Source organism: Chenopodium album, chromosome 23 (assembly GCF_948465745.1).
Source record: "Chenopodium album chromosome 23, dcCheAlbu1.1, whole genome shotgun sequence".
NCBI lineage: Eukaryota > Viridiplantae > Streptophyta > Magnoliopsida > Caryophyllales > Amaranthaceae > Chenopodium > Chenopodium album.
This window is the reverse complement of record NC_137856.1, coordinates 38,448,961-38,509,908: the sequence shown is the minus strand read 5'-3', so window position 1 is coordinate 38,509,908 and position 60,948 is coordinate 38,448,961. Positions and strand designations below refer to the sequence as shown.

Here is a 60,948-nt window from a genome sequence, read left to right as displayed (position 1 = left end):
TCCTTAACCAACTAAGCCAGTCATAAACTATGTTATAAACATTAAAATAAATGTATATAATTGATAATCACAAGTTCTAAATTAACAACCGGTGCAACGCCCGCGCTACACACTAGTTACTCCATAATAAGAGGAAATTTCTGTGATTGCAATACTATATAATAACTTATCATGATCCTCTATAATATAATTAACTTCATTTGATTGTATTGTTTTGTTTTCCAAATTCACCTATTCTTCTGCGAGCATATATCACTATCTTCGCCCCTTGTGGTAGTAAATTAGAACTCAATTATTGTATACCATTCACCTCTATTTGATAATCACTTTTTTAAGAATAAAAGTCAAAGGGGAAAGAACACATTTTAGAAAAATACTTTAAAAAAAAAAAAAATTAATCAATCAATTATTTAGACCTTAAAATCTGTAGCCAAAAGTTATGTTTCTTCTTAGATTACACACTCATGGCAGTGAGGATGCGAAGGTGGGTATGAAATGCACAAGGCCAGTAGATGCATTGTCCCTGATGATCAACTTTCAAATGGTTTTATTTGATTGATTTAATCAGGAAAAAAAATATGGGTTGTCATCATTATTATTGGGAATCAAATCATATATATATCAAAGCAGGTTCACAGCAAAGAAATAGCCGCGCCTGATCCTATATACATTACAGTCAGTCATCAGTTGCCTATAATGATGCAAAAGAAGAACATATATAAGGATCTACATGAAACAAACCAAAGCAGGTTCATTTTTTGTTCATAAAAGAGAAAACAATCAACCATCTTTCAAAAGATTCAACTGTTACAATTCTTAAGAGCCAAAATACAGAGAAAAATGTTAAAATGTGACTAAGAACAGCAATGAATGGAATGTGACTAAGAACAGCAACCCCTCAGAAAAATTCACCTGCTATTTTAGTAATAAAAGTTCTGATGTAGCGTTCTTCATGGCAAGTCATCCTCTTTCAAGGGTCGGAGGAAGACAGGCAGTCTGAGTCATTTTTAACCTCCAACAGTCCAACTACATTTGTTTGATAGTATGGGAATTTCTTTACTTCCCCCCTCTACTCTTAAGCGTGACAACTGAGGTAGAAAATTTACAGCAGACTTGCCATCAATTGATCAGGTTTGTATACATAAGCAAGCGTTGTCCAGATTCCTTTAATGAACAAATAAACAAGATTACTTCAGAGACAATTTAGAATACTAAATTATAATAATAAAGAGATGGATCAGCTGAAAACAGTGCCTAATAGTTGAAGGTAGACAGAAAGACCAATGAGCTGGATTCTTACCTGAATATTGTTTGTGTTCAGGATCAAGCTGTATGCAGAATGCATTAGTCATCTGGTCATTCAGGCTGTTATCAGCAAGACTCTGAAGCCTATTATTATTCTAGTAGTTCCTGAGATACAGAAATCTTATGTTAAGTGAATGAAATTACTGGATGTATCTAGTCAAATAAACAGAAATCTCGTATTTTCCAAAAGATCAACACTTGGTTTTTTCAGCTGTAACTTTGTGAAGGGACAGGAAACCAATGCAAAGAACGCTGAGTACTTTATGTAACAAATTAATAAAAATGAATATAAATACTGTAAATAGTTGGTGCAATGACTTACAATTTGAGGGATGTGTTGAATTTTAGGACGGTCCTCTCCAACAGGTTCTTTGCATCTTATAAATAGGTCCGGGCATTTATATATGGAAAGTCTCTGGAGGGAGGTGAGTGTCCGCATTGCTTCTGGTATTGATTTGAGGGCACCACAGTACGTTATGTCCAGGCTTTGAAGAGAAGACAAACTGCTTATCCATTCTGGGAGGGCTGTCAAGTAGAAACAGTAGTCAATGTTGAGGGCTTTGAGGGAGGTCAAGTACTGCATCCCCTTTGGCAAACTAGTCCTTTGGATGTTTTCTAAATACAAGGAGCGGAGGCTTTGAGGAAAAGATTTCCAAAGCATCATGTTGTCATCATCTTCTTCTTCTTCATACACGTCGGAGCCGTAGAGAAGGCTCTCTAATCTAATTTCCTTCAAAGCACTGAAATGCTGCAAACCTGTTCCTCCAGCCAGCCTGTTCAGTCTATTTATATCGTCAATAAATAGCCTTTGCAAAGAAGATGCGCAACTCTGAAATGTCTCTCCAATTTCTGATTCATTCTCTCTCTTCTGATCTCCTCCTCCTGTTATCCGGAGAGTTTTAAGACTATTTGTGGGCACTAATTTCAAAATACTAGCATTGTCGGTGTGCAGGTACCGTAATTTGACACTGACAGAAGTATCATCATCTGCTGTTTTTAAAATTTGGAAATTTTTAATATTTATCAAGGTCAGCTTATCAAGGTTTGGACAATGAAGAATTAACGTCAGGTTTGGGCAATTGGAGATATGTAATTCGGATACAGAGGGAAATCTCCACCTGGAATTCAAGCCGTGATTATCATCAGCTGATGGCTCCTCCTTCCACCAACCCTTCAATTTATCCATTTTGTGAAAACTAAGTATTTGAAGGGAAGGGAAGAATGTTGCTAATTCTGCAGTTGTTGCTTCATCGTCATTGCTTACGCTTCCTCTTGTATTCTCCATGTACTCCAAGCTATGCAAAGAATGAAGTTCCAGTGATTTCAGATGAGGCAGTTTACTTAGCACTGGCATCTCCATCAAGTTAAAACATCCATCAAACGTGATATTGACAAGACGCGATAAGGAAACTGCCCAGTTACTCTCTGTTCTCCCCCACATTGGAATTGTTGCACCCCTGTAATTGTACAAGCGAAACCCCTTGAGATTTGAAGGTGGCTCCAGGACTTCCAACACAGCTTCATGTCTCCTCACTACACGCTGAAAATCAGTAAAACAGATATCGACGCTGGTGAGATATTTCATGCTCTTCAGATACCCTCCCTCTACCCCGTTATTCATGCCTTCCACTTTTCTATTAATATAATATTCACCGATTTCAATCTGGATGGATCCCTTTAAGTTGATGAGAGGTTTTAGGGCTTTCAGCTCGTCAACATCACTTGAATTTCTTTTACCCACCACAAAGTATGTAAGCACTCTAAGACTACTTAGCTTATCCAAGCCTGAAGGCATACCACTTAGGTTAATATCAGAAAGTAAATCCAAATGCCAAAGGTTAACCAGTTTGCTAAAATCTTTTGGCAACTCCCTTAACATATGATAGCAATCGCGTAAATTCAATGTCTGCAGATTATGCAGCCTTGTAATTGCATCAGGAAGTATCTCCAAACAAAAATTTTGAGACAGGTCAAGAAACCTTAAATGCAACAGCTTGCCTATTGAATCAGGCAAGAATTGAATGCCCGATTTTGACAAATCAAGCGCCCTTAGGCACAACCACTTGTCAATCAGAGTATCCACTGGAAACTCTTTACTCACTGTGCAAATGTATGAACGAATCTTATTGCTACATGAAGAGATCATTTTTGAACATAATATATCACCATCATATCGTATATGACGTATTTTATCACCCATTTTATCCGTCATAGAAGTGACTACACGGACCTCCTCCCTCCCCACTTCTTTAGCGACATCATGCATCAAATCATGGATCTTGATTGATTCTATATCACCGTAATCGTTCTTTTTGACATCTTGAAAGAAACATCTCCGTAACAAAATTACAAAATGTTCCTCCGCAGCATCATCTATACTTTGACCTCCTTCTAATGGCACTATGTATCCTTGTGCCATCCAAAGTTCAATCAATTCATTCTTCTCTATTACGTGATCCTTGGGAAACACTGCACAATAACTGAAACAACTCTTCAACGAGGATTCTAGATTGTGGTAGCTGAGCATTAATATAGACATAATCCTATTATTGCCTTCACCATTTGTTGCTAGTCCGCTCTGTTCAAACGACTCCCACTTTCGTATGTCTTGCCCAAACAAAAGACTTCCTACCACCTTTATAGCTAAAGGAACGCTATGACACTTTGCAACAATCTTCTTCCCAATCTCAACGAACTCACCATGACTTTCTTGGTTACATCCACTGCTAAATGCCGACATCTTAAACAACTTCCACGAATCCTCTTGAGATAACCCTTGTAATTTATAGGCATTCTCATCCCCTATTATAGCTGCTGTAGTCTCTGAACGTGTAGTTATCACAATCCTACTCCCCCCTTGACCCAACATCAAGAACTTCTTCAAAGCAAGCCAATTCTCACGGTCCTCGTTCCATACATCATCAAGAACAAGGAAGAACTTTTTTCCTCGTAATTGATCTTGAAATCGGTTTTGCACCAATTCCATTGTAGAGCTACCATCAATCTTACAATGAGTAACCAACTCAATAATCTTACAAAGGATTGTTTTCACATCAAATATCTCCCCATCTTGATCAGAGACACAAACCCATAACCTCAAATCCGGAAACTCATTCTTTATCTTATCATCATTAAACACAAGTTGAGCAAGAGCGGTTTTTCCCAACCCTCCCATTCCCACTATAGTCAGGAAACAAAAATCTTCCTTCACACTAGGATTTACTAACATATCTATGATCGTCTCCTTATCCTTATCCCTCCCAATAATATCATCCGCGTGTAAATACGAACAAGTTTCCTCCCTTCTCCTACAAATAGGTTTATAGTCAACTTTAAACCCAAACTTAGTGTGCCTATCAACTATATCATCTAACTGCTTCTTAATCTCCTTAACCTTACAAGACATCTTGTAAGCTTGACTCATCTTCTTTTTCTTAGAAGAAAAGAAACGACGCACCTTTTCAGAGAACTTACCACCTTTGTTGGCATTGCCATCGATCTGTTTCAGCTCAGCCAGAGTAAGGAACTCATCGAACAAGTCGTCGGCATCATAAACAACATCCTTGAGGTCCTCGATGTAGCCTCGTTCTGCCTTGGTGAGCTCTCGCTTGGACTCGGCATCAAGGAGCACATTCTTGATGGTGGTTACAGTTTTGTGAAGGTCTTCAAGATCAGATTTGTAACCCCACATATCACATATCTCTTGAATGATCTCACTGCTAATCACTTCTATGAGTTTCGCAGCAAGTGAAACTCCGAGTTCAGCCATTGGGTTTTGGTAGAGTTTTCAGAGGGAATAAAGAACAGATGATGGAGTGGACAGTGGAGAAAGATAGTAAGAGTAATGGTGACTAAGGCTTACTCCCTCTATTTTAGCTAGGGTTGTTCAACGGTTCAAGACCGAAAATTAAAATTTTAAGACTCGAAGATCGGACCGGTTTTGCTTGGACCGGACGTCCAGATCTGGACTTAAATTGAACAGTTAGGAAATTTTTTAATAGAAAGGAGCATAGGGAGGAGCAGTATAGAAAGGAGCATAGTGAGTTACATTAAACAAAAAAAAATTCAGTCTGTTTTTCAATATGTGTTTGCCCCATACTTCCATAAAGATGAAATCACATCAGTTTTTTTAATTTGTATTTACAAAAATTGAATCATACAACTACATATTTAACCAATATAATAGAAAGGAGCATAGGAAGTTACATTTGTTTTATACCCAAGAATTGATGATTATGCCCCCCATTTGTTTTACATGGCCTAGGTTATGGTTTCTAAAAGACATGTCATGTGCACATGTAACCTGCCTAATAAAATTCAAATACTCAGATGGGGTCTTTTGCTCAAAAACCCTCCCTAATGTGAAACTAAAAACGAAAGTATATTTCTTTTATATTATTTGCAACATTTAGACATTTTCTACTCATATTTATAAAACGGAGCTAGTATATGGAGTTTATCATACTCGTAGTTGAGATAATTTACTACACTGACATCCTAATTGCTGTTTAGAAATAAGTACATAGTACGTTGTAGAAACTAAGAGTACTGATTAAGACTTCTCCAAAATTACTCTGTATTAATTAGTGAGGAGTCTGAAGACCTTGTCAAAACTCAGAAGTCACTGCAAAAACCAGGGTATTTATGAAGTTCTTGGCACAAGAAGTTTCTCAAGTACAAGATAAAATAAAAAGAACATAAGATTCTAACATTAATATGAAGTGATTTTAGTAAGGAATTACTGTGATGCACATCAACAAACCACACATATATCATAGAAAGAAACGAGGTTGAATAAGCAGCCATACCTCAAGAAAACAAGTCCTTATTGAATGGGAAGAGAAAACTGCTTCACATAATCGGCATCACTGTCATTGTTCCTTATTAGAAATATGTTGTCCATACTTTGACATTGAATGCCAGATTTAAATACAAATCAACAAACATTCTTACTGTAAGAAGCCTTAGAAATTCATCTAGACAAATGGAACGATCAAATCCACTTTCTTTACAGTAACTATATTTTTTTTTTCGATTTTACTGTAATACAGTACTCACTAGATTGACCAGGGAGCCTTGTCTACTTGATCAGTTAACAAAAATGGAAAACAGGAGGCAAAAAGAATCTGCAGCACCGTGGCCTAACAAACTGATTTTGCCGCTTCAATAACTGCCTCGGCTGTGATTCCATACTCCTTGTATATCCTTCCTGCTGGTGCACTAGCTCCAAACTTGTCAATACCGATGGCCTTCCCCTTTGATCCCACAATCTTGTGCCATCCGAAGGTTGATCCTGCCTCAATGCTTACTCTTGCTGTAACATCTGCAGGAAGGACACTCTCCTTGTATTCATCAGATTGCTGTTCAAACAATTCCCAAGACACAAACGATACAACTCTGACAGATTTTCCTTCTTTTCTTAGCTCGTCACCAGCTTTGGCAGCAATTTCCAGCTCTGAACCAGTTCCAATCAGAATAACATCAGGCTTGTTGCCAGAAGAGTTGTCTGAGATGGTGTACCCTCCCTTTGCAACTCCTTCAATCGATGTTCCTGGCAAGTTAGGAAGCTTTTGCCTAGAAAGAGCAAGAATGGATGGTGTCTTTCTGTTTTCAACAGCAACCTTGTATGAACCAGCAGTCTCGTTACCATCAGCTGGGCGGAGCATTAGGATGTTGGGCATGGCACGGAAACTTGCCAAGTGCTCGATGGGTTGATGGGTGGGTCCATCTTCTCCAAGCCCAATAGAGTCGTGGGTCATAACATAGATGACTCCAGATTCTGACAAGGCAGAGATCCTCATTGCTCCTCTCATGTAGTCAGTGAACACAAAGAAGGTAGCACAGTAAGGGATTAGCCCTGGGCTGTGAAGGGCAATTCCATTGCAAATGGCTCCCATTCCATGCTCTCTAACACCAAAACGAACATTTCTTTCTTCCGGTGTGTCCTTTTGGAAGTCTCCGAACATTTTTAGTAAGGTCATGTTTGAAGATGCAAGATCTGCACTACCACCAAGAAGTCCTGGAAGAACCTTTGCAAGGGCGTTTAAGCATTGCTGCGACAGGTTTCTGGTTGCATCACCTGGGGTCTCAGGTGTGTAAGTCTGCAAAAAGAAAGTAAACAATTCTATGAGTACTCTAGCAATTTGGCTTAAGAATAAAAGATGATTAAGTAGCTACTCACAGGAAGAGCTTTCTCCCAACCAGCAGGCAATTCACCGGTAATGATTGACTTGAACTCAGCTGCTTCTGTAGGATACTTCTTCTCATACTCTGCAAACTTGGAAGTCCACTCAGCTTCCAAGGAGGCTCCCTCAGGGGTATGGCGGCTCCAGTGCCTGCAGAATCAGGAAATTATAAGTTGGATAGCAATAATAAAACAACAGGTGTGACATGCCATCGTGTTGCTTACTTCTTCACTTCCTCTGGAACGTGGAATGGCTCGTAAGGCCATCCAAGATTCTGCCTTGTAGCCTCAACTTCCTTAGAACCCAATGCACTTCCGTGCACACTGTATGAGTTTGACTTGTTGGGAGACCCAAAACCAATGGTGGTGGTAACCTGCAAATACAAAAAGGTTGAATCATCTGTCTCAAATATTCCTACAAAACACAAAACAAATGCTACTACACCCTCAATTGTATATGAGAAAATAGTATTTAACTCATAGGATTGAAAAAAAGCCGGTTATTAGTCCAGTGGCTAAAACAGTGAAATTTTTCACATATGAACGAATGCAGTAGTATCATGCAAGATGCAACACACTACACACCAGGCATAGCAAGCAAAGCCTTAAAAAGTTGAAATTAACAGAAAGGAGAAGACCTTGATCAAAGTGGGTTTGTCCTTGACAGACTGAGCTTCCTTGATAGCAGCACGAATTTCATCGTAACCAGTGTTACCATTCTTCACCCAAATAACATGCCAGCCAAGGGCCTCAAACCTCAAATCAACATTCTCAGTGAAAGCAATGGCGGTGTCACCATCAATAGAAATGTGATTATCATCATAGAGGGCAATCAATTTTCCAAGCCCCCAGTGACCAGCAAGCGAGCAAGCTTCCTGGGCAATTCCTTCCATCTGGCAACCATCACCAAGAATGCAGTATCTGAAAGTTGAAAGATTATAAGTAAAATTATACATGCAGAAGTAATCTGAACAGAATCAAAAGCACAAATTAGCAGAGCATAAAAAGAAAGGCTTTACGTGTAATGATCAACGATTTCAGCATCAGGTTTGTTGAATCGAGCAGCCAGATGCTTCTCTGCAAGAGCCAAACCAACAGCATTGGCTATACCCTGACCAAGTGGCCCTGCATAATGTAAAATGCAATGAGTTTACCAACAGCATTAGCATTAACTAATTCATCAATAGTGATGAACCTTTTAGGGGTTAAAAAGGGGGTTGTATTGAGATTATTTGTAAAAGTTAATAACAGCAATCAACAAGATCTGTTCATCGGTGTTATAAACATGAGTTTCACTCATTGATAGTATATTTCATTAAACAAATTAAGAAGAGGCCAACCAGTTGTAACTTCAACTCCAGGTGTCTCGAAATTCTCTGGATGTCCGGGAATTCTGCTACCCCATTGGCGGAAAGTCTTCAAATCCTCTTCCTGTTACAGAGTTCATATTATGTACTAACAGTCAGAACACACTTGTACATGACTATATGAATCATAGGTTTATGGGGCTGATTAAAAACATACTTTCTCTGTTCCATATAAACTATCATGCAATATATTGTCAGGCAAGTAATAATGCATGTACAACCATAAAATCTAAACTAATAAATAATAGTGAATTTATATTATCAAGGGAGCATCAAGTAGCCAAAATGACCCTTCTGACTTTCTAATAATAGACAAATTACTGGTAATTAAACTGATTAGTCAAAATGAGTAAATTCTCACATCCCACCAAGCTTATGGTTCAGCCTTTCCCTAATTTATCAATTAAATAAGCTACTTCATCAGTGCAAAATTACTAAATACTACATATATGATTTAAATTCCAAGATTAAAAAATAAAAAGCATAATTTAAGATAAACCAAAATACAAGTACATGATCATAACCCCAAACCTCCCAAGGAGGTCATGATGTAGAGTTTTATCACTTAGACATGCTTAGCAAGATTTTAGTCACATCATCCCAACTCTATGATTAAGGATATGACATAATATTACAAAACGACCCTTCATAGTATTTGTTACATTTCTATCATCAGATCACATAATTAGTAGCATGATGGAAAATTAATTATGAAACAATCATTTTAAAAGTACATACAGCTTCTTATACAAAAAATTAGCAAAATTAACAATATAGGAGAAAATCAAATTAAATTATAGGCAGAGGACTAACCAAGACACTGTCATAGCCTGCAAGGTGAAGAAGAGCATACTGAAGCATACAACCATGACCAGCAGATAGAACAAAGCGGTCACGGTTAAACCAATACGGGTTCTTCGGGTTATACCTCATGATCTCATCATACAATATATGTCCCATTGGAGCACATCCCATAGGCAAACCCGGGTGACCAGAGTTTGCCTTTTCAACAGCATCAATAGCCAAGAACCTAATGGTATTGACAGACTTTTCGACAAGTTGATCAGTGTCTGTCGACTCCAACGCTTCCACAGCTGCAGCCCTCACAACGATTGCACGAGGCGCAGCACGCCTCCTCCTAGAGGAGGATGACTTAAGGAGCACTCCATTGACCTTAGAGGTTGTAGGGACAATTAGGGAGGATGTAGGAGTGGTTGTAAGGTGTGTTTTCGGGTGCGAAAGGAGTGTTTGATGAGATAGTGTGCTAAGAGAAGAAGAAGCTGCCATTGATATTGGTTTTGGATAAAGAAAATGGCAATCTTACTTCTTTCTCTCTTGTTAGAAGATGGGATAAAAGAGTGGAAGATGAGAGTGTTAGTTTGTTGGAGAGGAGAGTATTATGAGAGGATGAGGAGAAAGAAGTGGGGTCCATTAAATCTTGTTTTGAATTATGAATGGCCGTTGATAGGAGGAGGAATAATGGCCGTTGGATTAGGGAATGGGTAAATCTTAGACGTTGGTTGTGGGTAGGAAATGATAGGCTTGGTTTTTATTTTGGAAAAGTTTTAAGAAAAAATCTTTATTTTTACAAGGGAAAGAAAAAAAATCAAGGCAAGAGAAATAGCCAACCACGAATAGTTGATCATAACAAGGAATCATAAAGGTGAATATGCCTCATCCCATACCGTTTTACAAGTGGAATATCTAGGAAATAATTCATGGTATATTGGTATGTGAATGTCGTATGTGCGTCAAAACATAGGGAATTTAAGCATAGGATAATACGAAATTTTACCTGACCCTGAAACAGGGGTGACAACCAGACGTCTTTGCAATTGAAACATGATAAAACGTATTAGTTCATTTCAATCTTTGTATGTTGGATTTATGAGAGGCAAGCCACAGCCATTAGAGACAAATCTTTATACTAGTTTATATTCAACGATGAATATGCAAGTCTTTTCATGGTTTTCAGTTAGTATTCGTTACAATTGTGTGCGAGTGTTGGTGTGTGTGTGTGTGTGGGAGGGGGGGGGGGGGGTGGTTAAGAAGCATAACGACTTCAGCCTATAATATGCGCAATAGCAAACTCTCTTCAGTACAATTCCTATACAAATGGATGGATTTGAACTGTTGCTAAAGCATCCATCTTTAGGATTTTAGAATCTGTGCTTGTTAATAAAACATTACAGTTCTTTACTGTCAAACTAATACTTCGTACTACCAATTTCAAGTCAATTCAGTTCAATCTTTCGATCAAAATATTAACATTTGTATCAAGTATCATTTGTTGATTCTTATCTCCGCTGTACTGCCAAAAGCCTAAACAAAGTTCAAGGTTTTTAAACTTACTTCATAATCGCTCAAGTGTAGCACGAGTTAAACAGTAACATTAAAACAAAATTTATGTAACAATGAAGTTATCCCATCCAAAACAGAAGCCGCTCCTACAGCATCATATAATCATCTTAGTCTTACAAGAAGTAAATGAAAATCCAACTCATTTGATGTCTCAGCTCCTCAGAAGAACACAAACAACTGAACAAGTGCTTAGTTTAGATATCATACAACACAAGCCACTTCAGAGTAACCAACAAAATTTTGATATTGATAATGTAGCCATACTTAAATGGGAGAGTTCTATAGATAAAGCATTACCAAGATAAAGCATTACCAAATAACGCATGTTCAATGCCTTCAAAAACATGATAAGATTGATAACATTAATAACTAAATGAAAATATCTCTTCAAACAAACAATTCAGTTATCTCCAAAATCCCGAGTAAGATGGCACCACTATATATGAAGACAACTAACAAAAGCCCTAAAGCATAAGCAGAACATCTAAGAGTCTGCAATTGTAACCTCAACCTCGACACCAGGTTCAATGGTGATAGATGTAATCTGCTTGACCACATCTGGTGAGCTGAAGAGGTCGATGACTCTCTTGTGGACACGTAACTCAAATCTGTCCCAGGTGTTGGTTCCTGCAAGATAAACCAAGGCAAATTTGAAATCATAGACAGAAAATGTGCTAAAAACAACATCCAATAAGGATTCAACAGGTATATAGACAGCATCACACTAAAATTCCTTCAAAACATCTACCTCCCAATTGACAAGTCATACGTAGTATTTATAAGAAGAATCTATGTGTTACAATCACAAAAGTTAAATCGTTTCACAGACTGAATTAAAATCACAGATTACAAGAAGATTTCATCTAAACAAGAAACTAGAATGATGTTATCAAGGGAGAGTAAGCAGAGAAAGACCTCTCATATTCAATAATGTAAGCAAGAATTTTCCAAAACATTCCAACAACATCAAAAATATCAAATCATCCATTACAATTATTATCTATGAAGTCCTGAAAGTAAAAATTATAGGATTTAGTTATAAGATTTGATACATACCTTCACCACAAGGGGTTTTCCTTGTTGTAATCTTCAGAACCTTGGTGGGCATCCTTACTGGTCCCTTGACTCTAAGACGCTTGTCCTTGGCACCACGTACAAGATCAGCACACACTGTTCAACATGTCAAGTCATGCAAAATCAAATTTAGATACAATTAACTCAATGTAAGCAATTTCTAATACTGAAAGTGAACTCAACAATCATAGAACGGCAATGACTCAAACACGCAGCTGCTACTAATTCACAGCTTTAAGAGCACTGGCAAATTACAATTCAAATGAAGATACATCACTATAGCAAAGTCTAGGGTCATCCGTCTCAAGTAGACATCAAATGCCTCACTTCTAAATTTTTTCAGTTCCCTCTCAAAAAGTTTGTTCAATTACAATTTCCAAATATAGTGCTAAATTAAGCGTGACGATAAACATATTATACCCAAATCTGAAGTAAACTTACAAAACTAGTCGATCAAGTTAATCGATAGATGCAATGCAGGTAATTCTTTGTACTCATTTCAAACGTTATGGCTTCAGATCATCTTCATCATGATATTATCGTTTCGGTAAAATAATTCCAATCAACACAACACAAAATCACATGTTTACCCAAAGATAATACCAAATTTCCTTCGATAACTACTTACTACCCATAAATATTCAAAATTTCATCATTACATTATAACCCAAATGAACAATCTCATCAAATTTATCTATATAACATACTACTATAAAACCCATAAAATTCAACTACTACCTAATTAATAAATGACATCAAATTCATTCAATTATACAAGCAATGAAAACCATAAGCTAAACCCTAAATCACCGCAGCTTAAACACTGATAATAATCAACAAAGCAATAAACTTGATAACAATAACTGGAACAAATTCATAAAACCCAAATCAAAAACCAAAAAAAAGAATACCTTTCTCGAGATTCTTAACATTCTTGGAAGAAAGAGTGATTCTGATCTTGTGGGTGGGCTCAGGGGCTTCCTCCAAACCAGGCTTCGTGGGTTTCATTGGGTACGCCATTTTTGCTGCAACCTTTGCTGTTAACCTACATATAATTAGCATTAATTAGGATGAATTTTCCATAGAAATACGATGATTAGCTTACAGAAGAGAGAGAAAAGAGTACCTGAGTGAGGCTGAGAGAGGAGAGAGAAAGAGGAAGACCTAGGTTGTGCGACGGCAAAGGCAAATGGAGAGCAAAGTAAAGAAGAAAGGGTTTGTATAAATGTCACTACCAATAAAACCCTAGGTTTTCTATTTTGGGCCGACTTTTTTTTATTTTGGTTTATGGTGGGATGTCTATTGGGCTTTCCTATTGAAAGGCTTCTACTATCTTTTGGTTAATGTGAGAATCTATACTTACTCCCTCCGTTTTTAAATACTTGCTCAATTTCTCCCTACTCCCTAATATACGCATGACACTTGTTGATTTATTACTAATTTAAGCTTTAAAATAAAATATGAAAATCTCATTGTCCCGAATGAATAAATTATCCACGCTTTTTGGGAAATTTTTAATGTTACGGGCCCGGTGGCGAAAATTCTTGAAATCCTAAGGGATACATCTTACAATTAATGACATTTGGAACCATATATGACCATTATAGGTTGTCAAAAATGTCTGTGGTAGTTTCAGTTCATGAAATCGGTGCAATTTTCGAACGGGTAAATTGATCGTTTTAAGGCAAATTGGATGATTCCACTCACCCAATTGGACTGCCAGAGGGTATTAGGGACCATAGTAAACATCACCGTAATTTTTATTTCCCGGCGAAAAAAGGTCCAAAATTTCCAAAATTAAAAGCTATTATCCACGCTTTTTGAGGAATTTTTTATGTTACGTGGCTCGGTGGCGAAAAGTCTTGAGACCCTAGAGAATACATCTTAGGGTCATATAATGGCATTTGGAACCATATATGACCATTATAGATTTATAGGTTGTCAAAAATGTCTGTGGTAGGCTTCAGTTCACGAAATTGGTGCAAGTTTCGAACGGGTTAATTGATCGTTTTAAGGAAAACTGGATGATTCCACCCACCCAATTGGACTCCCGAAGGGTATTAGGGACTATGGTAAACATCTCGACAATTTTTGTTTCCGGGCGAAAAATGGTCAAAAAATTCTAAAATTGAAGGCTATTAACCACGCTTTTTGAGGAATTTTTGATGTTATGTGGCCCGGTGGCGAAAAGTCTTGAAACCGTAAGGGATACATCTTAAGGTCAAATAACAACGTTTGAAACCATATATAACCATTATAGGTTGTCAAAAATGTCTGTGATAGGCTTCAGGTCACGAAATCGGTCCAAGTTTCAAACGGGTTAATTAATCGTTTTAAGGAACTTAGGATGGTTCCACCCCACCCAATTGGACTCCTGGAGAGTATTAGGGAACATAATAAACATTTTGGCAATTTTTATTTCCGAGGAAAAAAGGTTAAAAAATTCCAAAATTGAAGGCAATACCCATGCTTTTTGAGGAATTTTTTATGTTAATGGCCCCGATGGCAAAAAGTCTTGAGACCCTAGGGGATACATCTTTGGGTCGTATAACAACGTTTAAACCGTATATGACCATTATAGGCTGTCATAAATGCCCGTGGTAGGCTTCAGTTCACGAAATCGGTGCAAGTTTCGAACAGGTAAATTGACCGATTTAAGGCAAATTGGATGGTTCCACCCACCCAATTGGACTCACGGAGGGTATTAGGGACAATGGTAAAAAAAAAACTCGGTAATTTTTATTTCCGGGCAAATAAAAGTCAAAAAATTCCAAAAATGAAGGCTATTATCTATGCTTTTTGAGGAATTTTTGATGTTACGGGGCCCGGTGGTGAAAAGTCTTGAGACCCTAGGGGTTACATCTTAGGGTCATATAATAACGTTTGGAACCATATATGACCATTATATGTTGTAAAAAATCTCCGTGGTAGGCTTTAATTCACGAAATCGGTGCAAGTTTCGAACGAGTAAATTGATCGTTTAATGTTAAATTGGATGGTTCCACCCACCCAATTGGACACCCAAAGGGTATTAGGGACCATGGTAAACTTCTCGGCAACTTTTATTTCCGGGCGAAAAAAAAGTCAAAAAATTCCAAAATTGAAGGCTATTATCAACGCTTTTTGAGAAATTTTTTTATGTTACGGAGCCCGGTGGCGAAAAGTCATGAGACCCTAAGCGTTACATCGTAGGATCATATAACAACGTTTGGAACCATATATGACCATTATAGGATGTCAAAAATGTTCGTAGTAGGATTAAGTTTACGAAATCGGTGCAAGTTTCAAACAGGTAAATTGACCGTTTTAAGGCAAATTGGATAGTTCCACCCACCCAATTGGACTCCCGGAGGATATTAGGGAGCATAGTAAAAATCTTGATAATTTTTATTTCAGGGCGAAAAAGGTCAAAAAATTCCAAAATTGAAGGCAATACCCACGCTTTTTGAGGAATTTTTTATGTTAAGGGGCCCGGTGGCGAACATTCTTGAGACCCTAGGGGATACATCTTAGGGCCACATGACGACATTTGAAACCATATACGACCATTCTAGGTTGTCATAAATGTCCGTGATAGGCTTTAGTTCACGAAATCGATGCAAGTTTCGAACGGGTAAATTGATCGTTTTAAGGCAAATTGGATGGTTCCACCCGCCCAATTGGAGTCACGGAGGGTATTAGGGACCATGGTAAATAACTCGGAAATTTATATTTCCGAGCGAAAAAAGGTCAAAAAAATTCAAAAAATGAAGGCTATTATCCACGCATTTTGAGGAAATTTTGATGTTACGGGGCCCGGTGGTGAAAAGTCTAGAGACCCTAGGGGATACATCTTAGGGTCATATGATGACGTTTAGAATCATATATGACCATTATAGGTTATCTAAAATCTCAATGGTAGGCTTCCGTTCACAAAATCGGTGCAAGTTTCGAACGGGTAAATTGACCCTTTTAACGAAAATTGGATGGTTCAACCCACCCAATTGGGCTCTTGAAGGGTTTTAGGGATCATGGTAAACATCTCGACAATTTTTATTTCCGGGCGAAAAAAGGTCAAAAAATTCCAAAATTAAATGCTATTAGTAATTGAAATTCGTAAAATTTATCTCGTCTTTTTTTTTTTTTTCTCGTCTTTCATGTAAGTAAAATTAAAGAAAATATATACTGAATTTTTTTTAAATAGAGTTAGACATGGATTAGGTAACAATATAACATGAGGGATGGTCAAGTACAACACAAAACACAATCAGACTCGACACAAGCCTAACATAGCACGAAAGGCACATTGGTAGGTTATGGGTTGTGTATGGATTTCATTTACCAAAATTGGTTGGAGCTAGGCACAAACACAATAATCCAACCCTCTTATTTTGACTAATTTTTGAAACTATAAAAATTAATAATTGGGATGGCTATGCAAGGGCTCTTTGATGAAAGATTGGCATAACACAACTTTTACATAAACCAAATACTTGGTAAAAGAGGTGGTAATTGACAGCATTGTCCATTTGATTAGCAGAGTGCGTGTACGTAAAAAAGTTTGTCCCTTCCCCCTCTTTATAGATGAAATGTATTTCAGGATTCAACTTGGACATCTAGTTTCATAATCACATTATGGTCATTTGTTCATGGATTTAGATTGCTTGATTTCTCGTGAATTGTTAAGACTTCATCCGCCTATCTACTTGTTTTTGATCATCTTACTATAATGAGTGATTACCTGCAAGGCTGCAAGGCTGCAAGGTAGCCATGTACTCTTTGAAAGTATTAAAAATCTGCTAAAACCTCCCACTGTTAGGATAAATAATGACTTAAGCAAGTTGAGTCTTTACAATCACCAACTAAGATTTATTCCTAGGGGAACAAGTTTTAGAGATACACTGAATTACCAGTTTTTCAAACTGAATTGCACTATTTAGATTTTACAGGATGCATACTAGTGTTATTCCGTATTACTGAAGGAGTTTAAGGCGAACAGCCGAACATAAATGCTTATACAGCACAAATTAGTGAAATTACACATACACAATGGACCGAAAGGCTCAGCATGAAGTCAAGGGAAGAAGATAAGAACTTTATCGATTTAAACAAGACAAGGTTAGTTAAAAAAAGTTCCTATATGGGACGGTATTAGGACCCAAATATCCTGTTTGGCTAGTAGGAAAAAAGCATGATCATTTTCAAGGTCTCAAAATGCAAGCTTTCCATAATTCTAGTAGCTTGGTAAGGCCTTAAAATATTGACCTAACAAAACTAGTTCTTCATCCCTCATAAATGGCCAGGATTTGCACAAAAACTCTAACCACATGTCACAGATATGAGCGCTTACAGTGACATGTATAAAAAGCTCTAGCCTGTTCTCGATGTCTTCCAGATTAAACACAAGTTGCTAACTATTTCCAGTCAATTACACCACAAGATTTAGCACTATACAATCACAATCAACTTAATGCTCGATTTCCACAAACGTTGTGTATGGAAAACTCAAAATCAGATCTAAATTTATATCTATGGAAACATTTGCATTTGATGTAGATTACTGGCGGCCATTGTTTCTATCATGTTCATGTTCATGCTCATGCTCCATTTCTTCTGCATCTTCAAAACACTGGTCATTGATTTGCAGCTGAAACAGAAAAGAAACATTTTAAATGACATCTTTCTAATATATGCTTGACTTACCAGGTGGGAAGATTCATAGCTGACACGTTGAAGTAACAGTGAATTATGGAATCCACAAAACAAAGTCAAATTAATATCCAAGTCAAAGCAGCCTTGACTTAGATGGACAAAACAAGACACCTTTTTATAAACTAGGGCAGCTAACGCGCGCGATGCGCGCGCATAGCTAGTCATATCTAGAAACTCTTTCGGCTTTGTCTTAAAATCACAAATTTAGTTGTTGACAGAATTAATGACAAAAAAAAATACGTAAACAACTATGTTTATGAGTATAAATGTCCAAGGCAACTAACATTAAAGCATGATAGCAAATAAGTACATAATTAAATATTTTAGAAGGTATAATTGTCCAAACACTATTCATTAAAAAACCTTGTACATATTAATAAGGGTATATATGTAAATACACATTTTAAAGGGTATAATTGGCATTACACTATTCATAAGAGTAATTTTCTACTTTTTATAAGGTAGGGATACAAGAGACAGCTAAACAAGTCACTGCATGCCGGACTTGGTGTTAAAGCCCGGTAAAAGACAACAAGGTAACAGCAGTTTTGAGGATTATTGTAGCCAACTAAGGAAATGTTTTTTCACTTGAAATCTCCTGAACTTAGATGCCCCCGGCTGAGGTCATTAGTCTTTATCTCAATTTTATAAACCTGGAACCTAATTTTTCAAAGGTGAAGAGAGTAGGGCAGGGCCAAAACTTCCCATCTTAATCGTATGTGAAAAAGCTAAACATCGACACTCCTCAATATAGCTACAGGTTACTACATAGCCTACATGTATATACCTACAACTGAAAAGAGAAGAAAAAAAAAAACAAAAAAAACAAAAAAACAATGGAAGCTTCATAGTCCTATGTGGCTATGGAATGATAGAGAAAGTAGTCCCCAACAACTTCACACAACTACTCCTGTACAAGTTTAAAAAATACACTCAATTGCTCCCAATGCCTATCCTTAAGACCAGAAAGTATTTATCGACATAACCAGAATTACAACCAAAAAAATGTTCCACCCAAGAAAAGATTGACAACAACCCAGATCACAACATCCAAGAAACTTTAAAAGACCCAGTTTGTTTGTAATTGCAGCGTACCAGGGAGTAAGGGAAATGCTAGTAGGGACTTAGCTCCACTTGACAGATTCTTAACATATATGATTGGTTACTCAGTTTGTTTGATCTCAAACTCTTCCTAATGGTATCAAGTTCATTATTTAACTTAAAATATGATGTCCACATAAGGACAGTATACGTGAGACCTTCTCAGACTATCCAAGGGCTTGAAATTTTAATATTGACAAAGAAAGCTGGAAAGATGTTTTAATAAAGCTCTTTTGCTCATATGGGCAATAAAGTTTGAGATCATATATAAATTATACAGGAAAGCATTAACATTTGTATAACCTACCTGAAGTACATTTTGTGCCAAGTCATGATCGCCATTTGAATGACCTATTGAATCAATAAGATTCTCTGAGAAAGTCCAGTTAGAAGCATCTCCTCCTGTAGTAGAACACAAATCATGATATCAGTAGGAATTAGCCCAATATGGTATGGTAAAGGGAACCTGGAGACAGGAAACATAGGAGAGCATCCCCCAAAACAGGTGGCCTAAAGGGGCCCGGACAGAAAGGGGCTTGAGGGCTGGAACTTATCCTTAATTAGGAGCATCTTTCCATACAGATCATATATAGGTCCTGTCCAGGAGTAAGGTGTTTGTATCTGACAATTTTTCTAGGGCCTTGAGTCTAGGTGATATAATACAGGGATATCTTTCTTGCCTTGTTCTTGTATTATCACTTAATTTTGATTTGGAAGGTAGATGTTAGGTGTAATTGAAATTTTGTTTTCTAATTAATTGAGTATCCTAAGAGTTCTAGTACTGTTATGCTCCCAGTTATATTAGAATTAGATTAATTGTCATTCTTGTCCTCCTATTTATTAGGGTTTCAGCTTTTAGGTTAAGAGTTATTTATCTTTGTGCACACAGAATGTAGGGGCCACCAATGAAAGTGGCTTGCTCAAGAGAGAGCATTGTGAAATAATTAGTGAGCTAGCTGTAAGGGGCAATTAGAAAGTTCGCAAACATGCAGAAATTTATGGACAGCTCTTCACGTGAGGCTATTTGTATTGCTATGTTGATGATAAATAACACAAGATGGAGGGGTGGACTAGAGCTGTGGAAAAGGTCTTTCACCATACATATGTTGTATGTCCATTATTACTTTATTTCAAAAACACAGCACTCCACTAGCTAAAGGGTGCTAAACTGCTAAATCTGCTAGTGATAATAGACAGTTACCTAATGTCTCTGCATTTAACTGGTCTGCACTGAAGATCCAATTGTGCTCCTCTTCATCTCCACCTGAACGTAGAATAAGAATCAAGCTCAATAGACAAGAATCAAGATTGATAAAGCAAAGTTATCTTCAATTTTCATTTAGAAGTTGCTTACCTAGCATGGGTTCAGGATTCAATTCAGCACATTCACAGAACACCTCAAACAAAGTTTCCACTATCAAACATAAACAGAATGTATCAGCATCATATTAGAATAATCAGGGAGGAGTATGAATTTATGAAATCACCCAAAAGAAAATAAAGAAACATACATTGAGTAGGATCTGATGGAACAAGCCTCATTTCTTTGACCTTTGATATTCCAGAAGACCAATCAACAGTTTCCTGTTGCTCTTCATCTTCATCTTCGTCTTCATCTTCATCATCTCCAGTTTCAATCTATAGTTGAGATTGACAATCACAACTCAAAATCAGAAAGCTAGCTCAGATACATGATTCCAAAGTAATAATCATCTGCCTCAATTGAAAATTATGTCTTTAAGCAAAAAATCACAGGGAAACTAAACTAGTCCTCATACTTCAAAACATTAATCTGATAGTTTAGCAAAGGAAAGAGACGTTGGTACCAATGCTTGATCCCTGGACACCTGGAATTCATAGGTTTCATTCTCCAAACACGAGTTCACAAGGGAAGCTGGTATTCATCTGATAGTTTAGTGTTTCAGTGAAGACAACGTTTGGGAAATGAACGCACACGACTATTTGGTAAAATCACAAATTCCCTTTCCCAAACCATTAGGATAGGGTACAAGAGAATCAAGTCATCAACTAAACTAGAACAATAAAGCCTTTACAGCTTATCACCAACAACCAAAAGTGCATAATATCCTTTATCCGCAAGCACCGAATGGTTATTTCCTCTAAAACTAAGTTTTTTATTCTTTCAAGACCATTTTCCATTATCAAATGGCGTTTCTTTGTTCAGCAGAAAATCCTAATTAATCATCTCAATTCAATTACTACAAGCTCCCTCGAGCAATTTACTACTACTCAACAAATATCAACCAATAACATTCTAAATATGCTCAATTAACACATAAATCCAACTTCTGGAATTAAGCAAAGCAAGAAAAACAACAAGGAACATAAAATTCAACCCAACAAAATCAAAAGCAAAAAAAAAAAAAAAAAAAAAACAAAAAAAAAACCTGGGTGTAAATGCAAGGAGAAGGATAAGCTTGAGGGTCTCTAGAAACAGCATGAAGCGAAATCGAAACGAAATCCACAGCATAACCTTTGCTTCTATCAACATCGCTCAACCATATTACTTTCCTTCAATTACAAAACACAAACAAAAATTAAACATTTGCAATCAAAAGAATAACAAAAGGGGGTTAAAATGGTGGAGGAGAGAGAAAATACTTGGAAGAAATGTAAAGAGTGCCAGATGATTCAGGGGTGCGAGTTCCGAGGACAATGGAGACAGAAGGTTGAATGTGCATAAGAACTTCGCCATTGTCGGAGTCTAGAATTGGTTGACCTGCGTCATCGTTGGCTCTTTCGGTGAAGATTCGAAGCCCTAACGCCATTTTTGAGAGCTTTGAATTAAGGAGTTTGTGTTTAAGGAGGGTGATTAACTAGGGTTTTAGGAGTTTAGCAGTTGGTCTTGGTTTTGGTCTTTTGGAGGGAGGGAGAAGGAAGAAGGAAAAGGGTTTTGTTTGATTGACAAGGAGGGACTTTTAATTGACCAAAACACCCCAAAATGGTAGAAATAAAGTTGCCTTGCCTCGTTATTGGACAAATGCGTCATTTTGAATTTTTACACTATCTCGTTTAGTTTGGAGATCATCAAATGGCGAGGCAGGATAAGCCAAGGGTAAAAAGAATTCAGCCAAGGTTCGAGTTGAAAATACTTGTCAAACACCCACAAGGTTGAATTAGACCTAGCAGTCTTTCCGGGTCGAAAATGCATGTCCAAGGATCTCCAGATACTTTCAAATTAGGTTTGCTTATGAAGATTAAACGTCAAATTTGTACATTGATAGATATTAAAGCTAAGATGATTTATAACCTTCAATATTGGACATTATTTGATTTTCTAGATCTGTAAATAAAGAGGACGATGTGTTTACTATGGACCCCATGAGACCTTGAGTGGTTAGGATCGTCAACTTTGCATGTATATTGCTATCAATTTAATCAGTTACATATGCATCTTTCTTAATTAATTCAAGATCACCCATCACAATTGACTCGTAAAAGTGGTTGTAAATTGCAAATAGCATTATATAACCCGTGAGATGCATCATTTGAGTTTTCAACATCGGGTTTCAAAAACTCTTAAATTAATCTTTCGATATATTATAACCTTAAAATTTTGTATTAATGGAATATTTTATGAACCTGACAAGCATGTTAGACATCAACGTGTTTCTTGAAATTCCCGTAAGAACTCAAAACTTTGCAAGCCTACTTGATGCCCGAAACTATTTCATTCATGCCTTCACACCACCTTGTTATCCTTTTTAAGATGCATTTCCTTGACTTGGCCTTCATTTTATTGCCTTGGTAGTAAGGCAAGCCAAAGTGCCATTATTGCAAATAAAAGTTTTTTAAAATTATTTTTATGTCTTATGTATATAAAATATAAAGTATGTGTTGCTTCATTATAGTATTGAGATTGTGCATCTTAAATTGAAGACCATTAATGTATTTGATCAGTACAAAGAGAAAATGTCTCAAAAGAAAAAAAAAAATTATTATGGTGTTACTTAACTAGATTAACAAAATTGTAGGCATCTTAGCAAAAACAAAAGAGTTAAGTTTTGGAGGATTTGAAGTATTTTTTTGGAGGATTTGAAGTATTTTCCATATCCACATACTTAGGCCCCGTTCTTTAGAGCTGCTTTGCTCTGCTCTGCTCTGCTTTGCTCTGCTGAAATCTGCTCTGCTTTGCTCTGCTCTGCTGAAATCTGCTCTGCTCTGCTTCAATCTACTCCGCTCTGCTCTGCTTAAAATTAATATTTAATATTGAATTATTATAATAATAATTTTTTATTTAATAATAATAATAATAAATAAGTAATACTTAATGATAATAATTAATATTTAATAATAATAATAAATAAATAATATTTAATAATAATAATTAATATTTAATAATAATATATAATTAATATTTAATAATAATAATAAATAAATAATATTTAATAATAATAATAAATATTTAATAATAATAATATATAATTAATATTTAATAATAATAATATTTAATAATAATATTATTAAAAGTAATATTTAATAATAATAATATTAATAATAATATAATTAATATTTAATAATAATAATATTAATAATAATATAATTAATATTTAATAATATTAATATTATTAATAATAATAAATATTTAATAATAAAATTTAATGATTATAATAATTGTAATAATAGTTGTAGTACATAGTAGTAGTAGTAGTAGTAGTAGTTGTTGTTGTTGTTGTTGTTGTAGTAGTAAAAATAATAATAATAATAATAATAATAATAATAATAATATTTAATATTTAATAACAATAATAAATCATTACTATTATTATAGTATTACTAGTAGTAGTAGTAGTAGTAGTAGTAGTAATAATAATAATAATAATTGTAATATAATAATAATAATAATATTAATATTAATAGTAATTACTATTATTATTATAGTATTACTAGTAGTAGTAGTAATAATAATAATAATTGTAATATAATAATAATAATAATAATATTAGTAATAATAATAATAATGATAATAATAATAATAATAATAATAATAACACAACAATAATACTAATAATAATGAAATCTGCTCTGCTTTGCTCTGCTCGGCTCTGCTCTCCTGAAATATGCTCTGCTCTGCCCAGAAGCTCAAAAGAACAGGGCCTTACAATTTTTGTGCGCATATAGTGATACTGTGGCTAACACATGTCAGATCAAGTCATTTTTATGCATTGTGTCATCAACTCTTATGTCAGTCTGACCCATGCCCAACTCTATATATCGTGCTGAAATATCACCATAAAGGAGAAGTTTATTGCTATTTTGTTACAATTGAGGAGATATTTGAAATTGTGGGTTGAGTTTAATATGAAATACAATCAGACAAAATGATTCGCATTTGTTAATTAAACACCACACAATATTATAAATTTATGTGCGTATTTTAATCGATACCAATCTTCAATTAATCAATTTTAAACTTTAAATTATAATTACTCCGGTTATGCATACGAATATGAGTTGAATATGCTAATTTTTTAGTTTTTCTTTTTTTTTTTTTTTTTTCGGAAATGATTTTTAATTGGGAAAATTGAAAATTTGAATATGTGATTGTTTATTTTATTACCAAAAAAAAAATAATAAAAAAAAAAAAAAATAGCCCCATTCATTCAAACCTCAAAAGACGCAAATTTTGGAGGAGAGAGAAAACAGCAAAAAGCCTCTCTTTTCCCTCAACATCTCCACTTCTCCATCTCACAAACACACAAACATTCCCCCACCATCTTCATCAGAATCCCAGTTTTCCACCCCTCAAAAATCAATCAAACCCAGAAAAAAATGGGCAAAGATTTGAGCGATGATCAAGTAAGTTCCATGAAAGAAGCATTCACCCTTTTCGACACAGACAACGATGGCAAAATCGCACCATCTGAGCTCGGAATTCTGATGCGTTCATTGGGTGGAAATCCAACACAAGCCCAGCTCAAAGAAATCATTTCTCAAGAGAAATTAACAGCAGCTTTTGATTTCAACAGGTTCTTAGATCTAATGTCTAAATACCTCAAACCTGAACCTTTTGATCGTCAACTTAGGGATGCATTCAAAGTTCTTGATAAAGAGGGAACTGGGTTTGTTGCTGTTTCGGATCTGAGGCATATTCTTACTAGTATTGGTGAAAAACTTGAACCTGCTGAGTTTGATGAATGGATTCGTGAGGTTGAGGTTGGATCTGATGGTCGAATTAAGTATGAGGATTTCATCGCTAGGATGGTTGCTAAATGAGCTATTTCTCTCTCATTGGTAAGATTTTTTGAATTTAAATAAAAAAATTCAATTGGGTTTTTTTTCAATTGTGTTTTTATTCATCTGTATTTTGAATTTAATTTTAGGGTTTCGTGATTTGTGGGTGTTGGGTGATGCTTTATTCTGTTGTTTCTGATCTGTGTATATGTGTTGTATGGTTTTGTCATTTGTTTCTATTTTGATTTACGGATGATGGGAACCTCTTTTTCGAAGTTTCGTTGTTGGAGTATAATTGCTAATTGTAGGGAAATGATGAAGGTAGATTGTTGGCCTGGGCTTGTTATCCATGAAATGGTGGTGGAAAACTAAAATAGAGCATGAAAAATTATGGTATTAAGTATTTAGGTTACATTCAGGTTCTGTGTTGGTGTAATTTTGGGGTTTTATGATGAATTGCCTTTGGAAAGTTTGTTGAAAAGGCGTGGTTAGTTCGTGTAGGAGCGGATGTTGGGGTGTTAAATCTGTAGGAGATATTGCAAGATGAGGGAGATGTTAGAGAATTAGTTTTTTTTTTTTTTGAAGAAATCAGAGAATTAGGTTATGATCATTGGTCAGGGACTCAGATGATGAAGCTTAATGCACAGAAGTTTAGAGCCTTAGATACTGTTGCTCGAGTATAAATGGTGTTGGGATACAACTGGGAAGAGAGAGCGATTGAGCGAGTGGCTTAATTGCCAGGGAAGAGAGAGCGAGTGGCTTTAGTTAGTTGTTGAGACTGTAAGTATGTCTGAGTTTGCTTCATCACCTCTCTTGTTAATAGTTATGGTGCCACTTTCAGACATCAGCTTTCACGTTTGAATCATGAGCCCTTTCTTTGAAAGTGCTCCAAGAGATTTAGAATTTTGAGGTTAACAATGTGAACCCAGCCAGGGTGAGCATTTAATCAATGATAAAAATAAGGAAGGAACTAGATATGCTGTAACTTGGGCATGTTTTTCTGGGATGTAGAAGTTAGAGGCCAAGCAATTGTTTTCGGTTCTAGAGGAAAACAATTGCACAGAGTTTATTGCTTGTGTCCCAACTACCTTATAATATCCTTGGGAGTTTCTTAAAATAGATTGATTTTGGGAGGTATTTCTCTTCAAAATACATGCCTTAAAGGTTAATGCCATTAGTGGTCATTGATTAAAGATGTACTCTGTAATAGTTATTGCATTGGTATTCTATAATGATCAACGAAATAATAATGAGATTTATATTGAGAAGTTATTCTTCAATGGTATTATAGAGCGACTAGTGTTATGGAGAACAAGGGACCCTTAATTCAAAAGGGAGCGTGTAACTGTGTATGTAATTATTTATAGCAAGGTTATAGAGGAATTGACTGTTTCATTTGCTTGGATGGCCTTTGTTATGAAATCGAATCCTTATGCATAGGTGTTCTGTTTAATACTTATATTATGTTGTAGCAAGGTGCAGTCCAAAGACAGCCTCAGGTCACTAAGACCTGTCTCATTATTTCAGACCATTACAGTCCATTAGTCATTTATAATTTTGGTAATAAATGGGTCACTTGACATAGTTGTTTCTTGCCGAATGATCTGGCTTATTAATCAACTTATATTATTCTAGACAGTGACCAAATCTTGTTCCTTAAGCTTCCATCATAGTGTCAGTACCAACAAAACAGTTTTTCATGTCAAAATTAACTATATGCCTTGAGTAATCTTTTTTTGGGTTCCACTTCAGCCATTAATGTTTCCATAGCCAAATTTATGATTTTGCCAATAAATGATTAATTTGCTGATGGAAGCGTAGCTAAACATTGTTAGAGATTTTTCTGGTTTTTCATGTAAACGTAGGAAGACATCATACTTGTGGAGCATAATTTTGCATTTTTCGTCCTTTACTATTGTTTGAAGTTCATATTCATACATAATTCCAATAATAATCTGCTTTACTTCTTCTTTATGCAGGTGACCCTTGGAATCTCTGGTTTTTGTTTTGCCGAAAGGGGTGGCAAGCCTATATTTTCCTTGCCTTTGTATGGTTCATGGACTCAAGTTTAAGTAGTGTGCTACCTCTAGCTTTCTTTCTCTCTTCTAAACAGTTAAATTTTAGTTTATTTTTCACCCTTTATATTGTTAATTTAAGGTTTGTGTTTGGCTGACAAATTGTGCTTGTATTTGGAAGAATCACGATTTGTCTCTAATTATCATTGTTGACGTTTCTCATGTCCTTTGGCAATCTACTTTATAATTATCTTGTGTGTAGCCCTTGATGTAAAAAGCCAAAAAAAGTAGAGTATTTGAAACATTGCTGGTTTGTCATTCGAAGTTAATATTGTCGCCCTCTTCAGTCTTCCCTCCTGCATTTATATGTCTACATCTCAAATGTGATCTCTCCGAGCAGCTGTACTCCTGATAAGTTTTCGCTCTTTGCCTTTTGCAAAGAATTTCTCATTTTTCTCGCTGTTTTCTTTGCATTTTCGAGTAATATTACTCAAAACTCAAACTTTTAGCATCATATAGACTCTGCAAGTCCACAGTGTGAAGCTAAAAAACTCAATACTCTACTTAAAAGAGGACATTCACACAGAAAATATAGTTTGCGGTTCATCAAACAAAAGTACAGAGACAATCTCAGACCAAACATAAGCAAATTATTAAGGTTTCAGAATATCCTTGTATCTAAAGCAGTAAAGCTACTTAAACTAAGTAGTTGGCGAGGACGGTGGTGAGTGAGGATCCTTGCTTACATACTTCCTCGCCCAAACATGCTTTCCATTGATGGAGAACTTTGATCTGCCCTGCTCACTAAGAACTATGTCCATTGCCTTTGCATCGCGCACCACCAGCCTCGCATAAAGAGGTTGTTCCTTTTCACCAACTTCTTGCATATGTAGAGTCTCAATTATGTCTCCAAAAGACCTTAAAATGTCAATGATCATTGAAAAACAAAAACTTTTGCATGCCCCCGGTGTACAATAATTTTATTGTACATCGAACATTTTGCGAAAAATGACCCCTTTTTCTTATAAAAGTGACCCTTTTTTCTTATAAAAGTGACCCTTTTTTCTTACAAAAGTGACCCTTTTTTTTTACAAAAGTGACATATATTTTTACAAAAGTGACTCTTTATTTTCACAAAAGTGACCCTTTTTTTTCATAAAAGTGACCTTTTTTTTTCTTCACAAAAACAAAGTATCAAAATCAACCAAAATATACGATACACAAAATTAACAATGATAAAACAATACAATCACTCAAACAAATCAAAATAATAAAGATCCACATCACATAACAACAAAATTTTTTAAAAAAAGTAATAAATAAAATGTAAATCAGAAACATAATATGTTCCAGTCACTCATACTTTACTAACATTGACGGTTTGCAGAATTTTTAGTCACCATGCTTTATAGGTTGGCATTTTTGCTTCAATTGTAAGAAAGCTGCAAAATTCAACTGCTTTTGCTATCTACATGTTTGTGGACATAAAACTTGAAAAACGAAGGGATATAATAAATGGAAGGAAGAATGGAAGAGAAAGTTAAATGAAGAGGAGAGAGAAAAAAAAGGAGGAGAGAGAAGTTATAGTATCTGAAAGGGGAAAATAAGAAGGAAGGAGCGAGAAATATGAGTTTAACTTGGGTAAGTAAAACCTTTATTTTCTTTCCGCCGCCAATCCGCCATTCAGTAAAATAGTGTACACCGGATTTTTTTAAATATTTGTGATTGAAAAATATGAATATTAATTAGTCAAATACTCAAATCAACATATATTAGTCAAGGCAAAAGGCAAAATTACACACTTGAAAACATGCGCAAATCAAGTTACAAAACGGAGTAATATTTTATTTAGTGCAAGTATTAATGAGCGGTGCACGGTAAATAACACCTAATCAAAATTTCACGCAAATCTGATTAAAATCAACTCAAAGAAGAGATGACAATTAATTGGACAAACAAGATATATTAATCACATACAAATACCACAATATAACAAAATCAAATGACACAACAAAATATTACAGCACCTATTAAAAAATCCACTCAATTTTTCTCAAAAAAAAAAAAAAAAAAAAAAAAAAAAATCCACTCAATCCAATTTATATATCGGATGCATACATAATATTTTATGTACTAATATTACAACAAATTTAATTAGTGCAAATGCAACGAGTATTGGGACACAAAATGATTGCCAAGTTTTGTAAGATCAAACTCCAATTTCAAAACAAAAGCAACATACAAACAATAATGGTTTATCATAAACTAAATTAACACACAAAAATAATTACTCGTATAAAAGAAGAACGAAAAATACCTATTGATAAACTCGCGCAATTCATTTTCAAGGATAGGATATCCTTTGGAAAATGTTAAAAAAATTGTCCTTTCACTTGGAAGAAGAATTGGCTTCTCATCAACATTATGAACTAGAGATCGTTCACTCAATTGCAATTGCGCAAGTAATTGTTCCACAAAATCCTCTTGTAGGACTTGTGGTTGAGCCTCTAAACCATAATTAGAGTTATAATTTAAAGGACGAGCACCAACCCCATGAAAAAATGAATTATGATTGACCACATTAAATTGATCACCTTGTAAGGGCACATTCAATTCTCCGACCCTAATAATATTAGGATAGGGAACCAAGTTACCGGGAGGCAAAGCGGGGCGAGGGGTTGGAGTTGGACTAACACCACCACGTTTACCACCACCAATGACACCGGGATTAGGCCTACCACGAACACCAAGTTCAGAGGCCTTAGGGACACTTTGATTGTGTTGATTGACCGCGATTTTAGGCCTAGTTGCTAAAGCAATTTGCATAAGGTCTCGAAAAGCCCTAGTACAAGTATGCTCAACAAAATGACCAACACCAAGAAGAATGCTAACACGATTCTCATGAAAAAAGTTAAGGTCAATTACTTCCCTAGTATTATTCCCTACAATGCTTTTTATCATAGGAATATCATTGGAGGGAACCAATAAAAAAGTGTCGGACTCTATAACCTTAAGACACATAAAAGTCTCCTCGAAAATGGCCTTAAAAACATTATCATGACACTTAACGATGTTGGCTATGTATTGAGCCATGTTAAGCCGTTCTAGCCACATCCAAAAGGCGGCAGCATGCATGGCTTCCACTGGCTCACGGCCCATGTCGAAGACTAGCCTAGCAAAGAGATGGCGGTCGATGTTGTGAAAGGCAAAGTACTCTTCTTGGGTGATGGTTGTATCAAGGACAGAGGGAGGTGATGAAGAGGAGGAAGAGGCCATTTTTCAATTTTTAATTTAGTGCTCTATATTTTTTTTTTTTTTAAGTATGTTTTAGTATGAAAAATAATTATATTATATATCAAAGAGTTTATACATACATGAAAAGGTGTGAGTATGAAAGAAATTAACAAAGAAAAGAAAATGAAGAGGTTCCATGTTGTGAAATTAATTGGGTTAATATCAACAAATATGGAAGATAATAATTTGTGATTCATGCCAGAGTAGATACAATGCAACTGTTCAATTATTTTTATTATTATTTATTTTTAAATTTTAAAAGAATCATTTTCAAGTGTTAATAATCATGATAGGATTGGTTTCATCCATAAAAAAATTAGTTAATTTCCTACCAAAATAAAAAATAAAGATAGGTGAATTTCTACCATAAGTAAAAATAAAGATCAATTGATTACATGAACCAAATCACAATAATGTAAATTTCTAAACAATAAGAATATGAGAGTACAATTATTGTTTAGAAACTTACATTATTGTCTCATATTCTTTATTTTTATAATATTTTGGTAGGAAATCAACTAAAATTTTTTGGATGAAACCAATCCAGAGTACAATGATTGTATTCATAGTCTCATATTCTAATTATGAAATTTGATGGAGGTTTTGGATATTTGATTATGAACATTCAAGTAAATTAAAATAATTTATTGTTAAAAAATAATTATGTATTCAAAACCTCCTCCATCAAATTCAACCACCAAGAATAAGCAAGTTAGAAACACTTAAGTAGCCAAAACCACCAGCCAAGTTCCGCATACACGGTGGAGACATGGTGGTGATGGACTGATGGTGGTTGGATTGGATTACACCTACTGACTTAAATGTTTTGATTATCTCTTTGATCTGTTTCCATATCATTTTGATTTGTTTGATTATTTCCTGATTATGTTGATTTACTTCCTTAATCAGATTAAGGAAGTAAATCAACATAATCAGGAAATAATCAAACAAATCAAAATGATTTCCTTCCTTTACTTAAAGATACATTATTGCTTCATAGGCTTGATTTAATGGATTTATATTTTCCAAGTTGATAAAATTATTGTAATTTGTACCTAGGGGTTTTAGGTAATTTGACTAATTACTTAGGTGTGAAAGCACTTATGCCCTTATGGGCTTTTTGGCAAAAATAATAATTGTTTGGGCTTTAATTTCAAGTGTGTGTATGAATATTGTATCCAAAGAAAAAAGGATAAAATTAGGACAGTTTGCTTGCAAATGCCACATCATTAAATAAAATAAAGTACATAATTCTTACAAGTGAATTAGAAACATTATTAAAATTATAAAGTACATAATTCTTACAATTGAATTAGAAAAAATGTGTGTGGATTGCCAAACAAGTAATTTAGACACCCTAGTCTTTTTCGGACGTACAACCTCAATCTTAAATATTTACTAGCTATTTTCATTGATCTTTTGCATTCTTCAATTTCATGAAGTTTAGTACTCTTTTGATGCCTTTAACAATCTTTAACTTATTTTTAGTGATGAAGAAAAAGGTCATGCACTTAATTAAGTACAATGATGTGAATAATGCATTCTAAATATCAAGTGAGGTTAATTGACTAGTATGATTTGTATAATGCCCCTTTAACAATTTATAAACATTATGTTATTTATGTAAATAGACGTCACATTAGATGAGTTAAACTAGATATATGTGTGTCACTGTGTGTATGAGAGAGAGAAAAAACAAACTTCCACATCAAATACATAGTTTAAATTTTTCATTGAACAAGAATAACACATGCAACAACAACAATCTTTGAAAGAAACGAAAACATAGCATAAAGAGTTCAGAACATACTTTTTTATTGTGGTTGATTTGACTTAAATCTAATTGGCCTTGTTGGTTGGCAAGGATTGTGTTGAGTGAGGACTCTTGCGCACATACTTCCTCGCCCAAACATGCTTTCCATTGATTGTGAACTTCGATTTTCCTCCGTCACTAAGAACAGTTTCCATTGCCCTTAAATCGCGCGCCACAAGCCTTGCATATAGAGGTTGTTCATCCTCGCCAACTTCTTGCATGTGTAATGCCTCAATTATATCTCCAAAAGACCTACAAATGTAAATAATCGTACGAAAAAAATAAAATTAATTAGACAAGCAAGATACATTAAAATCATACCCCGTAATATTAATGCAATAAGTAATAATGAAGTGCATGCCGCAAATATTACTTACTCAAACGTTTGTGCAATTAAATGTTTAAGTACGTATAACAAATAACAAAGCGTGCGCAACAAATAATACCTTTTTTACATTATGTGCAAATCATATCTCATTAATAAATGCAACAACTAATAAAACGCAACGGTAAACAAAATATCTTTTTCAAATTATTACAATTCAATTTGTGAAACAAACTATGAGGAAAAGATGGCAATCATTGACAATAAAGCGCGGGAACTAGCATAACTTTAAATTACGCGCGAACTATTGTATGTAGCTATTAAAATATGAATGAAAGGGTTTTAAAATATGATTAAAACCCCATAAAAACCAACAACTAATTTAATAAATGCAACAAACATTGAAGGATTGAGAGATTACCTATTTAAAACACATATCACACCATTCAGTTTTAAAATAAGATTAAACAATATATGCTAATTATGAACTATAATATATAATAACTAATTGAAAGCACGATATAATACCTGTTCAAAAATTTACGCAGGTCATATTCAAGAATAGGATAGCCTTTGGAAAAAGTTAAGAAAATAGTCCTTTCACTTGGAAGAACATTTGGCTCCTCTTCAAACCTTTGAGCTTGTGAATTGTCATTCAATTGCAATTGGGCAAATAGTTGATCAATAATTAACCCTCTATGTAGGACTTCTTGTTTAGTCTCAAAAGCATGATCAGTGTTGTTGCCAACAATATTGATTGGAAGGCTAGGAACATAATTTGAAGATCTGGCTTCATCCCTTTGATATAATGGGACATAACTTGAATAACTTGCTCCATCCCTTAGAAATCGAGGGACATAGTTTGAAAAACTAGATCCATCCCTTTGAAATCGAGGGACATAGTTTGAAGAACTAGATCCATCCCAATAGCTAGTTTCATCCCCTTGAAATTGAGGGACATAGTTTGAAGAACTAGATCCATCCCAATAGTTAGTTTCATCCCCTTGAAATAGAGGTAAATAATTTGAAGAACTAGCTCTATCCCTTTCAAAGTGAGGGACATAATTTGAAGAGCTAGCTTCAATCTCTTGAAATTGAGGGGCATAATGTGAAGAACTAGATCCATCCTCTATAAATCGAGGAACATTATTTGAAGGACTAGAACCACCTCTAAGGAATTGAGGAGCAAGATTTGAAGGGCTAGAACCAACCCCTAGGAGTCGAGGAACATTATTTGGAGGACTAGAACCACCCCTAAGAAATCGAGAAACATTATTTAGAGGACTAGAACCACCCCCTAACAATTGAGGAACATTATTTGAAGGACTAGCAGAACCACCCCCTAAAAATCGAGGAACATTATTTGGAGGACTAGAACCACCCCCTAACAATCGAGGAACATTACTTGGAGGACTAGAACCACCCCTTAGAAATCGAGGAGGGATATTAGTTGGAGGACTACTAGAACCACTCCCTAGAAATCGAGGAACATTATTTGGAGAACTAGAACCATCCCCTAGAAATCGAGGAACATTGTTTGGAGAACTAGAACCATCCCCTAGAAATCGAGGAACATTACGTGGAGGATTAGAACCACCCCCTAGGAATTGAGGAAAGGAATTATAATTGGATTCATCAATGAAATGATCAATTCTCAAAGGCACTCTAGAATCCCCAACCTCAATACTAGGATAATTAGCCAATACATTCATACCATCCCCAATATTCTCTTCATGAATTCGCGGTAAGGGGGTTTGTGAGATTGGTGTTAAACCCCCAATTCTACCACTACCACTACCATTGACACCAACACTAGGACTACCATGAATTACATTAAACGTGGGTTGATTAGGGAGAGGTTGGTTGTGAGGATTAGTTGGTATAGGCCTATTTTCATAAGCGATTTGAATAAGGTCTTGAAATGCTTTAAGACAAACCTCTTCAACAAAATGACCAACCCCATTAATTATACTAAGACGATTTTCATAAAAAAACCTAAGGTTAGCCATCTCATCCTTATCATCCCCTATGATGTATTGCACCATGGGAAGATCACCAGTGCGAACCAAACTATTGGACTCGGCTACCTTAAGACATAAGATAGTTTCGTCGAAAATGGCCTTAAAAATTTTATCAGGACATGTAACGATGATGGCTACATACTGAGCCTTATTAAGACGCTCAAGCCACATCCAGAAGGCCGCGACATGCATAGCCTCCGCCGGCTCACACCTCATGGTAGCGACTAACCTAGTGAAAAATTGGCGATCGATGTTGTGAAAAGCAAAATACTCTTCTTGGGTTAAGGTAGCATCAGTAACACTATCATTTTCTGTTTGGGTTTGAAAGAAAAATGGTGAAGGGGAAAATGCTTCCATTTTTTTTATTCAAAAATTTATATTTGATTTTTTGTGAGAAGTACTAAGATTTCTAATAGTATAAAAAGAGATGAGTAAGAGGCTCCATGAAAATTTTGAGTAAGGAGTAAAGAATAGTTTTAATTTATGATTTCTGAAAGTTAATTTAATCTCTTTATTTTGAGGATTCAATGTTAATGCAATAATGCAATGCTTTAATAATTTAATAATATTATAAGGAAATATTAATAACGTTTTGATTATTAATACAATCAATGTTCACATGAACCATATTGGATGAGATAGAGAGAAACCTATTTAGATAGATTAAGAAAGAAATAGTCCATGATATCATATACATTAATTTTATTGATTTGCATTATCTATCTCATTTGATTTATTTCCATATCCATTTTATTTCAACTGATAACATAATGCCACATTCTTTTGTCCAAGTGTCAATGTTCAATGTTTGAACAGTTGTCAATTATTTTTGTTTCCAAAACTTTAAAAGTGGATCAAAGAAATGCTTAAAATTTTGTTGGACCCTTCAATTACAATGCAAAACCTCCAAAAGCCCAGTCATATACATCTTAAAAACCCAACCAACTGTCCAATCTATTGACATTTCGAAATAATCCCAAGTCTTACCATTAAACCAACAAAAAAAAAAACTAATTATATCGTTAAAGCGTAAAACTACAGATATATGCACACGCATGAACTCTTTTAGTAATAAATGGATAGCCTAACTAATTAAGGTATATTAGTTTTTAGACAAAAAATATAATTATATTCACGTGAACCCTAGATGATTGAATGAGCCCATTTCCGACCTATAACAAAGGAAATATGATTAGATCATGGTCAACTTGGACACCTTAATACTCTTTGGGACATGAATCAAGCGTTTGATTCGGAAAGTATACTTCTGTAGCTAATCTTTCCAATGATACAGCCAAAGGCCCATAAAATGGTTTGGAATTATGTAGCTTTCTAACAATATAGCAACAAAATAGAGGGAGTAGTTTATATTCGTCCTTCTTTAGATTTTTAAATTAAGACGTGTGGCAAATTGTAGAGAATGATAACTATAATAAATCGTGATTCTTTTAAATAAATGCACAATTTGTCTACAAAAGGGCGAATATAAACTTCTCTCCACACTTTGCTAAATTAGCAAGTTGATGATTTATTACTTGTTAGAGAGAAAACATCTTGTACATACACACAAAGTATTAAAGACGTAGAACATAGTTTTAATTTCATTTAACAAGAATACAAAGACGTAAAATTCAGGTTTCTCAAAAATTCCCTACGTAAAATTAATTTAATTGTAATTTTACACTTCCATAATTGAATCTATTCAAGCTTAATAAGTTGGCGAGGTAGCCGTCAATGGTGAATGAGAATTCTTGCACACATACTTCCTTGCCCAAACGTGTTTTCCATTGATGGAGAACTTTGTTCTGCCATGCTCACTAAGAACTATTTTCATTGCCCTTGCATCGCGCACCACGAGCCTTGCATAAAGAGGTTGTTCACTAGCACCAACTTCTTGCATTTGTAGTGTCTCAATTATATTTCCAAATGAGCTAAAAACAAGACGAAATTTAATAAGTCGACCAAGATATATAAAAGTAATGAAGTGCATGATGAAACAAAATTTCCTATTTAAAAACGATACATACAAACAACTGAACAAGAACAATTAACCATGATCCAATGTAGCAAGTAAAAAAAAGAAGTGAAATAAGAAGGCAGAATAAAGATTACCTATTAATAAATTCACGCAATTCATACTCAAGAATAGGATAGCCTTTGGAAAATGTTAAAAAAATTGTTCTTTCACTAGGAAGAACATTTGGCTTTTCCTCAATCAGAGAATTTGCATTATTCACTCTCAATTGATCAAGTAATGGTTCAACTAGATCTCCTTGTAGAACTTGTGATTGACCTTCTAATTCATAATTAGATTTATTAATAACCTTATTAATCGAAAACACAGAACCATAATTTGAAGAACTAGCGCCAACTCCTAGAGATGATTTATGATTCAACACATTATATTGCTCATTTTTCAAGGGCACATCATTCATCTTACCAACCCTAGTAGTAAGATTAAGATAATTAACCAAATCCCCAATATCATCTGATAATTTCCCCCCATAATTGGACGATGACATTAAGGTGTGAGGGGTCGGTCTAAAACCACAAATTCTACCATCACCAATAACACCAAGACTTGGAGTACCACGAACACCAAACACGGAGGATTGAGGGATATAAGGCCTACTTGCTAACGCGATTTGGATAAGGTCTTGAAATGCCCTAACACAAATTTGTTTAACAAAATGATCAATACCAAGGAGAATACTAACACGGTTGTAATGAATAAATTTAAGGTCAACCCCTTCCCTATCTTTCCCTACAATAATTTGTAACATGGGAATTTCATTATAGTGAACCAAAGTATTGGACTCTACCACCTTAAGACATAGAAGAGTCTCCTCGAAAATAGACTTAAAAATGCTATCAGAATAGGTAATGATGTTGACTACATATTGTGCCATGTTAAGCCGCTCTAGCCACATCCAAAAGGCCACGACATTCATGGCTTCCATAGGCTCACGCCTCATGTTAAAGACTAACCTAATAAAGAGCTGGCGGTCAACATTATGAAAGGCAAAGAATTCTTCTTGGGTGATCGTACCCCTATCCCATGCCTTTTGGTTGTGAAAGGAAGACGAAGATGAAGAGGAAGAGGAAGAGGAAGAGGAAGAGGAAGAGTTAGCCATTTTTTTGGTTAGTGTTAGTAAGAAAAAATCAAACTCTTTGATATATCATATAATGTACAAGTATAATATATGATTTTATATAAATTATATAATACATCAAAGAGTTTATAAATACAAATAATGTGAAAAGGTACGAGTATCAAAGATAGAAGATGAAGATCAATGTGATGCATGTGCTTATTTGATTAGGAAGTGAAGAAAGAAAGACCCACTTACATATGAAAATTTTAATCAAATGAAATTACAATGTGCTTTCGTATGTCTAGATTGAGTTTACTTCTGTTGTGTTTAGGGCAAAGCCGCTATTTCAAGCACCTCAAGCACAATTACCCAAAAAAAGATATTAAGTAGAAGCGCTATAAAATTATGTAAAAAAAGAGAATAAGTTTCTACCATATTTATTCGATCTCTTATTTGTTGCCATTTAATTTGATCTGGCAATGCTATATTTTTAGTTTGGCCTCAACTTTAGTAGTGAATCAAAGAGATGATACGTTATTTTACACCACCGGTCTCATAATTTTTAAATATAAAAAGTTGATGATTTCGAATGAAAATGCGACTTAATTATTTAATGGTTTAATTTACCTTTATAAAAGTCGCTACCTTATTAAGCAGTGACTTTTAATAGATTAACCACTATCTAAGATAGCACTTTTGTTCTATAAGCTGAACAAAGTGATTTTTTTAAATTTAGTTCTACACTACAATAATTGGTAAATAAGTTTCATATGTGGTGTAAAATTGAAACACCACAAATGGGTAAATTACACCAAAGTATGGGAATTTATATAACTATGTTCTTATTTGTATGTTCAAATTCTTGTACCTATTCACAAATAATGCAACATTTGGGCTTTTTCATAGTACACATATTTTCAATTGACTATTGATTATGATTTAGGGAAAAGTCATGTCGAATCCTTGATAAATACGCCTTTCTATATATACTTCCAAAACATACATAAATTACTGAAATAAATTTAATTTATTTTTTTTATTTCAATCAACACCAATTATTATCACTACAAAGTTAAATCTCACTTGATATCCACTGCACACAATTATCAACAATCTCTTTAAAGCGCCCGGTAAAATTGAAACATTAAATAGATCACACAAAACTCAACTAGGCAATTAATACCAAAAATAGAAAAGAAGATCAATGGAAGAGCTTCCGACACCAACAAATATGTCGATCGAGCAACCCCTTATCACCGACCGCCCTAACTATCGGTGTCGCCACGCTACCGGTAAACACCACTCTTTCATCTCTTTATTTATTATTGCATTAAGATAAAACCTAAAATTTATGTTTTTGAATTTAATAGTTTCGTTATGAAATTCTAAGTATTTATTTTATCAACTTGTTTAAATGATAGTTACACACTGGGAATTTTTAAATTCTACTTGTTGTAATATTAAAGTACAAATTATCATTAAAACCAACTAACATACTTTGTACTCCTTACTTTTTAAGCCTTGCATAATAGATTCAAAATTTGATACTAATACTATGCATTGTCCATCCAAAATCTTACTTACTTTGATTATTCTTAGCTAAGTAAATTTTTCCAAATATTAATAAATTATATATATGCACTGGTAAATGTGAAACAAGAAATGCTTCATCATCATCTAAATAATAATAGAGGAAATTTATTTTGTAGTAATTTTTTTTTAAATCGTTAGTTGTTTATGCTGTAGTATATGTAGTTGATTGATATCTAAGTTAAGGAAAACTACTCATAATAATTTAGATTTTCGATCTAAAAATTTATATGTAATGTGTAACAACCAATACCAACTTATATATGTCTAAATTTTCGAAAAATTGTAGAGTACAAAAACTTCTTAGAAATGTTCAAGAACTCATATATGTCCAAAACCTAAATCTAAAGTCCAACAAATTAAATGAGATATTCAACAAATTATATAAAATGTCTAACACCTTGTACTTGTTTCACCAGAAATAATTATCTAAGATCTCCTGCCAAATTGACGAGGGTGATATTAATTAGACTTATCACAAAGGAGAGTTCTCAGCCTCAAGTAATGCGTGTCTTAAAACACTATAGTAAATCACGTATAATGTAATTATTACTCCCTTTGTTTAAAACACTGTAGTGAAGTAGGTTAAACCGTCAAAATAGTGTATTTGAATTATAATAAAAGACATATTAGACAATTTTTAAAACAGAGAGACTAATTGGTACTCATTTTATATATCAAAAAAAAGTCTACTAGTACCAAATGACAACTAAATTCTTAACGGTACCAAAAAAAAATACGCTTTGATATAAAGATGATTTTCAAGTACATACTTAATCTAATATCGAGTTTTACTAAAAATCTATTGATTGAGACACACGTTAGTTAAGGCTAAAAACTTTTCATTTGGTGGTTGTCAACAATGAAAAGAGTAAGAAGACCGTAACGTGTTAATTGACATGCCGGATTGAAGTACACTTGCTTGACCGTTTTGATTTCAGTTTCTCTTTTGAAATTTTTAAATTTTTTTTCATCATTATTTTCCTCTTAATATAAGTATACAACTATTCCTCAAAAAAAAAAAAATATAAGTATACAACTATGCATTTTCCAAGTGTTAGATGAATCTTATCCTTCCATACACTTGGGTTTGTACCCATTGGCTAATTTGAATAAGCAACCTCTCCATAAAAAAAAAAAAAAAAAAAAAAAAATACTCGTAATAATTAAATGAAGAAAGCCTTTTTCCCCTATTTTTGCTCTGTAAACCCAAAAACATAACTAAAAAAAAACATTTATTAAAGAACTTTAATGTTTAGTCAAATTTATAAGTTGTCTGTATTAATTAGGGGTGATAATGAGTTCTAACAATTTAGCCTAAAATGGGGAAAAAGTTGTGAATTACATGCCTACGAAGTAACTTTTAGAGATTATAAAAACTTGTTAATTTGTTGTTGTCAAAATAAAAAAATAAAAATAAATAAATAAATAAAAAAAGAAGAAATAAAGCTTCTTACATTCCTCCGTTTTTTTATATGCATACTTTGACAATTGCATTATTCAAATACCATAGTTGACTTAATTTTTTCACCTCTAAAAAAAAAAAAATGTTACAGTGTTATACTTCGTATAATATATCATATTACTGTATAATTTTGTTTTAATTTTTACTAATGCACAATTAAAGATATTAATGGTCAAAGTAACATCTCGACAAATATGCCGGTCAAACTGATGCATATAAAAAATATGCCGGTCAAACTGATGCATATAAGTTAGTAAGTTACATATGGAGTAGTGGACCCCATGATAAATTGAATAGTGGACCCCATAACTTCTTCTTCAGTTAGCAATTTGAGCCTTTATTTTTTTTATTTTTTTTATCACCAATGAAAACATTTTCTTCTTCTTTTTTAGAATTTTGTTTAGAGGTTGTTTTTCTAGAAAATTGAAAAGTGTTGGTCTTTAAGATTGATCAACATTATAACATTGAAAATTATTAATTGGTAAATAATCTATTGTAAGAGGACATCAAGTAAGATTTGATCTCCTAAATTTACTTCTCACAACTATGAAGTCACGTAATCAAATAATCTCACTATAAATTAAAAAGTAAGAAAGAGGATGAAAGTATGCCTGCAATGGAATTGTCTAAACGGTTTATACTGCATCGTTAAATATCAAACTATTAAAATACTTTGTATGGGATGATATGGGGTAATGCCATAGAGGTGAATAGAGTAACTTACACATACTTCTCTCGTTCTTATATAGTTGACACATTTGTTTTATTATGTACATTTGCTAATGCAGAAGTTGAATAAATGAACAATAATTTTAATAATAAACATGTTAAATTATAAAAAATTGATTTCAACTATCACATAATAAAATTTCTAAATTACCAATTCATTAAACATATAACACGGATTATTTATTACTTGTGCATCCCTTGTAATGTTCTACTACTTGAGGTACTATAGAGTTGAGAAAAGGGTCATGCTTAAAACAATATGCTACGTATTTAATAATTTCTAAATAATATGTAAATAGTCGTCACATTGTATAGGGTTGAAAACTACTTATTAATTTATCAAAGGGAGGAACAATAGATTATTGAGAGAATGGAAATTTATGCCAAATACATAATCCTCACTTCTTCATTGACTAGATAGGTAAACAAAGACAATATTTTAAGCTAAATTAAGCTAATATTGATAGTTATTGCAATAGACGAAATAAAGAAAAGTAATACATAATATATAGATTTCATTTGATTCTAGCTCCTTTCATAATCATCGAGAGTATTGAAAGAAGCTAAACTTAGCCATTTTAGATGGCGAGGATGGAGGTGAGTGAGAATTCTTGCGCACAAACTTCCTTGCCCAAACATGCCTTCCATTGATGGAGAACTTTGATCTGCCATGCTCACTAAGAACAAGTGCCATTGCCCTTTCATCGCGCACAAGAAGCCTTGCATATAGAGGTTGTTCATTCACACCAACTTCTTGCATGTATAATGCTTCAATGATGTCTCCAAAATTCCTACAAATTTAAACAATCATAAGAAAAAATAATTATAAAATCAATACGCACTTGTTATTGCGTAGTCCATACTAATTGTTATGCAACAAGCACAAAAACACAAGCAATAAATAAAACATGTTCAAAATTTCAGTTCGCGCAACTTAGATTTATTTAATTAATACAACAATGAATAAAGCACGTGTGGTAAATAATTTGTCTATTCAAATTTTTGGTGCAAATCAAATTCTACCAATTAAAACATGAAACAATGATAAAGAACACTAGGTAATAAGAAATACTTATTTAAATTATACTCAGTATTATAATTAAATAAAAAAAAAAATCTAAGAATTTATGACAATTAAATAATGCAACAATAGATAATTAAGCGCGAGAATTAGTACCTATTTTAATTAAGTGCGACTCATTTAAAAATCCCTATTTGAACTTTCGGTGCAAATTAAATTATATTGACAAATGCAACAACAAAAACACATAACAAAGTAAACATGGTAATAACAAACACTTAATTAAAATTTCCCCGCACGTCAAAATTAAATAAAAAAAACATTGATTTACGACAATTAATTATAAATGCAACAATAGATAGTGAAGTGTGGAAAATAGTATTTATTTAAATTACGAGTGATTCAATTTAAAATAAGGAATCAAGAAAGAAATTAATTCATGTACACATAAAATCCAAACTAACTTAATTAACAAGTAATAGGATGATAGATTATAATTTTTAAATATCATGCATGATACTCCATTTTAAAATACCGTATAAGATTAAATAATGCAAGTCATTTTTGAATTAAGATAAAAACCAACAAAAAGAAAAAAGAAATAATACCTATTGAGAAATTCACGCAACTCATTTTCAAGAATAGGATAGCCTTTGGAAAATGTTAAGAAAACAGTCCTTTCAGTTGGATGACTATTTGGCTTTTCTTCAAACCCTTGAAATTGAGATTTTTCACTCAATCGCATTTGCGCATACAATTGATCAACTACATTCCTTTGTAGGGTTTGTGGCTGGGTGTCTAAACCATAATTGTTGTTATTAGCTTGAATTATAGGGTCATAATTTGAAGAACTAGCACCACCCACTTTAAAAGAATAATTACCATTAGACACATTAAAATGATCCTTTTTCAAAGGCACACTAAAATCCCCAACCTTAAGACTAGGATAATTGACCACAACATCTGTACCATTATTCCCAAAATTCTCTTCATTAAGGGATGGCAAACGCGATTGATGTAAGGTTGAACTTAAACCCTCGACGTTTCTACCAATTAACCTACTCACACTAGCATTAGGGCTAACATGAAATAGACTAAATGAAGGACGATTAGGTTGTTGGGTACGATTAATTGGTACAGACGACCTATTCTTCAAAGCACGTTGGATAAGGTCTTGAAATGCAATGAGACATACTTTTTTTACAAAATAACCAATCCCAAGGAGAACACTAACACGATTCTCATGAATACCCCGAAGATTGAGTTGATCCTTAGTTTTCCCAATGATGCTTCGCACCATGGGAATATCATCAAGAGAAGTCAAACGACAATCGGACTCGGTGGCCTTAAGACACAAGAGAGTCTCCTCTAAAAAGACTATAAAAAGGTTATCGGAAAAGTTAAGGATTGTGACTACAAATTGAGCCTTTTCAAGCCGCTCTAGCCACAACCAAAAGGCGGTGACTTGCAAGGCTTCTGAAGGCTCACGCCTCATGTGGAAGACTAACCTAGAGAAGAGTTGGCGGTCGATGTTATGAAAGGAGAAGAATTCTTCTTGGGTGATGGTGCGACTACTACTATCACCCTCTTGACCCTCTTCCATTTGGTTTTGGAAAAAAGAAAGATGGTCAAGAGAAAGAAAAAGACAATTTTCTTGTATATTTTTTTGGTGTTTTTTTTTATGTTGTAAGAAATACTAATGTTTTCAATGGATTTATATATAAAAAAAATTGAGTACCAAAAGAGTAAATCACAAGAGACTTTATGATGGTAAATCCCAAGTAGTTTTAGCGAAATGAATCACGTTTGATGCATTTCAATATTTGAATAGTTTCTTTCATTTCATAAGAAAATATTTTTTTTTTTTTAAAAAAAAAAAAAAAAAAAACAGTTCACATGAAAAAACCAGCTAATTTACACTTGATCCTGATTGGTGAGAAATGATGTAAGATAGATATATTGAAAGAAAAGAGATACAAATTAAAGAGAAAACATAGAAAGAAATATCATTAGTTCTTTAGCATTAAAACATTTATGATTCTATTATTAATTCGTCTGATTTCTTTCCACATATATAATTATAGATATACTTATATATTTTACTATCTCTACTTCACAATATATTCAACTTTTGACTTTTTTTTACACTATATAGGGCCTGTTTCAGTTCAGTTCAGTTCAGTTCAGTTTAATTCAGTTCAGCTTCAATCAGTTCAGTTTAGTTCAGTTCAGCTTCAACCAGCTCAGCTCAGTTCAGTTCAGTTCAGCTTCTAATTTCCCTCTCTCATAAAATATTCATTTCAGCTCAATTCAGTTCAGTTCAGTTCAGCTCCAATCAGTTCAGTTCAGTTCAGTCAAGTTCAGCTCAATTCAGTAAATGTGAATAGGCCCTTATTTGCTAACTTTGAGTACATTTTTTACATACATGTGGCTATTTAATATTTATGAAAAACTCTTATTTGATTGGTGTTAATGTAAATTTTCAAAATATAATATTTTTTTTCTATTGATTAATGTATACACAAAGTAAGGATGTAATTAGTGTATTATTGGAAAGTATAAATGTCAAAATGTTGCATCTATTGTAATATAGAGGTAGTACTTTTTGCAACACCTACTTCCTCCGTTGCTTTATAATTGCAACACTTCCCTAAAATGAAAATGTCACAATAGTTGCAACACGCCATAGAGGAAGGTTTTTATGATAAAAATTGTACTATTACCTTTAATTAAAACACATGGCCCACTTGATTATTCTCCTAACAACCTTTTAACTCCATTTTAATTAAGTGTATTATGATATATGAGGTCCACTTTCTTAAATACTTTGATAAAATGTGTGTTGCAACCATAAAGAAACAGATGAAGTATTAATTAGACTATATTTAAGTAAAATAAAAAAAAATCTATTATATAATCATCTGAACCCATATACCATAAACCAAATTTATTTACTTAGCATCAATCAAATGGAACAAGTAAATAGAGACCGAGGAAGTAATTGTATCCAACAATTTTACTCTATACTCCCTCTGTCCCTTATTTTTAGCCCCATTGTCAATATTTGGGTCAAATTTTGAAAATTTTGACCATAAATTTTTGTTAATTTAAGAGAGATAATATTGTCATGTGATATTTTAATTTTGTTGGATTCTTCTCATTGTATATTTATAAATATCAAGAGTTTATAAATTTTACGCGTATAGAAATAGTGATAAATACGGTTAAAAATGCGTTTGGAAGACCATGATGGAGTTAGACATGTTACAATTTTGGAATATTTTATATCTCACAAATAATACTCCAAATATATAACTAATATGTAACGGAGATAGTACAGTATTACAAAAGACGAATTAAATGTCATTAAATAATAAGCAACCATCATCGTCTTCATTTGATCAATAATTTCAATAACTTCAAAGTCTTAACGATTGACTTTTTGTCCCAAAGAAAATGGAAAAAAAAAATTAAAAAAAAAAAAAAAATCTTAGCGAATTTGTTCTTGAGATTTGGGCCTTAACCCCTTTATATTCTCTCATGGATCCACAAACATTTCATGATCGATTTAAGGGTCCGGCCCATTCAGATTTCTGCTGATTCATTTACTATATGGGCTTCAGTTGGGCTATCACCTACAATTTGGATCATACCAAGATCCAACGAATCAACCTTACCAACTCTATGATCATTGTCATATTGAATTACACCTTCCTTCAATTTTGACGTTGAATGCCTAAGTTTTTTGGTATTTGATCTCCATTTTCTTCTCTCTTGGATTTTACTCAAAGAAAATTTGTGCTTAGCTTTTTTTAATAGAAAATATATTGATTCCTCTTTAAATTTGTTTTTTCGTGGATGAACGGGCAACACTATTTGTTGTTTGACATTTGATCCGTGCATTTTTTAATACAATAAACGATGAGAGAAAAGAAAAACCCTTGCTTTGATTTTTGTAAGGACTAAGAAACAAGAGTTCAGGTAAAAAAAATTATAAACTTTTCAAGAATTATAAAGGTAATTGTCTCCTCAAAATGAGGTTAGAATATCTTCAATCATATCACTAAATTTTAGTTGTTTTTATCTGTATAATTAAGTTGTTTACTAATTTATCTATTTTTAGGAAGGTAAACATCATAACCTTAAAAGACTACTCTAGAAATTTCTTATCAATCTTGCTTATTGTAAAACTCTCATTGTCATTAGAATAACATCTAGTATATATTATTATCGTTGTCATTATGTTCATCTTAAACAAGTTCAAATAAGATAAGTTTATCAAAAAAAAAAAAAAAACAAAAAAAAAAATCCCAAACTTAGAGACCCAAAAATTCTGCCCAACTCAGACACTTATTGGGCCATGTTAGATATGATATGCCTCTCCTTAAGAAAAAATAATAATAATAATAAAATAAAAAATAAAAAAGAGAAGAGAGAGAGAAAATAATAAAGTTTTTGCTAGAGATCGAAGTAAAAATATAACGCTCTTTGGAAAAATCTACCATGTATATATATGGAATTAGTTACGATCAATATTTGATAGTTTTAAACTACGAATTTAACAAGGTTATTCATACTAGCTAATTCCCGATTGAGGCAATAAAATTTGTAATGAATCATCGATCCAATGTGAAGTCATAGCTAGTAATCAATTCATTCAATAAAATTTTCCGGATACGTCTATTGCATGATACAAGTATGATTTAGCAAATATTCTTATCTTCTACTGTTCTAAACTTTGGGTTCATGATAAGAAGAATCAGATGCTCACGAATCAATTCGTGTCCAGAAGAACATTTAAAAGTTAAAAAGGTATAGCTATAAAAACATTCACCTTTATTAAAAAATTGATCTAATTTTTTTGACAAATGTAAAATCATGGAGTAAATTATATGTCAAAAGACATGGTCCATTATATTTTTCACAGCAGTTAGGACAATTTAGCACACTAAAAATAAACTGTTATTTTGATCATTTTATTCTCTTCCTTTTTTTTACCTTTTAATTTGTTGGACCATATGATCTCAAATGAAATAAAATATCAAAGCATCTATAAAAAGTAAATAAAGTCATTAAAGATAAGCTAAGGAAATAGCTAAGACAAAAATATAAAAATTGTTAAATTTAATTTATTCAAGTGCTCTTTCTTTTCTTGTAAAGTTTTCATGGAAGTGAGTGAAAATAAAAAAATTATATGCATCATATTTAATTATTCATGGTCTATAACTTTAATTTGGTGGGGGTGAGCATGCATGCATCCCCTTATTCATATTTTGCTTCTTTTTTTAGATTCTTGTAGCTTTTTACATGATGTTAGCAGTAATTACCTTAATTAATTAAATTTTTGCGGCATCTAATTGTCATCTTTATGATTAGAATGATTGCTTAGTTTATGATTATATTCACATTAATCAAGACACACCAGATTCATTCAAATAATATCTAAGCTAAGGTAATTATTTCAATGGATTTTACTCGTCATTTAGTATTAGGGACAAATGGGAATAAATTGGTCAGATAAATTCTTGTTTGGATGTGAACTTAGGTAAAGTTAAGATTTTCATATATTGTAAGAAATAAGATTGTTTTTATTAATATTTTGTATATAATAGGTATAAATTGGTTAGTGGTTGTCTGGTTGATTTATCAGTACAAACGATAAAAGGTATAGTAAAATGAGATTATAAGATATTACAGAGTGATAACAATATGAGTATTATACTTTCTGATTTTCTTCTGTATGTACTTATTATCTTACCCAATGTACCTTTGTAGTCAATCATAATTTGTGATTTCTTACGTACATACGATCTTTCTCTCTATTTATTTATACAAAATATATATTTCTATTTACAATTTTACGTTTTGACTTAACTTCACTTTAAAACTCATTATTATAAACATCAAAAGTATATAATGTGGGATTTTATTAGATTCGGTTTCAAATATATTTGTGATAAAAAATGTGCTTTGAAGAGTATAAAATTTACGAATAAAACATGTAGAATTATACGGAGTAATAACACGCTGGTACCGTACTCATACCCGGCCCGTAATTGCAAAATTTTCTCATAGTAAAAAAATTTCGTGAAATTTGCAAATTGCAGCCATTTAAAGTTTGTATTTTGCAAATTGCAGCCATTTAAAAAAAATGCAAATTACAATCCAAAAGTTCGTATAAATTGTAAATTGCAGCCCGATTCAACTTTTTCATTGGTTTACATGTCGAAAAATCTTCGGTAAAGGTTTTAGGGGTCCGAATTCAGCTCGAAATTAGCAAAAAAAATAACGATAGCGCCTCCTTTTGCGTAACAATGCAAAAATGTATCGATTTATGGAAAATCTTAAAAATGAGACACTTAGGTTATTTTTTTGCTAATTACGGGATCAATTCGGACCCCTAAGACCTAAAATGGCCCCTAAAACCTTTATCAAAGATTTTTCAACATGTATACCGATGAAAAAGTTAAATCGGACTGCAATTTACAATTTATACGAACTTTTGGGCTGCAATTTGCATTTTTTTTTTTTTAGTTGGCTTCAATTTGTAAAATACGAACTTTAAATGGCTGCAATTTGCAAATTTTCCAAAAATTTCAAAAAAAAAAAGAAGTCAGCAAGGGTTTGGAGTAGCACAATAGCTGCATGCACTGCTGTGCTTGTGATGCAAACTTTATGAGTAGTAAGCTAGTTATAACTTTAATTATTTTATTTATGCTGTTTTCACCGAATTCCTTTATCAAGAAAGATGCCCTTCTACGAAGCATTACTTAACCTTATGCTATGCATGCTCTGCTGACAACTCCCCCATTCATTAAGAGGACTTCCTGTTTCCTCAAGCCTTGCTCACCAAAATACTTGTTCCTATATTTGGGGCCTGGCCTTTATAGTACTAAGCTTTATCCAATATTATTCTCCAAATTTTAAATTGTGATATGAAAATTTTGAATTTTCTAATCAAGCCCAAATTAAAAATCTGCTATTACTAGTAAGTTTTACCAATCTAATATAATACACATGCATTGTGAAACTAGATTTCAAGTTTATGGTCTTGAACTCTCAAACAACCCTAGCTTGAAGGCCGGGTTGATCTCCATGAATCCGCATGTGCATACATTGCATAAATCCTATACACTAATAGTGGTTGAAAATATCACTTGTTATTATGTGAGGCTAATTTAATTTTTACCTAGCTAGCTAACATAATTAGTCTAAGTCGTTCAATTGATACTGACTCGAGTCAAATGAAGTCTACCTAAAAATAGATGAAACTAATTTTACGATGGATTGGTTTGTACAAAATAATCTTTCCATAAAAGACTTGAACACATTCCATCACAAATTGATTAGAAATTGGATACAAGTTAACTACAAAATATATACTGATCGATATGGTTTGAACTACCAATTAAACTAATAATTCCAACCCTCACGTCTAACGTCTTGTACGAGTATATCATCTTTCTTCTTCTATAGAAAGTTTAGTTTAAAATTTATGCACAACTTAAAGTGGAAATTTGGACCCTAATCATATTACCAGAGTATTAGCTTAGGCTAAGCAGTAAGCACTCAACCTCACGAGTTGAAACATAACTATAGGAAAAGCAACTACTGTATGTGATGTCTGTATATGTAGAACTTGAATCCCTAACCATGTTGGAACACATGCATGTCATCTTCCAGTTAAACAAAAAAGCCAAACTTTTTTGTAATAATTAATCAAATTAAAGATTGTATAGTCTAAGATTGACTAAGCACATTAGCATGATTCTTGAACATTTACATAAAGTAAGATCTTCTCTAGGAAGAGAGAAAAGGCTTATAAAAAGACTACAAATGACACAAATTAAAGAGAAATAAAATGCTTATAAAGAAAGGCTTTCCTAACTACGAGTAGCACTCTAGCAATTAGCGTTGAATGTTAACTTTCTCTTAAAGCATAAAATCGTCATTAGTGTTCAATAATATTCTTCAAGTAAAGAGACTAATTATGACCATAACTAAAAAGGCTAATAATTACATACCCTAGTTCTATAACCAAACTATCAATAATTAGTACTTTGTATGAAGTATATACTACGTATAAAACTCGATCACCAAGTACGAAATATAAGACCATTTAATTTAACTTTATGAAATAAAAATACTATGTACTATTAATAGTGCTATCACTTACAAAAAATATATAGGAGATGGTACATTTTGTTTTTATTTTCCTAAATAAAAAATATTAATTTGTTCTATACACTCGTTATTTTTACTCATTTACTACAAAAAATGTATTAATAAAAACTAGTTTATCAAGACCTAATTACGTACAAGTCGACCTTAAAAAAATCACTTGCAATATACAAAGTATTAATGTAACACCGTCTTATACGGGATTTAAAATTTCTTTATCCAATCAAATGACAGTTACATTAGTTAATAAACCATTCTTTCTCGAATAGATCATCACTTAGAGTTAGAACCTAGCTAGCTACATCCATATATATGCATAACAGTAGCTCGGAACTCCAAATCATGTTAGATTAATGTCAATTAAAAGATTAATTAAGATCATGATTTGCCACAAAAATTAGAATTTGTGCTATAGATGATTAATAAATTAGCAACAGATTAGGAGCATGAATTTATGTGAATAAAATGCTTGCCATATGCTTGCTCTTTTACTACTTTTAGTGTCTGGCCTGTACCGGTTACTATTATCCATGCCTTTGCCTCAAACTTCGTTTTTTGATTACAACATTGCAATTGACAACAGTAAAACTGTAAAAGTGGCTAGAAAAGCAAACTATGCCTGTTGATCATTACATGAAATAAGGAGTTTTAACCCTCTTAAGTTTATTCTTACAGAATGATCGAACTAAACTTTAACCATAATTTAAGACTTATATTATAAGAAAAATACTATTAGGGTCTGTTCTCATTGACTGAACTGAACTGAACTCAGCTAAACTGAACTAAATTGAACTGAAATGAATATTTTATAAGAGAAGGAAATTAGGAGCTGAACTGAACTGAAATGAATATTTTATAAGAGAAGAAAATTAGGAGATGAACTGAACTGAACTCAGCTGAATTGAACTGAACAGAACTGAATTTCAACGTAAGAGAACAGGCCCTTAGAAGTGGGACTTGGTTGGACTCATCTTTAGGTGTATTTGTCTAAAAAGAGGAGAGTTCGTCCACTTACAAGGTCTAAGGAGGTTCCATACTAAAACCAATTGGTGGTAGTATGAGTAACTTCATTAGCTTATAAAGTGAAGTCATCTCTCTATTTTTTTAATATTTTTTTTCCAATATTAAACACTCTCAAATGGGGTACAATGAGTTCTAACATTGATAAAGAAGTCACTAAATCAAATGTGGCACGTCACTAGTATTTAGTAATAGAGCACTTATTTTGTGTGTGTGTAATTGGATTTCCTAATTCAAGTATGAAGAAAAAAAAAACTTAAAAAGAGAGATAAAAGAAGATAGAAATTACACAACTTACGATTATAAGTATCTCAATTTTTTTTTGCGTGGATAATAATGTAGGTAATGATGCTTAATATCGCGTCTTGATTTGCAACTAAACTACTTATAATACGAATTCCTAATACGAATGGTACACAACATACTAAAGTCGTGGCATTTTAATATCTCAAAATGTGTGTGAGAGAGAATCTGTTTGCTTTGTTAATTTTTTTGTGGTAACCCTACTATGATTTTCTTGTCGTTTGTCAGGCATTTAATTTTCAACAATATTTAAAACATATGGTGTTGTTTGAATTTAAACTATAACCTTAGGGGCCAGAGATCAAAGCAGTGTAGACTATACTGATAATAAGTTAATCCATGCATATAATCGATGTTGTATCGAAGTTCTTAATTAATTTTCGGTGCTATCAAAGTTCTTAACTTTGAGTACAAAGTTCACTATATTCTTTAGAATCCTTGGTGCTATGTCTGCCGAAAGGGGATGAGTGTTTGTTCCCTTAGCTTCTTATACTCTTTTTATTAGTAATATAGCTAATAAAAATCATGTAATTTACAAGTTATTAATTGCCCGCTAATAGAGTACACACTAGCTAGAAGTAGAAACAAATGAACTATCCAGTTAAATTAGGGCCTGTTCCGATAACTAAATTGGGCTAAACTGAACTGAATTGAATTGTTTATTAGAGAAGGAAATTAGGAATTGAACTAATTGGAGCTGAATTGAACTGAAATTAAGCTGGAGAGAACATGCCCTTAATTAACAAAGTTCCGTTATTCACAATAGACTTCACACGAAGCATTTAATATATATTTTTTCCTTCAATAATTCATAAGTAAAGTGATTGTTTGATTGCACTTGAAAAGTTATGCTCAAAACTAGCTTAGACTACTCAAGGATTAAATTGTCAATTAAACAACAATCAAGGTCATATCTTTGATGGATAGGTTGGTGTTAGTTTATACATAGAGTACTTCGTATGATTAGGACTGCACACATTCCTAAGTGTTAATCTATAAATAATGTGCATGTTATGTATCATAGAGGGTGAAGTATCTCTCATTCACGGGCTCACGTAACAAGCAGTAGTTAGGCTTACTGGCTTGATTAGTTTAGAGCTAGCTAGACTAATTAATTATACGAGTAGTAGTTAAGCCCTAACTAACGGTCAAGTCCAAGGACAGGATAAGAGTTTGCTTCAATATATTAATGAAATCGGTCAGATATATTCCATTAATCCAAATCCAAATTGTTTAGCAGTGTATTTTATGCTTAAGTATATTTGTTATGTGGGGTCTTTGCCAGATTTAGCTGTTTTTCAAAGGTTTAGTCGAGTGTATCATCTAATAATTAGCTCCAATTTGTCAGTTTATATCGTGTTTTAATATCAAAAATTGAATATTCATTACAACTAACACAATCACGGTCCCTGAAAAGCTCACGCGGGCATGTTTGGATAACATTATGGGTGCCAACGAGACGGACAAATCTGAGTACAAAACAAACTCATCTACTTACAATTTTATACTCTTCATAGTCCAATTATTTTGTGAAAGATTGAGTATATATAGATTTCAATAATCTTGGTATGGTTAGTGTTAGATTAGAATGTGTTGTTGTATTCACATTTCACCTAAATCATACTTCGTATTTGTCTAAACCTAACTAAATTATTTACTTTAATAATTTACCTTAACGTTATTTGTACTTTCTTTCTATCTAAACACTTGTATTATTCTGACTGATACACACGTCAATACAAAATTTTGACCATTAATTTCATGAATTGTCTATCAGCAAAATTGGTAAAGAAAGTAGTACTATGAAAATATACATTGTGACTAACATAATACCCCGTAATAATGTAACATCTTTCCTTCCCATCAAAAATAAAAATAAAAATGCAACATCTTTTCTTTATATATTAGCATTAAATCAAGTTAAAGTAGGTATGTGTATAATGTAATGATTAAAATGATGCACTTAGGGCGTATTCTAATACGTTTATTTTTAGTTCAGTTTAGCTCTAATAAGTTTAGTTTAGTTTAACTCCTAATTTCCTCCTCTTATAAAATATTCATTTCAGTTCAGTTCTATTCAATTCAGCTGAATTCAGTCAATGAGAACAGACCCTTATTCAGATACACAACGAGTATATGATTAACAATATCAAAGATATATATTTATATACAATAAGTGATTGGGCCTAATACGATAATGTGAAATGCTCCGTATACAAATATTAGCTTAAATAAGTCAAACTTAACATAGCCTAAAACCCCAAATGGCTAAGGGTCTGTTCCGATTTACTGAAAAACAATTGAACTGAACTGAATAGAGCTGAAATAAATTGTTTGTTATGAGAGAAGAAAATTAGGAACTAAACCAATTGGAGTTGAACTTAACTGAAATTAAGCTGAATAGAACAAGCTAAGTCCTATCCTAAATTCCTTACCGTGTATCCTTCCACAACTCCTAAGATAGTATACTCGCTAACTTAGGACGAGCTAACACGTTAGTAATTCCAGCTCGAAAGGCCCTCCTCCTTAGGTCTTGTGCTCTTCAGCTTAATTTCAATTCAGTTCAGTTCCTAATTTCTTTCTCTTGTATATAATTCATTTCAATTCAATTTAGCAAATCAGAACAGACCCTTAAACCTTAATCATTTTAATTGATGGGTAAATCGATCATTTTAATTTATAATAATTAAAGTAAAGAAGCTCATCGATGAGGAAGAGAGGCCAGATAGGCAACTGTCAAAGTGTCTAAAAATGCAGACTGGTCTGGGTCAGTGGTCATGATCTTTATTGTCAGTTAGCATTGTATCGGCAACTCATCAATAAACCACAATATATTCAAACTATATTCTACAGTGAATTTTTTCACAAATATTGCAAAATACTTGTTAAAACAGAAACTTCTTCTTATTCTTAGTACTGTTGGTCAAATAGTAATTCGTCATTAACAACTTTATTTAGGCCGCCCAATATATTTGTTCTTGTCTGCATTTATATTTATTTGATAAACAATTTATCATCTACTGTACGAGTACTGTATTTCCCTTTCTTTCTTTTTTGATTTTTTAATTTTTTGAATTTGAATTTCTGATTTTATTGGAAACTTCATTAAATTCTCACATTGAACCACTCGCCAGCATTAAACGCGTGCGATAAATTCTATTTTTGTTTTATTTTATTTTATTTTATTTTTACTGTATAATTTTTGTTGTGGTTGTTGTGAAATTGCCAATTTTCAAATATTCCTAGCTTGCATTTAAGAAGATAACTAAATTTCTATATTTTGTTCAGGTGCCAGAGTAAAAACGTTCTTGGTCCCATATAATGGAAATACAATTTGGCTACTTTGAGTAATAAAACTAACAAATGACCATTTATTTATACCTAACAAACACGATCCAATCCAAAAAGAGTAAATTTGGCAAGAAAAGTAATTGCATGCGATTTTGGCTAATATGTTTGACTAACAAAAACATTATAGTAGGATTAAAGATTATCTATCATGCTAACATTTTTCGCTGTTATATACAAAAATGAATAACTTTTCAGCTATGTTCAATTCAACTTATTAATTTTTTATAGCCGTGAATATAATTCTTCATTAAACTTGGTATCTTCACTTTTTGTAAGATGGTAAGGACCTTTGAACAAAGAAAGAGGGATTGAAACTAGTTGAAAGGGGAAAACGGATAAACTAGTTAAAAGGGCATAAACTTCAAGTAATAATACAAATGAGAGTAGTTCAAGTAATAAATGCATTTTAAAAATATTAAAGGGATAAGCGGGTGATAAAATTCTCTCCTAAATAGGCTAAATTAAAGTATTCTTGATGAAATTAAACTTCTAATAATAACACTCCGTACCATTTTTCCACTTTAATGAATTGGACTAACACTTGAGGATCCTTGTTATATCTAGACATGAGTCAAATACAATTTACAAGTCATGATCATTGTTAAAAGTAAATCATCAAGGCCAAACCCTATGCTTGCATTTTTTTTTTTCTTTTTTAATATGTGGTAAATTGCACACCAACTGTCCCTCCTAGTTATCCTTGCCTTCCTTTGTCTCAAAAAAAAAAAAAAAAAAAAAAAAAAGAAAAAGAAAACCCAAATATCCATCTTTTTTAGTGACTGCTGGACTCATTTCTGTTTGTCCACTTCAAACACTCAATAGAGTAAGTTAGGTTAGAGAGAGAAAGAGTCAGTTTTAGAGAGAGAATTTCTCACTCCAGTACTCCACTGAGCACTGACCCTTTTTATTTTTAATTAATTAATTAAAGCACAAATATTCATTCCAAACAAATCTTTTGATTGGATACCTAAACTAATTAAATTTGTGCTTTTATTTCCAAAACCCAAAACCTCAAAAATCCCAAAAACACAAAACCATAAACAACAAACAAACTACAATGCCAACAACATAAACACAAACACAAAAAAACCCAACCAGAAAAACAATACAAAAACCAAATTAACCCCTTTAATCACCCTTAAATCTTCCAAAAATCCCAAGATTAATTAATCAAATTAATCATGTTATTGTTAATCTTGTTCATCTTCAATCTCCTCTGTTTCAGTTCCCCTGTTTTTTCAACATCAAACCCAGAACTTGAATCACTTTTAACCCTAAAATCATCACTTGACCCATCAAGCTTACACCTTTCATCATGGTCCAAAAATGGTGACCAATGTGATGGGACCTTTGAAGGTGTGGGTTGCAACCATAATGGTCAAGTGGCTAACATTTCATTGCAAGGAAAAGGGTTAAATGGTCAGCTTTCTCCTGCAATTTCTGGGCTTAAACATTTGACTGGAATTTACTTGCATTATAATTCTCTAAGTGGTGAGATTCCTAAGGAGATTGGTTCTTTGACTAATTTGGTTGATCTTTATCTTGATGTTAATAATCTTTCTGGGGTTATTCCTCCTCAGATTTCTCACCTCGATAATCTCCAAGGTCAGTTTTCTTCTTCTTGTTCTTGAGTTTCTTTAAATTTGAACCAAAAAAGAATAAGAATAAAGTTTTGAACTTGATGAAAAAATTGTTGGTTTTGTCGTTTTAAAAGTGATTTAATTTATTCAATTTCTTTTGTTTTCAGGAGAGATTCTTTTTACTTGCTCATGCTTTTTTATTTTCACTTTTTTTATGTGTTAAAACTATGAACTTGGTTTTTTAGTGTGACTTTATGTGTGCAAGATCGATCTACATGGATATGAACATAAACTCATGAACTAAAATTAGTAATGTCACTGGTTTTTTGTACAATCTATTCCTGTCTCCTTGTATACTTGCATGTTCATAAGAGGTACAACAAAAACAGCAATTTATATGAACATTTAATTAATTTATTTTTTGATTTTATTTATGTGCAAACAGTTTATTTAAGATAGCAAAGTGGTGTTAGGTAAGTAGCATTAATTTCTAAAATTCAAACTTGTTTTAGTTGTACTTTCAAAATGCAGAATGTATGTTCTCTTTTGCTTACATCATTTCAATTTCTTTATTCTTTGATTTTTACAGTTTTTCAATTTATTTTATTTTTTTTTTCAGTTCTGCAATTAGGCTACAATCAGCTAACAGGAAGCATACCAACACAATTGGGATCTTTGAGGAAGCTAAGTGTTCTTGCATTGCAGTCTAATCATTTAACAGGTGCAATTCCTGCAAGTTTAGGACACATAGAAACCCTACTCAGGCTTGATTTGAGCTTTAATCATCTCTTTGGTTCAATCCCAACACCAATTGCTGAAGCTCCGTTGCTCGAATCCCTTGACATTCGAAACAATACTCTTTCTGGCAATGTTTCCCCTGGTGAGTATAGTCGAGGAGGTTTAGGTGTACGCAACCTTATTTCTAATCTGTTTAGACTGCATATTTAGAAACAAAATGCTAGATTGATTGATGTTTGTTTTGTGCTTGATTTTTTTTTGCAGCTTTACTGAGATTAAATGAAGGGTTTAAGTATGCAAACAATCCTGGATTATGTGGAGTTGGTTTTCTTACTTTGAAAACTTGTCCTGATTCTGATCACCTTGGTCAAATCAGGCCTGAACCTTATGGAGGAGGGGCTGCAACATCGAATGGTTTACCAAGGAAAGAAATCCCCGAAACAGCTAATGTTAAGCTTCCTAATTGTAGCCAAACTGAATGTTCTAAAACAACTCGAAAAAGTTCTCATGCTTCTGTTGCTGTGGGAGTTGTGGTTGTGATCCTTGCATTGTCACTTGTTAGTGTTTTCATCTTTGCCAAATATCGCCGTACAAAGCAGAAACTCGGAAGTTCATTGGAGTTATCTGACACTCGTCTTAGTATTGATCAGCCTAGGGAGTTCTGTAGGAAAAATGGGTCTCCTCTGATCAGTCTTGAGTATCCTAATGGGTGGGATCCATTGTCTGATGTTCGGAGTTTCAATGGGTTTTCAAATGATGTGATTCAAGGGTTTCGGTTTAATTTGGAGGAAGTAGAATGTGCTACTCAGCACTTCTCACCATCTAACTTGTTGGGAAAGAGTGGTATGTCGGCTGTGTTTAGAGGAGTCCTGAGAGATGGTTCAGTTGTTGCTGTCAAGAGGATCAGTAAGAGTAGTTGCAAGTCTGAGGAGTCCGAGTTTCTGAAGGGTTTGAATGTTTTGACCTCTTTGAGGCACGAAAATCTGGTTAGATTGAGAGGCTTTTGTTGTTCAAGGGGAAGGGGTGAATGCTTTTTGGTCTATGACTTTGTTCCTAATGGGATTTTACTTAAGTACCTTGACCTGAAAGATGGTGATGCAAATGTCCTCGAATGGTCTACTCGTGTCTGGATCATTCATGGCATTGCCAAAGGTTAGTTCTGTTTCCTCTGCCTAGCAATCTTGCTTCATATTTTAGGGGTTTTCGAGTGATTAAGCTACTGATTACTCCAAATTGTAGGGTGGTTTCAGCTGAGCATCTTACTTAATTCATGATTGTCAGATACTTTACTGTTCTGCACCTAAATTAACACGATTTTTGGCTGTTTTCCTATATGCAGGAATACAATATATGCACACCTCCAAAACCAGCAAGCCGGCGCTAATTCACCAGAACATTTCAGCTGAGAAGGTTCTGATAGACAAACGATTCAACCCTGTACTCGCTGACTGTGGCCTCTACAAGCTCCTTACCAATGACACCGTGTTCTCAGCACTTAAGGCGAGTGCAGCAATGGGGTACTTGGCTCCTGAGTACACCACAACTGGCAAGTTCACTGAGAAGAGTGATGTCTATGCTTTTGGCATGGTTGTGTTTCAAATCATCTCAGGGAGGAGGAAAATAAGCAATTCCATACGTGTTGGTGCTGAATCACTGCGATCTCAAGAATATGTGGATTCAAACCTTCATGGAAAATTCTCAGAGTTTGAGGCAGCTAAGCTTGCGAAAATAGCTTTGAGTTGTACTCATGAATTGCCTAACGAAAGGCCTTCAATGGATACAATCATCCTAGACTTAGGTAGTTGTACTAACTGTTATCGATCTCCATGACTTCAGGACTAATTGGTGCTAATTAAGTGTCATTATCTGTTTAGAATTTTCTTGTCTTCAGGACTAAATTAAGTATTTGTTTCCTGGAGTCGATTGTGATTTGTAGACTGTAGGTACTAAGTGTCATTAACTGAAGTGTTTTCTGGGAAATGCAATGAGAAAAATGTGACCTTCTAATCTTAGTAGTACTTCGATTCTTCTTTCAAATTCATATTCTTTTGCAAGGTAATTTATTAATTTCATTAGGAAGAATATTTTACTGTCTTTATAAGTTAATATTAAAAGTTTAAAACGAATATGGAACAATAAATAATTTCATTTACCACAAGCAAAGTTTGTCAATTTTTTTTAGTACTAAGCATAGTGCTAGCAAACTTTACCACACATCCTATGCGTACTTGACCAAATGGCAGCAATTCAAGAATAAGTGATAAAAATCTTTTGTTATACTACCTCCGTTACAAGTTAAGTGCAATGATTTGACATAAAGTAGAGAGGAAAAATGTCTAATCGTTGCACATAACCTGTAACGGAGGTAGTATTTTATTTCTTACATGCAACGAACCTTAAGAGTCATATACCACCTCCGATTTTTTTTTAGTTGCAAGTTTGGGGTATTATTTGAGAGATATAAAATATTCCAAATTTGCAACTAAAATAAATCGGAGGTATATCATATTTCTTCCTTGTTTATCCAAAATATCCATCCTATGGTTATACCATTATAGTATGACTTATCACCAATTCAAACCTTAAAAAATTATGTGAACAAATTTGTTGAGTAATTAATTGAAATGTCCAATCAATATGGAATTTTATTGAACTAATAACTTCACATTGAAGCAAAAGTCTTAAATTTCCTTGAACTCATTATAGGAAATCAATTATTTTTTGTGTCTTTATCTTAAAAATCAACTTCACATTAAAATGGCATTAATCTTTATTTTTTTGTCTCTAATGGCATCATCATCACACATTCAAATTGCTGTTTTTTCCTACTTAGGCAAAAGTCTTTTTCATAACTATAATTTACTTATTTTTGTCATATACAGTAGTATGGTCCAATATAATTTTACTATCACTAATCTTTGTAATCTTTGCTTTTATTTTGCTAATAATAATAAAACAATCTCATTTCAAAAATTAAAAAAATGCCAAGTTCTTGGACCACTGTACCTTGACGTTTATATTTGTATGTTAAGGCCAAAGTTTTTAAGTTCCCAAAATGGAGATATATTGGCATTATATTTAAAGATTGTTGCACACAAATAAGTAGGCACATTATTTTATGCAATAGAA

At 33.4% G+C, this 60,948-nt stretch overlaps 8 protein-coding genes and 1 pseudogene across 9 annotated transcripts; 2 read left to right on the top strand and 7 right to left on the bottom strand.

Annotated features, from left to right (window-relative positions):
* Positions 1 to 611: 611 nt before the first annotated feature.
* Positions 612 to 4,866, bottom strand: LOC145606600 (putative disease resistance protein RGA3; annotated as a pseudogene). The gene is made up of 4 exons (XR_014105393.1): positions 2,324 to 4,866; positions 1,628 to 1,972; positions 1,301 to 1,410; positions 612 to 1,164 (listed from the first exon to the last, which is right to left on the bottom strand). The product of XR_014105393.1 is annotated as a putative disease resistance protein RGA3 (transcript).
* Positions 4,867 to 6,155: 1,289 nt separating this feature from the next.
* On the bottom strand, positions 6,156 to 10,228 carry LOC145606599 (transketolase, chloroplastic-like). The gene is made up of 7 exons (XM_081662392.1): positions 9,670 to 10,228; positions 8,830 to 8,920; positions 8,509 to 8,614; positions 8,128 to 8,410; positions 7,715 to 7,863; positions 7,487 to 7,640; positions 6,156 to 7,406 (listed from the first exon to the last, which is right to left on the bottom strand). The coding sequence occupies exons 1-7, from the start codon at positions 10,141 to 10,143 to the stop codon at positions 6,447 to 6,449; spliced, it is 2,217 nt and encodes a 738-aa protein (XP_081518518.1). The 5' UTR covers positions 10,144 to 10,228; the 3' UTR covers positions 6,156 to 6,446.
* A 1,320-nt stretch (positions 10,229 to 11,548) lies between these two features.
* LOC145608178 (small ribosomal subunit protein uS10y) lies at positions 11,549 to 13,552 on the bottom strand. Its single transcript, XM_081663787.1, has 4 exons — positions 13,418 to 13,552; positions 13,203 to 13,336; positions 12,274 to 12,387; positions 11,549 to 11,844 (listed from the first exon to the last, which is right to left on the bottom strand). Exons 2-4 carry the CDS (start codon positions 13,309 to 13,311, stop codon positions 11,702 to 11,704), a joined length of 366 nt encoding a protein of 121 aa, XP_081519913.1. The 5' UTR covers positions 13,312 to 13,336; positions 13,418 to 13,552; the 3' UTR covers positions 11,549 to 11,701.
* Positions 13,553 to 17,389: 3,837 nt separating this feature from the next.
* LOC145608531 (chloride conductance regulatory protein ICln-like) lies at positions 17,390 to 21,969 on the bottom strand. Its single transcript, XM_081664146.1, has 7 exons — positions 21,706 to 21,969; positions 21,492 to 21,615; positions 20,595 to 20,721; positions 20,438 to 20,497; positions 20,285 to 20,347; positions 19,391 to 19,485; positions 17,390 to 17,917 (listed from the first exon to the last, which is right to left on the bottom strand). Exons 1-7 carry the CDS (start codon positions 21,870 to 21,872, stop codon positions 17,828 to 17,830), a joined length of 726 nt encoding a protein of 241 aa, XP_081520272.1. The 5' UTR covers positions 21,873 to 21,969; the 3' UTR covers positions 17,390 to 17,827.
* A 2,735-nt stretch (positions 21,970 to 24,704) lies between these two features.
* LOC145608110 (putative calcium-binding protein CML13) lies at positions 24,705 to 27,554 on the top strand. The gene is made up of 2 exons (XM_081663711.1): positions 24,705 to 25,338; positions 27,258 to 27,554. The coding sequence occupies exon 1, from the start codon at positions 24,877 to 24,879 to the stop codon at positions 25,318 to 25,320; it is 444 nt and encodes a 147-aa protein (XP_081519837.1). The 5' UTR covers positions 24,705 to 24,876; the 3' UTR covers positions 25,321 to 25,338; positions 27,258 to 27,554.
* A 440-nt stretch (positions 27,555 to 27,994) lies between these two features.
* On the bottom strand, positions 27,995 to 30,569 carry LOC145607594 (uncharacterized). Its single transcript, XM_081663196.1, has 2 exons — positions 29,611 to 30,569; positions 27,995 to 28,211 (listed from the first exon to the last, which is right to left on the bottom strand). The coding sequence occupies exons 1-2, from the start codon at positions 30,567 to 30,569 to the stop codon at positions 27,995 to 27,997; spliced, it is 1,176 nt and encodes a 391-aa protein (XP_081519322.1).
* Positions 30,570 to 36,454: 5,885 nt separating this feature from the next.
* On the bottom strand, positions 36,455 to 37,721 carry LOC145607593 (uncharacterized). Its single transcript, XM_081663195.1, has 2 exons — positions 36,859 to 37,721; positions 36,455 to 36,677 (listed from the first exon to the last, which is right to left on the bottom strand). Exons 1-2 carry the CDS (start codon positions 37,719 to 37,721, stop codon positions 36,455 to 36,457), a joined length of 1,086 nt encoding a protein of 361 aa, XP_081519321.1.
* Positions 37,722 to 42,166: 4,445 nt separating this feature from the next.
* On the bottom strand, positions 42,167 to 44,249 carry LOC145607590 (uncharacterized). The gene is made up of 2 exons (XM_081663194.1): positions 43,255 to 44,249; positions 42,167 to 42,416 (listed from the first exon to the last, which is right to left on the bottom strand). The coding sequence occupies exons 1-2, from the start codon at positions 44,247 to 44,249 to the stop codon at positions 42,167 to 42,169; spliced, it is 1,245 nt and encodes a 414-aa protein (XP_081519320.1).
* Positions 44,250 to 56,345: 12,096 nt separating this feature from the next.
* LOC145608239 (LRR receptor kinase SERK2-like) lies at positions 56,346 to 59,808 on the top strand. Its single transcript, XM_081663849.1, has 4 exons — positions 56,346 to 57,106; positions 57,701 to 57,961; positions 58,084 to 58,971; positions 59,159 to 59,808. Exons 1-4 carry the CDS (start codon positions 56,683 to 56,685, stop codon positions 59,647 to 59,649), a joined length of 2,064 nt encoding a protein of 687 aa, XP_081519975.1. The 5' UTR covers positions 56,346 to 56,682; the 3' UTR covers positions 59,650 to 59,808.
* The last annotated feature ends 1,140 nt before the right edge of the window (positions 59,809 to 60,948 follow it).

What these genes read in the sequence shown, in the direction of transcription:
- LOC145607594 (XM_081663196.1), bottom strand. Translation starts at nt 30,569, where the DNA reads ATGGCCTCTTCCTCCTCTTCATCACCTCCCTCTGTCCTTGATACAACC. An exon ending in TTGCGCGAGTTTATCAATAG is followed by an intron (nt 28,212 to 29,610) that starts GTATTTTTCGTT and finishes TGACATTTTAAG; the next exon opens with GTCTTTTGGAGACATAATTG.
- LOC145606599 (XM_081662392.1), bottom strand. Translation starts at nt 10,143, where the DNA reads ATGGCAGCTTCTTCTTCTCTTAGCACACTATCTCATCAAACACTCCTT. An exon ending in TGGAGTTGAAGTTACAACTG is followed by an intron (nt 8,615 to 8,829) that starts GTTGGCCTCTTC and finishes TACATTATGCAG; the next exon opens with GGCCACTTGGTCAGGGTATA. An exon ending in GTTGGGAGAAAGCTCTTCCT is followed by an intron (nt 7,407 to 7,486) that starts GTGAGTAGCTAC and finishes TTCTTTTTGCAG; the next exon opens with ACTTACACACCTGAGACCCC.
- LOC145608239 (XM_081663849.1), top strand. Translation starts at nt 56,683, where the DNA reads ATGTTATTGTTAATCTTGTTCATCTTCAATCTCCTCTGTTTCAGTTCC. An exon ending in TCACCTCGATAATCTCCAAG is followed by an intron (nt 57,107 to 57,700) that starts GTCAGTTTTCTT and finishes TTTTTTTTTCAG; the next exon opens with TTCTGCAATTAGGCTACAAT. An exon ending in CATTCATGGCATTGCCAAAG is followed by an intron (nt 58,972 to 59,158) that starts GTTAGTTCTGTT and finishes TCCTATATGCAG; the next exon opens with GAATACAATATATGCACACC.
- LOC145608531 (XM_081664146.1), bottom strand. Translation starts at nt 21,872, where the DNA reads ATGGCGTTAGGGCTTCGAATCTTCACCGAAAGAGCCAACGATGACGCA. An exon ending in CTCCTTGCATTTACACCCAG is followed by an intron (nt 20,722 to 21,491) that starts GTTTTTTTTTTG and finishes TCTCAACTATAG; the next exon opens with ATTGAAACTGGAGATGATGA. An exon ending in TGGCACAAAATGTACTTCAG is followed by an intron (nt 17,918 to 19,390) that starts GTAGGTTATACA and finishes TTTCTGTTTCAG; the next exon opens with CTGCAAATCAATGACCAGTG.
- LOC145607593 (XM_081663195.1), bottom strand. Translation starts at nt 37,721, where the DNA reads ATGAGGCGTGAGCCTATGGAAGCCATGAATGTCGTGGCCTTTTGGATG. An exon ending in TTGCGTGAATTTATTAATAG is followed by an intron (nt 36,678 to 36,858) that starts GTAATCTTTATT and finishes TCTTGTTTTTAG; the next exon opens with CTCATTTGGAAATATAATTG.
- LOC145608110 (XM_081663711.1), top strand. Translation starts at nt 24,877, where the DNA reads ATGGGCAAAGATTTGAGCGATGATCAAGTAAGTTCCATGAAAGAAGCA.
- LOC145608178 (XM_081663787.1), bottom strand. Translation starts at nt 13,311, where the DNA reads ATGGCGTACCCAATGAAACCCACGAAGCCTGGTTTGGAGGAAGCCCCT. An exon ending in TGTTAAGAATCTCGAGAAAG is followed by an intron (nt 12,388 to 13,202) that starts GTATTCTTTTTT and finishes CATGTTGAACAG; the next exon opens with TGTGTGCTGATCTTGTACGT. An exon ending in GAAAACCCCTTGTGGTGAAG is followed by an intron (nt 11,845 to 12,273) that starts GTATGTATCAAA and finishes TTTATCTTGCAG; the next exon opens with GAACCAACACCTGGGACAGA.
- LOC145607590 (XM_081663194.1), bottom strand. Translation starts at nt 44,249, where the DNA reads ATGGAAGAGGGTCAAGAGGGTGATAGTAGTAGTCGCACCATCACCCAA. An exon ending in TTGCGTGAATTTCTCAATAG is followed by an intron (nt 42,417 to 43,254) that starts GTATTATTTCTT and finishes TTAAATTTGTAG; the next exon opens with GAATTTTGGAGACATCATTG.